The sequence below is a fragment of the Panthera uncia genome, chromosome B1 (assembly GCF_023721935.1).
Source record: "Panthera uncia isolate 11264 chromosome B1, Puncia_PCG_1.0, whole genome shotgun sequence".
Taxonomy (NCBI): domain Eukaryota; kingdom Metazoa; phylum Chordata; class Mammalia; order Carnivora; family Felidae; genus Panthera; species Panthera uncia.
Genome location: NC_064811.1, coordinates 21,358,491 through 21,430,579, shown reverse-complemented (window position 1 = coordinate 21,430,579; position 72,089 = coordinate 21,358,491).

Below are 72,089 nucleotides of genomic sequence, written 5' to 3'. Positions count from 1 at the left end.
CCACTCTGTGCTACTTCAAAACTTTAGAGGTCACAGGTTCAACTGCAGTGCATCAGATGTCCAGTCTCTGAACCAAAAAAAAAAAAAAAAAAAAAAAAAAAGAAACACAACTCCTCTTAGTTGGCACTGTTTTAAAACATCTTTACTTGAATGAATAGAAAGTTTTGTCTTTGCTTTGATGAAACATAAAGTGATTTTTTTTTTTTTGCCTGACTGTAGTTGACTGTATTAAATAAATTATTCACTATGACAGAGTAAAAGGCCGAACATGTTTGAACAAAAAAGACAGTCCTCGCCCACCTAAGAAAGCTCCGTGGTCCCCTGTGGAGCTGAGCAGACACCAGGAGGGATCAATGTCTCAGAGAACGAAGACCATAGCCATTCAGCAAACTTGCATCAGCCTCTATCAGCCTCTGTGACTCTGGGCTCTAGGGATAAGAGAGAAGTCTGCCGGAAACTTTAATGGAGGCTGAGCCTGAAAACAGAGGAATTTAAAACAAATGACAGAAGTTCAATGCATATTCAGGGAGGAGCCCCATTATATGCACATGTTACTTATTATGCTTTAAATATGTGCTTGCAGGTAAAAAAAGAGAGAAGGAAAGCCGAAGAGACTGGGGGATAGAGAAATAACGACCGGAGGAATATCACTGATTCCAACCAAAATTCTCGGACGCTACGCCTGGGAATGGGAGTGACATAGGGCCACGACTCTGCTACCTTTGGGAGATTCCCATGTGTCTCTGCAACGCGTGCACTCACCTCACAGCGAGTGTGAATGTCAGGCTAACGAACTAACGAACTAACGGGAAGCTGCTTTTCACACACCTGCCCCAAATGCAAGCCAGCAGCTTCCCCCGATGCCCAACGAAAGCAAGAGCCATCTGCTCCCCTATTGGGGGAAAAACTAACCGCAGTGGATTTCCTGACACAAATGCCAGCCTCCAATGAGCCGTCCTCCTAAGGATTTTCAAGCGTCGTCTTAACGGCAGGAGATTTTCACGTTATAGGCAGCTCCATTGTTCTGTTTCTTAGATTTTCTACAACAGATCTCCACTGCAACCTGGAAAAAGAAACTTCAGTCTTCCTTCTGCAACGCCAGGCATCAAGCCTTCTAATTTCACACCCATAAATTTAATTGGATTCTATTTTGATGATGTATGGGATTGCAATCTTTTGTTAAGAAAAAAACGGGAAACAGGGATATTTATCACCACTTTACCAATCCTAACAATTGTCATGTCTTCATCTCATACTTAGGGCACTAAACCCACAGCCCCTGAACGATGGCTGTGTTCCCAACATGGAAGGTGATGTTTGCAACAGTAAAACTCAGCAGGAGTCATTTCTTTGAAAAAAATCGAGCACAGCATTAGTAATATGCTTTCATCTCCTGCTCTGAAAGCGATACTCTGGTCAGGAGGACTGGTTTCAACTGCCTCTAAAACTCATTTGTCCTGAAGGGGTTAAAGTACTGCATCTCCCAGGAAATAAACGTGGATGGGGAGAGGACGGGAGAAAACTTCGAGACTTTGGAAACACCATTTTTAACACAGAGGAGATTGAGGCAGAGAAAATTCATTTTCATTAGAGCGAAAATTTCTGAAACTTGAAACTTTATTTTACATGCAAAATAAAAATGGAATCACCGTATTTTCTCTTTCTCAACTTGAATACCAGTATATGAAATTCAAATTCTGACCTAGGTTATGTTACGAAGAAGCAAAGCAAAAGAGAAAAGCCAAACAACAACAATAACAAGAACAAGAAAAAACAAAAACAAAAAAAAACAAAGAAAAAGAAAAACCATTCCCAAATGCTGGATTCATAGCTACTGAATCATATCTCAGTAACTAATAGGTAGCTATCATTATTCCCATTTTACACATGGGAAGCCTGAGGTTCCGGGAAGTTAAATTATATACTCTGGTGTCATAAATGATGGAGCTAAGATTGAACCTAGCTTTTTTTTTCACATGACTCAACGCTCTGAACTATAGCACCAGAAAAAAAAGGTGCCTAGTTTCATGCCCTTCGTAATCAGAGAGGTGTCTACTGTGTTCTAAGCCAATGACCAAGAAAATAAAGAAGAAAAACACCCAAGCCCTCCTCGATGCTAAGGCCTCAGACATATTCAGAAATTATATCCAGAAATTATCGCGTCCCCTTTCTCAAGGAAAACTCTCCCCCCTACCCCCGGGGGGCGAGTGGAAAAGTGCCTGCAATCTATGGAAATCACAAATCAGTCCTTCAACACCAACCAAAGTCAGAACAAAAGGTATTTAACAGCCCCAAACAGTTCAACTTGAATTAGACTTGAAAGTGTAAAAGATTTACAAATGTAAGGAAGGGGCATTTGGGCACCCATAAAATTGCGCCCAGGCTGCTGAGCTCAAGGCCTCCTCCTTCTCTCAGCCTCGGATAACTGGAAGAGCCACAGCCACTAAAAAACACTGGCGGCAGCATAAAGAGAAAGAAATCCGGCTAACTTGAGGTTAACTGTCTATCCCTCAGGCAGATATATGCAGAGTGGGCAAAAGCAAAAAAAAAAAAAAAAAAAAATAGAAGTTCCCAATCACCCTCTTACAGTCTTCCCCCAGGATTCTCCGAGACCACTATGCAGTCGGTGGTAGCAATGTATATTCCCCCACCGACCCACAGAAGACTGTCTTCTTCGGTAAACACCCTGTTTTTCACACACCTTGGTTATGGCTTTTGTATTTTTCAATTTTCTAATTCATTTCTTTCAATAGCCTCCAAGAGAAAAGGAAAAAAAGCTTGCAAACCATAATGTAAAAGTACGCAAGTGGATAACCGTATGCGTGTGCACTGCTGTATGCATGTAAGTGAATAGTTTGCTTCTGTTGACAAAGCACGAAATGAAGTGGATACTAGAAAATAAATGTATTCCTCGGGTGTAACTCAGGCCTCCCAAGATCAAGCAGAAGTCCAATTATTTGATCAAGTGAACCTGATAATAACTAACCATGCGTTGCTGGCCAGTTGTGTGGGGGGACAATGTGGCTGAGCGCATTGCTCATATCATTGCCATCTACGATGCAGCACACAGGCACTTAACAATTTTTAAATAAACCTTGCGTCTCATCACTTACAATGGTCCTAAATAATGAACTCTCTGAGGCTTGATTTATTCATCCGCTAATCCGGAGGTTCAAATAAATCACCGCTTCGCTGATACTTCCCAGCTATCTCGTCTTCTGAACATCGTACCTAAGTGTAAGCACCAGCGTACCCAGAATATAAGCATTTTGTAAGTTCTAATTTAAACCAAATGTTAAGTCAAAAAAATTATTCTAATGAAGCAATAAAAGCAATGGACAGAAGTAAAAAAAAAAATTTTAAAATGGGTTCTAATTCTGGTGCTTATGTTAGTATGGGTTTGGGTTATCTACTGGCTGTATGAAAACCACACCAAACTTACTAGCATACACAACAGTAATCAGTTCTCCGTATTTCCTCCTTGTAAGTTTCAGGACACAGTAGATGGGTTTCTGTAGCGCCAGATGTGTTGTTTTTTATGACCTGGTCTGGACGAACGTGCGTCTTCACTTCTGCTGCGTTACCTTCAGTAGAAGCAAGCCGCTAAGGCCCGTCCATACTCAAGAAAAAAGAAATTAGGCTCTCTTTCTTGACCGGAGGAAAGTCCGTGATTTACAACGCGATTTTCGAAACCACCACATTGGCTTTGGTCAAGTCACTTAACATCCAGGGCTCTATGATTTCATCACTTATCAAAATGTAACATTTTACTGTTGAAAAGTCAAATGAATTCAACTGCATTTCTCCACACGTTTTCTCTTTCAAGAATCAATAGCAATAATAATAATTAGCATCCATTATGTGATTACTGTCTAAATGCTTTAAATGTATTTTATATTTCCTATGTCATAGCTACAGCAGTCATCCCCTTTACCTCCTATTAATGCATCTTAAATTTAGAGTAATGCATTAACACGCAAGAGTACTGGCAAACTCTACGTTTGCAATTCCCCACATAAAGAAAGATTGTAAACATTTCTTTGGAGCTCCGTGAGAGTAAAGTATTTTGGTTTAAGACTGTTTTCAGCACACTGATCGTTATGAAGGAATGTTACTTATTCTTTATATGAAAAATAAAGACAATTGCCTCAATTCCCTCTTTCAAGTTCATCCAGACATATTATTCGATAAAATAAGTCATCCCTAAAGGCGTTCCTTTCATCAGAAGATAAGTATATGTCATGATTCAGCCAGCAGATCCTCCAGAAAAAAAAAAAAAATGTGAAACCACACATGATGCCCATCCAATAAAGAAAACTCTCCCCTATTAGAGGGCACCCTCAGTGCTTGGCCAGGTGCTAGTGAAATCCTGGAAGCAGAACTCTGTAAGAATGACAGATCTCTAGCCCAATATTACTGAGCACCACCCAGGAGAAGCTTGCTCTCTCCCAGACCACTTCATTCAAACTGGTCTCATCATTTTAAAACACAGCCACAACCTTAACAAGGGGTACATGTGAAAGCCAATTCCAGCGTGATCAGGGACTCAGCTGAAGAGCGAGTGTGTGCAAAGGCCAGGGGTTAAGTTCCACGGTATAGGCTCCCCCGCTGATTATTGACGTATTGACCGAGGCAAAACAGTCAGAAAGTCAGGCCATCCCTGAGTCTTCCCAATCCACACCACTTTATTGCACTGGAAAATATCCTTGCGAGGCAGGTGCAGAGCACGATGCTGATGGTAAGAAACAAGGGCAGAACCCAGCGAGGTCTGTCCTTCATCACCAGAGTGACCTTTTGGAAAAGGTCAGATTTAATTTGACACAATCACCCACAAGGAGCCTGGAGTCCATTCTATGTTAGTCTTGGAACAAAAATAAAAAAGAAGAAGAAAAAGAAGAAAAGAAAAAAAAAAAAAAAGAAAGGAAAAGTAGAAAACACCTCAAGAAGGAAAGGAAAAGAACAGACACTGTTCGAGTTTCTCCCAGGAATTCATTCTATTAAAAACCGCTTCCATGCACAATCCACACTCAAGAGCCTGAGGTTTTGTTGTGCATCAGTATAACACCAAGCATATACAAAAAGTAAATCTGAATCTGATATTGCTTGAATGAAAATATCCCTGAAAAGAAATCACACCGTGCTCTTGAGAAATACAGAGGGAAGTCCAAATAAAACTTAGTAACAGTGTTGATCGAAATGGTTGCTATGCAGTTTAGATTTTTACCAGTTTTAAACACCTGATGAGTAGTGACTGTTATCTTGTGGAATTTCTGTTAATAATTAGCTTCGTGGGGGCGCCTGGGTGGCTGAGTAGGTTAGGCGTCGGACTCTGGGTTTCAGTTCAGGTCATGATCTCACGGTTTCGTGAGTTCAAGCCCAGCGTCGGGCTCCGCCCTGGCAGGGAGGATCCTGCTTGGGATTCTCTCTCCCTTTCCCTCTGCCGCTTCCCCACTCACACTGTCTCTGTCTCCCTCAAAATAAATAAATAAACTTTTTTTTTTCTGAAAAATATAATAATAATAATTAGCTTGGAAATATTTCCCTGACTCTTACTGGCATATGATCTTCAAGGATGGTTGGAAGCCTCAGTGGTTGCTGTTGCTTGAGGCAGAACAAACACATCAGTGGGCTCTTAAAGCTCCGGCCATGGCTGTCTCAGGGTCTGAGCCACACTGAGCCACAAGAAAAGGATTTTACTCCAAACCTTGTGGCTAGTTGCTAATAGACTTTGTTCAATACAGCTCAAGTGCCCAAATATCCCAATGTTCTCCGGAAATGCAATAAGATTTCAGAGCAGAGAACGTGCCCCCCAAAAGCCCAACTTTCAAGAACCGAACAAAGATGATGAACAACATTCATGTAGAATTATGAATCACTGAATCATCGTTTTGTTTTACATTTTCTCATACCGGGTATGTTACTTGTTTGTCTCACAGTAAGCAGTCACTTTTCACTGAACACAAAGACTCAGAATTAGAATTAAAATTTTAGAATTAATTAATGTTGATAAGTGCTTCCTATGTTCTAAGGACTGTGCAAGGTGCCTTCCAATGCCTGATCTTGCCCTCCTCATCTGGATTTAAATTCCAGCTTCTCCTCCTACTACACGACTCGGGTACATTACTTGACATTTCGTAGCCTCAGTTTCCTCATCGGGACAGCGGGAGCAATTATTGTGCCCACCTCATAGGATTACCAACCGGGTCAAATAAAACGATGTTTGTGTAGGTAAGTAGGAATACTTTTGGTTGCAAACAAATAAGAACAAAAGACTTGAAGAAAAGAAAAGATTTGGAGAAAATATGGAGGAAGCAAAAAGATCAGTGTGAAAGAGGAAGGAGTGGGCTTGCACCAGATAAGAACCTGGAGACTCCCGGAGAATGTTCGTGGCAGAATGCACTCTTCTAGTCCCACAGCAGAGCTGCTCCCATGGCGAATGAATTCTAGCCAGATCTTCCGGTTACTTTGTTTGATATTTACGATCCTCACGCCAAAAGTCTGATGAACCATATGTGGAGAATGTGACTTCCCTTTAGGTATATTGGGTAGAGCAAAAAAGAAAAAAAAAATCTGGCAAAAGGACCCCATCAACTCCAGTAGTGAGGAAGGAGGCTCCTGGATCCACAGACCCACCGAGAATACACACAATAGGGAAGAGTTAGATCCCCCAGAGGAAACTGACTGCTATTAAAGGAAAGAAGACTGGATGCTACATACCATCCCAGGTGACAGAAACACAATAAAAATCCGTGCAATAACAAAAACACACGGTGCACATCAGAAGTCAACAAAGATCAATTCTCCCCAACTTCCTTAGAACATTATTTTTATCCCCATTTTGCAAAGAAGTAAACTAGAACTCAGAAAGGTCGGGTGATTTTCCCAAGTCACCCGCAAAATAAGTCAACCCAGACATCCGAATGCCGGGACCAAACACTTCCAAAGAGAAGAATTAGAGAGGGTGAACAGTTGAGGGAAAAAATGAAAACAAAAGCAAAGAGCTGTTTAGATGGATGAGTACAGAACAAAATCTGTTTAGGATTTTGGCCCTTAAAATTGCTTTTCCTTGGGTGCCGTATGAGTTTTGAATGTCATGTTCTTAAGTCATGCAATCTGCTCTGTGATCTCTGGACACACGTACCATTACTCCCCCTCAAAGAAGCCTCCTGTTCAACCAAAGGGAGGCCAAACTTCAGAGAGATCAGAGGGTGTAAGTACATCTGAACCTCCTGTTTTATGGTGAGATGAATAGGGGCTAGTAAATGTTTATGAAGCCAGACACACAGAAATTTTCAACTAACCTTTCATGCAGGAAAGGGCACCTGGCAGCTGACAGAGCAGAAAGAATTGGTATCTTTTCACTGTTACCTGGAGTTTTCCTGAGCCTGAGACCCCAGTCATTCCTCATCGATGGCAAAGTCCGTGGCCACCAGCAAAAATACCAAAACTGGAAGGAAAAGACTCCATTCGTTTCCATGAGTGGTTTCCCCGTCGCTGCCCTGCAATCACGTTTCCAAGAAAACTATAAGCACAGCGTGAAGCAAAGGTCTGTGTACTTCAGATGGAAGGTTGGGGGTAGGAAGTGCTAAAGCTGTTTATAAGTTTACTGAGAGTTCCTCTTGCAGAACTTTGAGGAGAAACGGGAAGGGAATTCTAGGAAAGATGGTTCGATCCTCAGACATCTAACTTTTAGACACTTCGAGGAGACAGAAATAAGGCCGAAGAGTATACGAAAGGATGTAGGAACTGGATATGGGGTGCGGCAGAAGTTCACCTCAATGAGAGGAGGATCCGGGTACCCCAATTCTGCCTGGAATCACAGGATGCAGGGGGTTGCCCGTGAGGGACACGTTTTGAGGGTGGTGATGCTTGTTCCAAGACCCAGGGCAGATGGAAACACACACCAAAGGTGTCAGTCCTCTCTAAGATATGTAGTAACTAGAGAGACACTCGGGTGGGAAAGGAAGAGAAGAGGATAGGGAAAAGAGAAGCCTGGATTGGAGGCAAAAGCTCCAAGGGAGGCCACAAAATGGCAGTGAAAAGTTTTCTTTCCACCAGGGGAAACAAAATCAGAAGAATCTTTTTTTTTTTTTTAATTTTTAAAATGTTTTTATTTATTTTTGACAGACAGACACAGAGCGTGAGCAGGGGAGGGGCAGAGAGAGAGGGAGACACAGAACCCGAAGCAGGCTCCAGGCTCTGAGCTGTCGGTGCCCGATGCGGGGCTCGAACCCACGAACTGCGAGATCATGACCTGAGCTCAAACCCAGGAACTGCGAGATCATGACCTGAGCCGAAGTCGGACACTTAACTGACTGAGCCACCCAGGCGCCCCAAAACCGGGAGAATATTAACAGCCACAGAGAAGAGCACGTGTGTAACCAAAGGGAAAGGAAGGGCACGTGGGTCACCCATAATATGACTGTTCTTTGTGGCTCCGCCATGGGTAGGGACTCATATTTTCTATGGAAGTCTCATAGCAACCGGAGGAGATGTATTATCCCCATTTTACAGATGAGGAGACTGATCTCACAAGGGTAAATGACTTGGCCAAAGTCACACAGTGAGTAGAGGCAAAACCCAGGTCTGTCTCCACAGCCCACAGTTTGCTCTAGGGCACTATGTTCATACCCACAGCTTATTCTCTCCCCAACCCCCACCCCCGCACCCCTCCCCCCAAGACTGGCAAGACCTGCAAAGCAAGATCTAACTTTTATGGAGTTTTACTGTATTAAGTTGCCATTTTTATAGGATGGAGACATATCAACAGCCTCTGATTCAACCTTTTCAATATAAACATAGTTCTGAGCACCATTACATGTGCTTTGGTAGACATGCCTACTATTGCTAATAATAATACCTACTATTATGGTTCCCACTGCAAAAATGAGGAAACTGAGGCTCGGGGAATTTAGAAACTGTGCGGTTACACAGCCAATAAGAGGCATAGCAAACTCAACTACATATCTTTATCCACAAGGCCAATCTTCCTTCCTCCATATAAAAATTAGAAAGGGGAGGGAAAAAATTCATAAAGCCATTGATCTTTTCTCTTTCCTTCATGAAGTTATTCATCTGCCAAGAATTTATTGAGGGCCTGTATTCTGTGCCAGGCACATAGCGTGACCTGCCTTTCACCTAGAAAAATCTGCAGTCTCTGGGCGCTCCTTCCTCCACACTGTTTCTCTAACTGGAAAGCTGAAAATCAACGAAGATTCCTTCCTCCCTCCCTCCCTCCTTTCCTTCCTACCTTCCTTCCTCCTTCCCTCTCTGTCTTCCTTCCCTTCCCCTCACTTCCTCCCTCTTTCCTCCTTCCACCTTTTTTTCCTTCCTTTCCTTCTTCCTTTTTTTTTTTCTTTTTTCTATGACACACTGTTTGTCTTTTTCTTTCAGTTCTAATAATATCTGTGGGTCTTTAGAGCCAAACAAGTCAGAGCACATGTATAAAATGCCAACTGTCTGTTAAAAACTGAGAACAAACTGAGGGTTGATGGGGGGTGGGAGGGAGGGCAGGGTGGGTGATGGGTATTGAGGAGGGCACCTTTTGGGATGAGCACTGGGTGTTGTATGGAAACCAATTTGACAGTAAATTTCATATATTAAAAAATAAATAAATAAATAAATAAATATGCCGACTGTCTCTACCTGCTTCACTCCAATCATACCCCTGAAGGAGCCTATGATAGGAGTTTGAGTATGATTCCACACTTGGCCTATACCAACATTTATAAATTTGTGTACACACTTCCCAACTCTTATGTATGTTTGGATACACTCTCATACACAACTCTCATGTATGTTTAGATACATAATTCTTCACAACATTTGGGTTTTACCATATGCATTACCCTGAAACTTGCATTTTTTTCTTAATACTCTAGCTGAGATATTCCTTCATGGTCTTTATCTGTTCTTTTGTATACTTACATCATATTGCATAGAATGTCATAATACAGAGGTCAGCAGACTATGGCCCCCTGGCCAAATATGGCCTGCTGCCTGTTTTGTAAATAAAGTTTTATTGGCACTCAGCCACATCCATTTTTTTATATATGTTTTTATGGCCACTTTCCTGCTTCAACAGCAGAGTTGAGCAATTTTAACAGATAGTATACAATCCCTAACATACAACTGGTGTATATATATATTTTAACTTTGTGTTTCTCTGATTACTAGAAAGCCTGAAAATCCTTTTAAATCTTGATCATCCATTACATTTTCTTACCTGTGAGTTGCCTTTTCATTTACTTTGCTCAGTTATGTGCTATGTTGCCAAGTGCATAACATAGGGTTAAGCATGATTTCTCCGCATACCGCTGCAATTAGCTAAAATCCTGGCCCCAGTGCTTGTTAACTGTGCGATATAGGGCATGTTAGTGGATTTTTCTGTGCCTCGATTTCTTAATCTATAAAATGTTGTGGCAATATTGCCCTCACCTATTAAATTATCATAAGAATTAACTATCCTTATTATTTATCGCTTCTCTTTCTTCCCTTGGTTGCAAATCTGTCTAGTCAAACGGTAAGAACTTTTTGTCTTTTCCCCTAAAGATCTCCAACACACTGAGAACTTTCGAAGCCACTGAAAAAATGTGTTGTTGGCCTGCATGTGGGTCAGGGAGGCTCCTAGCCAGGAACGGATCAAGAATATCCTGGTGACTTGATTCTGGGTGGTGCAGGATAAAATCTTGTTTTGTTTCTTTGCTCCACATCTTTCCTACATCAGTTCAGGGAATCATAAGTGAATCTTACAGTAATAAGTGAGGATCCCGCAGACCCTCAGGGATCACGTTCTTAACATTACTTTCGTTGCACAGACAGTAGAAAATAGAGCACAAAATCCACCAAACCTATGATCTGTCTGATTTAAAAAAAAAGTTGATTTCCAACAGTTTGGAAAAATATGTATATCACTCTCATTGCTCTTATTATCAGTGCCTTACATTAAAATTGTATGTACATGTTCTATCTTAGCTACTAACCTGTAAACAGCTTGAGAACAGACTAAGCATTTGATTCGTCTCTGGGTCCCTTACAGCATCCAGTAGAATATGTTATGCAAAGTAGGTGCTCATTAAATATTTTGCTCCATAAATAAATATCAACTGCCTCTTCTGATTTCTTTCCTTCTCAAAGACAAAATGCAAAAGAAGAGAAAGAAATTTTAGTTAACTTGGGGCTTTGAGTCAGTGGGATCTGACCCAGGTATTGAGACTTCTACTGTCTGTTAGAAGTTCCTCTCTCACAAGGGAGTGTTAAAGCAGAGAATCTGGAATTCTCCAGGAGGTCCTCACCTGGAATTGACAATCTAAAACTTGAATGGATTTAATCTTGAATTTTCAGGAATTAGTTGAGGAGAGTCGAGCAGGAAATGATAACAATAATAATAATAAATAGCTGATACCTAGTTAGCATGTAACACATATCATCTAATCTTACCAAAATATGCAGTTAGCATTGCTCTTATCCTCATTTTGTAGATAAGGAAAGGAAAGCACAAAGTCATTAACTAACTTGCTCAAGGCCATGCAATAGCATATGACATCCCAAGATCTAGCCCCATTCAGTATGTGTCCAGAACAAACACATGCCTCTCTATTTTTTAATGAAGTTTATCTATTTTGAGGGAGAGAAAAAACACATGAGTAGGGGAGGGGCAGAAAAAGAGGGAGAGAGAGAGAATCCCAAGAAGGCTCCATGTTGTCAGTGCAGAGCCTGACGCAGAGCTTGAACTCACTAATCGTGAGATCATGACCCCAGCTGAAATCAAGAGTCAGGTGCTTAATGGACTGAGTCATGTAGGTGCCCCTGCAATGGAGATATTGACAGCCGTCCTCCAGGGACAAAGCACTATAAAGAGAGGAGGCCCATTATCTTCAAGCCCTAAAGTTGCAATCAAGAAACCTGGCCTTGATTCTTGGATCCATAATGATACGTTGGCAAAACTTCAAGCAATCAAGCCAATCACCTTTCCTGGACTTCAGTTTTCCTATCTATAAAATGGGAATAATGAGACTAGACCAGAATCTGTCACAGTTACCTAAATTAGAATGAGATCATATATATAACAAACACTTCCTGAACTATAGAGCAAACTCTCATGATCACGACTTCCAAGGATTATAGAAACTCAACATTGATGTGGGGTGAAGGGGGTAAGAAAGAGGCTATATTGGTCTTCGCAGGCTGTCATAACAAAATCCCACAGATTGAGTGGCTGACACAACAGAAATTTATTTTCTCAAAGTTCTGGAGCTGGGAAGTCCGAGGGCATTAGAAGGTTTGGTTTCTTCTGAGACCTCTGTCCTTGGCTTCCAAATGGACTCCTTCCATCTAGGTCTGTCGTCACACGGTCTTTCGTCTGTGCACACGCATGCCTGTTGTCTCTTTTTGCATCCAAATTTCTTCTTCTTATAAGGACACCCGTCAAATTGAATCAGGGACCACCTTAAAGACCTTATTTTAACTGAATCACCTCTTTAAAGAACCTCATCTCCAAATTCAATCACACCATAAGGTGTTGGGGTTTGGGCTTTGACATACGAATTTGGGGGTAGGGTCACAATTCAGCCCAGAACAAAGAAAATCTCTTTAAATTAAAAGGAGTGTTAGCTATACCCACTGCCCCACATAAAGTGGGTACAGGTAGATGACGCAGAGATGCTCAGAGGATTTTTGCCCCAAATTCTCAATAACCCAGATCGCCCAGGTTATCATGAGACTTGAGGCTGAACCAGACAGCCAATTATCTTGATTACCTTCATTTCACTGCAGTGAGAGTTCAGGGATTATGAGCAGTCTTAGAAAAGAAGATTAATTATAACAGCAAATTTCACCAAAAAAGTCTAAAAATAGTTTTAAGTACATTGCCAGCCCTACAGGTTATTGAATATCTTTAGACTGGAACTAACAAAAAAGGGACTTCTAAAATTAGAGAACTCTGCATTCTGTGCGGTGGGAGGGAAAAGAGGGTGAATTTGTCTCTAGCTGTATGTGATAATGTGACTGTGCAGTTAATTGATGCCTTCCTAGTCCCATACCCTTGCTTAGGCACATTCCTTTGTTGAAATTCCCCTTCCTGGACCCATTAAAAAAGGTTGAGCTTAAATGTCACCTTCTCCACAAAGCATCCTTTGATCACTGCAGGAAGGGATCTCATTCCTCTGAAAGTCATTCTATTTTCTTGTATTTCTTAGAATGACTTAGGAGTAAAGACTAAGCTCTTGTAACAAAAAGACCCAGAAATATTGTGGCTTGAATGAGAGTTTATGGCTTTCTGTCATAAGATTCTTGAAACAAGCAAGTGGTCCAGGTTGATCCCCATCGTTTAGATATCCAGACTTCTTCCATCTTTTGTCCCCACCATACTTTTGGTCATTGTCCTTTTTCACATAGTTGAAGCTGGGTCACAGGTACAGATCAGGAGAAAAAGAAATAGCAGGGATCTAGGGCCAATGATGTTATTTTAAACCAAAGAGGCAACATTTGAAAATATCATTTCTGCTCACATTCCACTGGTAAAAACTCTCACATGGCTACACCCAACTGCATGAGAAAGATGGTGTATTTGTCAGGGTTTTCCAGAAAATTGGAACCAATACGATAGATAGATAGATAGATAGATAGATTCATTATAGGAACTGGCTCATGTGGTTATGAATGCCAGGATATCCCGCAATTTTCTGTCTGCAAGTTGGAGGACAAGGAAAGATAGTAGTGTACTTCAATTCAAGTTCAAAGGCCTGATAACCAAGCCTTTGAGCCCAATATCTGAGAGCTGAAAAGATATTTCAGCTCAAACCAAAAAATGGAAATTAGCCCTTCGCCTCCTTTCTTGTTTTATTCAAGCCCTCAGTGGATTAGATGGTGCCCACCTGCAATGATGAGGGCAATCTTTTTACTCAGTCCACTTACTCAAATGCTAATGTCTCCCGGAAACACCCTCGGAGACACACCCAGAAATAACATTTTAGCAGCTATCTGGATATCCGTAGCCCAGATGACACATAAAATTAACCAGCACAGCCGGAAAGTGCAGCTTCTCACCAGAAGATAGGAGAAACAGACCTTGTGGGTAACTGGTTGTCACCACTCCAAAATCTTATGGCACTTTTTATTAGAGTTCTTTGCATAGGTGTTTTATTTCCTCAACTCATTGTAAACTCCGGGAGTGCAAGAATGCCTGGGCGTTTTGCATCAGGACAGCTCAGTGCCCCCACGCTTACGCATTCTCTACAGAAGAGTTGGAGGACTGAAGGTTCACCTTTTTCATATAAAGACCATGAGTACTCTGTCTGATCTTTCTTCTTGTAATACTTTAATTGCGATGAATCATTTATAAATTTATCTTTTTAATATTCCTCTCTCTTTGTGTATAATATACTCCCTTGGCATACTGTAATTATAATGAAGACAGGGACCAGGTCTACTGTGTACTCTCACACAGGAAGTACACCAAAAATATTTATTAAATAATGAGTAAGTGTATTTGTTCAAATGGTGTACTGGCTCCTTCAGAAATGCGTGAAGTAAAGGTAAGATTGAGGAGCGCGGTATAGACCGATAGGCATTTCTCTTTTCTCCCGGACACACAGCTAGTATTAGGTGTGGTTTTGAGGATGGGATACGGTCCCATTTTCCAGAATGATAAAGTGAGGTCCACCACTTTCAGCCCTAGGCTGTGTAACACCTCAAGTGTCATCCTTGCTCCTCTGCCTACCGATCAGGTACAAGAGGTTTCTGAATCATCACGTGGAGCCCTGCCAGCCAAACACCTGCAGAGAGTGGGAATTACATTTCATGGTCTTGAGCCATTGATGTTTTGGGTGCTTTTGTTAAAGTATTTTGCTACCTACTCTGACTAATACAGGAAGAAAATCCCAGATGAAGCTGTCTGGAATTTCTTAATTCTTCTCAGCAAGATGCTCCACCTCTTTCCTTATTTCTAGGCATAAAATTTATTCCTAGAAATACTTTACTTGGAAATGTCATTCGGTATAGCCTAAACGAGCCTTACTCCTAGGTGTTAATGACAGACAAGGGAAAAGAAGGATTCTCTGACCAGGACCATGCCACCATCCAAATGCTTGAATTTCTCACATCTAATAGTGAATTATTTTTAATTTTGAGAACCTGATGAAAAATTCATTGTCTTTAATTTTTAAAGCATGATTCTTGAAAATGCTTTATGGAGGTTAATGGATATATAATAAACTACACATATTTAAAATGTATCACTTAATGTTTTTACATATGGATATAGCTGTCAAAGCATAACCACCATCAAGATAATAAACAAACAAATGCATCACCTCCAGAAGTTTCTTTATGCCTCTTTTTAATCCATTCTTCCCTTTCTTTCCTATTCTTTCCTCCTGACATCCCCATCCCAGACAGCCACTGATTTGCTTTCCATCACTATGCATTTAGTTGTACTTCCTGGATTTTTATGCAAATGGAATCATACACTATGCCCTGTTTTTTTCTCCGGCTTCTATCATTCACCGTACTTTGCTATTATTTTATATTGTAGAGTTTACCAATAGTCCATTCCTTTTTATTGCTGCGTAGTGCTCTATTACATGGATATACCGCAATTTGTTTATACATTCACCTGCTGGTGGACATTATCGTTGTTTCCATTTTGGGGCTATAACAAATAAAACTGTTATGAACATTGGTCTACAAGCCTTTGTATAGACATATGCTTTCGTTTCTCTTGGCTACATACTGAAGACTAGAAGGGCCAGGCAATATGGTAGATATACGCTTAACTTTTAAAGAAGGTGCCAAAGTAAATGCACCACTTTGCATTCTCACCGGCAATGCACGATGGTTCCACTTTTTCTAAATCCTCACCAACACTTGATATAGTCTTTCTTTTTACTTTTAGCGATTGTAACGAGTATGAGTGGTATCTCATTGCCCTGATGCAAAAGTCTCGGAAGCTGCTTTTCAGTGCCACTCTGACATCGTGAAAAGAACGTGGACTTTAATCGCAGAAGAACTGGTCACGTGTCTTCACAGTGTCATTATCTAGGTGCAACTCTGTCAAAGATGGAGGACATTCCGGGGACAGCACATGAAAAGACTTGGATGCATGAAAGAGCATGTGGGACAAATAACAACAGCTCAACAATGCTAGAATACAGACTGAGAAGTAAAGACGGGCAATAGATAACTCCATTAGGAGCAAGCAGTGACCAGTTCATGAAGCAGATGACGTGCCCTATAAATAGTTTAAGATTCTGACCCTTAAAAAATGGGACCCATTGTTGTAGAGAGTGCCATAAGCAGATTCATGAGTTAGAACTGACAGCTCTGTGAGGAACCAGCTAGAGGAGAGGGGGACCCATAAGGACAGAGTCCTCTAAGAAGATTATTTCATTAGTGCAGCTCAGAGATAATGAGGACCTGATCTAGGACAGTAGCAGCAGGGAGAGAGAATGGGAAACAAGATACATAGAGAACAGAATAAGCCAGACTTGGGGGATGATTCCCTGGATCTTGGATGATTTGCGGGTTTTTGCTTTGGGCAGACAGATAAGCAGGGTGTCTCCTGATAAAAGAAGGAATAAAAGTTGGCAAGCAGATTTTGTGTGGGAGATAAAAAATTCACTCTAGGGCCCTGAGATTAAGGTATCTCTGAATATGAAATTGGAAGCATTTGGAAGTCAGTTTTTGCCTCATTTATTCAAAACAAATTTATTAATCATTGTTTACGTGCAAGGTGTTATAGGGAGACGGAGTTGTGTGGGGGTAGAAACGAGATCAGATAAGAGATTAGATATCTTGGCTTCAATACTGGTTACTCAGTCATTTAGCTAATTAGTTTTCATTTACCTTACATAAGTCTCTTACACTCTTGGTTTACCCATCTGTAAAACAGAGGTAATAATACCAATCTTGGGCATTTGCAATTAAGTAAAGAGCAGTATTATGTGAGAACATAAGATGGTAATTCTAAGTCGAAAGTGTAAACAGTCACATACAACACATATGGGGGGGTCCTGCAAACCCGGAAGAGTGTTTGTTTCCAATTGACTCTGGCCTCACATTGCAACATGTAACTATTTATGCCCATACCGTTTCCAGCCACAAGTGAGGAGAAGGTCTTGAAGAAATGAGCCTTAAGAGAACTTCAATGAGGCAAAGAGAAGGTCATATCAAAGCATCCTAATTGTGGCCCAGGCAGTGGGAATTTGTTCTGTTCCTCCCGGAGGCCACCGCTAAGAGACATCTGAGAGAGAACACATAAAGTAGCTCAGGATCACTATCACTATATGACCTCGCAGGACAGCAGAAACCATTTGTAGGTTCACAGGCTGCTCCTCAGTTATGAGGGTGCTTGTGTCAATGAGAAGAACAATTCCCTAGAAATTAGAAGACTAGAAGGCCAGTCTTGTCACCACTGCCTCAGAGCTATGTGACCTTCGACAAGTCACTTACCATCTCTGGTTCTCTTTCCCCATATATAAAGAAGGGTTTAAATGATCTCCACCAACACTGCCAGCTCTCTAACAATAATTATGAAGACTCTCTGGACACACTGACCCTTGAAAGGGGAGCTCCTTTCCTTTGCTGATAAATACAGCTTGTTTGCTCAGCAAGATTAAAGAACGTAATAAATATTCAAGCCAGGCACTGTTTGGACTGCGACACAGTTTAACAATGCTAATCTGCGGTGTGGCAGTCACAGCTTGCATCAACTTCACATATTTATAAAGATGCCCTTATCATCCAGTACTTGGGTCAGTCATAAACCCACATTTGCGATGGTAGCCTCATTTAGTTATTTCCCTGTCACTGGTTCGTTAGCCAAGGCTTAAGTACGCAGCATTGGTCATCCATGCAGAGGGGAAGTAAATCTCTCCGCATATTTTGGGGATCTAAATACTATCTCAGGACAGTACAAGTGATCCAGGGTATCATTTTAGGGATCTGGATTTTCTGAGAATACATTAATTGCGGCCCTGGTCCGGGCTAATTTTGCTAACCTCCCGGGTTCAGGACCCTGGACAGGTGTACAGTGCTGAATAAGTTGGTAGGTGTGATGCAAAAGCCTGAGTCTATTTGGTGAATTGAAGAGAGCTGCCTTTGAACTTAAATAGGGCAGATATCTCTGCAAGCAACATAATGGAAAACTACCTTAGTCCAAATGTGCATGCTTTGCAAATGAGAGGTGTGAGAGGTTGCTATTTTCCAAAGAAGTACTCATAAAGTTGGGCGGGGGGAATGCTAAAAAACTCTCACCAGTATCTATTACTGTAAAGTGCCAGAAGCCATTATGATGTCATGTGTTGTCTAAAATTGGAGCAGTGAGACAGCTTGAGATGCAGTCAGAGCTAATAAACCAAATAAAATCCTCCGAGTTTTACGGCATCATATTGTTTCTTTACACAATTATAAGCAGAGGGGAAGGCATCTGCCACATTACAGTCGATTTATTCCTTCTTTATTTTCTCTTTTCTCTTCCCTTCCTTTGTTAAAAAGGACACGTGTGAAGTGGGATTGGCTGGAGATAAATCTCAACAGTGACAGCAGGAAAAAGAGGGACCGTTATTTAAAAAAATAATAAAATGTCTTCCTGGATAGATGCAGTGCAACTTATTGTTGCAAGCCTTGAAAATATCCCCCTGATTAAAATGTGCTTCCCTGTTTTGTACTTCTTTTAGCATCAAGCATCTGAGAAAGAAACAAAGAGCTTCCTGTCTTAAATGAGAAAGAGAAAATAAAAGGAAAGCCTGCCACTTGGGATTCCTCTAATAAATTCTACCTAAGAAGGTCCAGCTCAAGGGGGCTAATTTCCAAGGTGTTTCTTTAATCAGGTTCCTAAATTCAAACATATGTTTCTTTAATTTCCTTTGGATCTGACAGCATTAAGTTGAGAAAAGTCAAGAGCTTATTTTTCCATTTTCTGTGGGATGAAAACACGCCTACTTTCCATGTGGTTTTCAGATGAGATCAATTGACTTATCTCTCTCAAATGCTGACAACAGGAGAGCTCTAAGGGGAAACTTCAGGACCCAGAAGCTGCCAGGTTTCTTTGGTCCTCGGCCAGCCAGACAAGCCAGTTCCTTAGAGTCTAACCAAAGAATTTATTCTGAGAAAGGGGGTTTTGGTTTGGGGTTTGTGTTGTTTCTTTTTCTCCGCAAGCTGCAAAAAATCAGTAAGGAGAAGTGATTAAAGAAAAGAATACATCGAATGACATCAGAATATACACCATCATTTCCAATGATTCCAAACAACCTTCGCAGCTCACTTATTTCTACTAACCTCGGGCTCCCTCGCTTTCTATCCATCTCTCTGCAGCCCTACATGCAAGAAGCCAACCTTGCATTAATTACGTGAACTGCACCCGCACACGGACTGTGGGAGCTCTCAGACCACATCTGTTGAATGCCAAGGCCAGAAACACCCAACTCCACAGGGATGTTGTTTGCTCTGCCCTTTTGGTCATCAGTAGATTGATTTTCATGTTCTGGCTAAACAAACAGTGAGCAATGCTGAGCATTGTTTCGTGTTTTGCACTGAAGGCCCAATTAGCAAACACGGTCAATGAACGGGTCGAGAGTTGAGGTTCAGATGGGCTCCTCGAGGCCAACCTCTCTGTTTGAACAGCTTTCCACTGACCTTTGTCCTCGTCACAGGTGATCTTCTGTGAAACATGTCACCAAACTCCATGTGTGGAGCCAGAGAGGAAATAAGTCGTGGTTTATCCAAATATCATGTGTCACTGCACAGACGAATCAAATGGCTCCAGAAGGATCATTACTGATAAAGAATAAACTGTTAGCACAGAAATGCGAAGATCGAGGTCAGGAAGGGTCTGAGCCACAGAGGTAAATAAATATACAGTGAATATTTAGACCTGGGCTGGGTTAAGACCAGTTTAAACTGGATGCAATTTTTAACTCATGATAAGCCATCTTCGTGGGTCTTGGTATGTTGGCGATCACCTGTTAGTGAGCAATGGGGATATCCTGTCATTGGCTATACTTCCGTCTGCCACTGTAAATTCGCACCAGATTTACAGCTTTTTGAGCCTCCTTGGCAGAGCTACGGGTCAATAACACAACAGGAATGGGAATCTGGCCCTGGCTAGCTATTTTACCCACCACACATTTTACAGATTATCGTCCTTAGGACACCCAGGAGTTACAAGACCCGGATAATAAATCCACCGGAGGTCAGGGCTATAGGAATCCTGTGAGATTCTAACCCATGAAACACATGTGCCGAAAGGACTTGTCTGTCTCCTCTGAGGGGCTGTTGAGTAGCAGACCCATTGCTATAAAGGCTGCCCAGAGGGAGAACAAATTAAGCACCGGTCCACCCACCTAGCTTCTCTGTAATCCAACCACAGGAGTGGTCTGGGGTCCTCCTTGCAGCAGACATACCTGGAGTCACCAGCTGGCTGACAGTGCCTTCTCCACATGCTGAGGGGAAGAAAAGATGCCCAAACAGCAAGCACGGGGGGAGTGGCCACACACCGACTGCCCATTCACGAAAGGGGGAAAAACTCCCCAAGGCAGGGCTTTTCCAGCCAGACGCGTTTATGACCAGTTGCAAGCACTGTGGGTAAAAAACAAAACAAACCTAAACAAAACTAACAATTACCCCTACTTCAAAGCTTGCATTCTATCACATGGGCATACAGGAAAAGTTTTTTAATTTTGTGTAATGTTCACTTTTGAGAGAGAGATAGAGTACCAGTGGGGGCAGGAACCGAGAGAGAGGGAGATGCAGAATCTGAAGCAGGCTTCAGGCTCGGAGCTGTCAGCACAGAGCCCTATGCAGGGCTTGAACCCATGAACCGTGAGATCATGACCTGAGCCAAAGTTGGACGCTTAACTGACTGAGCCACCCAAGCACCCCAACATTACAAAAAATTAAATATATATAATAATATATATTTATATATATAAATATATATATATTTTTTTTCTCTCTCTCTCTCTCTTCTTCTTCTTATGCCCCCGTCCCCTGCTTGTGCTCTTTCTCTCTCTCTCTCAATTAAAAAAAAAAAAAAAAACTAACTTGGCCAGTAACACAGAATAAACTTGGTTTATTACGATTTACAATAGAAGTTTCATATCCTCAAGAAGACAGTGCTAAGGAAAACTGCAAAATACCTCTGAAACTAGAGTAGCTTTGCCAATATTTATTTACATTCTAATTTTCTGCCCACATCATGTCTGCAGGCTCCCCTTTTGGTTTACTGGTCCTAGTCCCAAGCCCACTGCCACTGCTCTGTCAGTGGATACACTTGGTCTACCCTTTCCTTCACACCACACAATGGTGAAGCAAACACCTTGCTTTCTAACCTTTCCTGGCTTTCCAGAAAGCAGATGCATCCTTACAGTATGCAAAGAGAAAAAACCCATACGTTTGAATCTAAGGGAAGTTTAGAATGCCCTTTTGAACCCAAATATCCCCCTGCCTCTAATCCCACCATTAAGAGCCATTTGGTTGAGTCTTAAAGGATAGTTTTGTATGTGTGTGTAGGGGGTACGGGGGTACCAAAATCGCTGTCACAAATAAATACCCCGTAAAACTTTAAACCTCAATTCGTACAGCAGGAGAGAGTTCCCTCACCATTTAGTTCCATTCAGGCATGAAACCCGGGCTTTCCTTTCTACAACATCTCTGCCTCTCTGGACATTATGACCTCTAGCCTCTATGTTGGGATGCTTATGTGTATCTTAGGCCACAGAAAAAAGTAGACGGCCCCCACCTAGAGCAGTTAGATGGCCTCAGTGAAGTTTCATCATCTATAATCCATGAGCTATCTGAGGCAACTCTCCAAGAAAAGTCCATATCTCACAAGGTAATGAGACTAATGGCTTCACCACCATGGCTTTTTTGCCCACCTGACAATGTACAGCCTTCTCCCCACTGGTAGCAAACTGAGGGCTAGGCTTCCAGGGTATTCCCTAATGCTCTGCTTGCTTATTTCTACCACCCACCCCATACCTCCTCTCTACCTGATCTCCACCACCTTCCCCCATTAATCATCTCCCTCCCACTTTCCCTCCACTAAGGTCACCCATCCTCCTTTCTGATTGTCCTCTCTTTCATGCAGGAACCTACCTATATGGGGTGGAAAGAGGAACAGCCTAGCTTTCTGGTTCTTACTCTACCTTCTTTCCAGTCTTTTTTTTTTTTTTTTTTTTTGGATATGCCACCAACTCTAAAGGTCAGAAAATGAAACCTGACCGTTTCTTGTGGTTCCTAAAAGCCACACGGATGCTTCTGATTAATGAAGTGGGGTAGAGTGGGGGGGGGGGGCGGGTAATCATATAGAGGAAGTTAGGAGAAAAGAAACATGGACATTAATATTTCAAAATATCACCTGACTTCACCATATATTGTCATTTAGCACCTGAAGAGAAATAAAAAATTATAGGTTAACTATGCTAGGTGATAGAGTACTCCTACCTCAGAGGGCTGGAGAAAGGTTAAAATAATATATGTCAAGAATTTAACACAGCGCCTGGTACATAGTAAGTGCTTGGAAAACGCTAGCTATTATGATTATTATTATTATTATCAAGAAGGAAGAAAGGAATTGGAAATAGCCTAGGGAAACACACACACACACACACACACACACACACACAAATACGCAGAAAACTCCACCATTGCTCAAACTTAATGAAAGCCAACAAAACCAAGCCCACCATCTTGGTTTCTCCTCCCTCAATTCCTCTTTGACTCAGTTTTTCTTTCATCCTACTGACCTGTTAGAAACTATTAGATCCCAAGGAAGCCCACTTTATCTGCACTCTAACTCTTAGTTAATTTTTGGCCTATTCTTCAAAAATTTCCAACAGGGTTTTTGCTGTCCCTGTAATTATATCAAAACCCTCTTACAGAAATTCAACATCAGCCTGATATTGTGGCGGATAATGCTCCTTCAGAGTGGCGCCATTAGACCTCCAATGACAGGATGCTGAGCGGAGTGGTCCCCTCCAAGCCACAACAGAGACCCTTTGACAACGGGTAAATACTACAGAAGTGTGCATTAGAACCTGAGTATAACATGCCATCACCCCAGGGAAAGCCAGTTTAAAATCATAAATGTCAAGACATAATTAGCTTAAAGGTCAGGTTTAATTATAGTTGTTGAAACTGAAATACACTAATTACTGAAACCATGTTGAAAATTATTTTAATGGTTTAGAATGTTTTGTCGTTACCTTTGTTTTCACTGAGTGACGGTTCTTATTACTTGATGAGGGGAAAAAAACAAAAAACAAACGACAAAAAAACATGGCGGCGGTCACTTGCTTCCCCGCGTGGGTGGAAGCAGAGAACAAAACAGTGTTGATGGAAAAGCCCACAACCCCAAACAGCCCACAATTCCAACAGCTCCACGTTATTGTATTATTAATCATTTTCTTATAATCGGCGCTTTAGATATAATTTTAATGAAGCTTCAACGAAAGCTCAATGCATTACACTGTAACAACAAAGGAGGTACATTTATCACTTGGTTCTAGCTTAATGGCAAAACAAATCAATAAATAAACAGCTGTGAGAAAATAACTCAATAACTGGAAAAAGTTGTTTACCTGTAGGATTTCTAAGATTTCTACCGGGAATATTTATTGACTCACCGAAGTATTTTTGTTGAGTGTTTTTTTTTTTTTTGTTTTGTTTTGTTTTTTTGTTTTTTTTTTTTTTTTTTGTTTTTTTTCTTTTGGGTTTCCAAAGACCAAAAAGTTTGAACAATCTTTCATTTAATTTTATTTTGCTTTGTCTCCTGTTTTGCTTAAAAGGGAAAAAAAAAAAATGAATAATACCTCTCAAAGTTCAGCTCTATTTTAAAAAAAAGAAAAGAAAAACTCCCCAAGAAATTTAAGTGATAAGCAACCACAAGTTACCAGAAGCTCCTCATAATTGGTATGAAAAGTCCTTTGGAAGATACGGTCTGAATGCTGATATATCTCCCAGTAGGGGAAAAGGAAGTTTTAGGCAGTGTCGTTCTCATATGGAGATTAGCACGCCTGAAGAGAACTAAAACATCAGTTTCTGGGGGAAGAAAATATTGTTCAAATGAGGCAAGAACCTGCAGAATGTGTCCTGTCAAAATGGAGAACAAAGGGCTAAGGAAACAGTGTTTTACTCACTGAAAGACACATTGAGGAAGACAGAGTTAAGAGGAGGAACTGTGTGACACCAAAGCATTTAAGTGGCTCCAAAGAACCCACTTGTGACAAAGCGAGAGCTGAGCTCTTTGCCAGGGAACCACAGACAACGCAAGGAGAGTTCTGCGCTCTGCTCTAGTTCAAAAATGGAGAAAGAAAATGACATGTAATTAAGAGCTGCCTGCCTTCCAGGTACTTATGACATTGAAATCAGTGTGGACATAAGGCATTAAAGCTGACATCAACATAGTTCACCCGAGAAGTCATTTACTTAAGATTTACAGCCAACTGCAAGAGAAAAGTGAAAATTTATGAAAGGTTTCCATCTGGCAGGCTACATCATTAGTATTCACACCGATAGCAGCAATGATTTAAATTTCTTAATCTAAGTGAAGATATGCATCAAAAAATTCCTCTAAAATATGTCTAATAGCCCTAACTGACTTCTTTATTAGAGTCTGCCAGTGAAAAAAATGTCAGATATCAATGAAGAACTCATCAAATGTTAATTTCGCTCTATTCAACTAATAGAAATTCATAACAAAGTGGCATCATTGTGGCTGAAACCCCCACCCAAACTCTCTGAAAGAGACACAATAAACTAAGTACCTTTCATCGCTTTAAAAACTAAAACCTGATTGCCTTGTTTGATCTCGGTATAGCAAGCATTTTCAAGTCATAACAATGATTATTTATTAAATATCGATAGCTCTTTTGGGGCATGGAGGCGGAGACGGAGGGAGCAGCCTTTGGCATGTGTTGTTTGGAGCCTGTGAATAAATCCTGTTAACAGAGAGGAGGAAATAAGTATAAATCTCCCACTGCAGGGGAAGCACCGTGCCATCCATTTTCCTGAATTAAAGCACACTGTCACTACAAAATGCCCTCGTGTTGTCAAAACAGGACTGTGGAAGAAGATAAACCCTTGATACCCTCTCTTAAAACTGTAGATAGAGAGGTGTTTAAAACACAAAGAAACGCGGTGTACATACAGAAAACAAACCTAAGACTTAGAATATCCTCAGATGATAGTGGGTACAGTTTTAAAATACGTTTAACTTTTTAAAAGGTTAGTACAATTTTAGGGGTTCCATGTGAGACACCTCAGAAAGGAAGAAAAGAGCAAGAGTTCTAGAATCGGGAGGGAGGCTGGCATTAAATTTGGCTCCGTCACATTTTAGCCCTGTGACCTTGACACAGCTACTTAACCTCCCTGGTCTTCTGTTTCCCCATCTGGAAAATAATGCCAAGTTCATAAGGTTTGAGGACTATGAGTGAGATGTCATCTAGGAAGTTCCCAAAACAATGGTTCACAGTGTTCAGCTATGAAAAGCTTATCAAGATTCTCCATGGAACTGAAAATACCGTGTGCTTTGTCGAGCTCCAAGGCCCTTCCAACCCCAGAACGTCGATGCAGGAGTTGAAGGAACAAGATACGACAACACTATTAGTTATCTATCCAACAGCCAAACCCTGCCCCTTTTCCTTGCTAAGGAAATGTCAGTTGCATCCAGATTATGTCATGTAAACATGCCAGGAAAATAGACCACGCCCATAACTCTAGAAAATAAGCATCACTGGTTTTATGTTGGGCATATATGATCGTAATTAGGGCTGTTGGTCAAATACCTCTGGCTCTCCACCTTACATGTACAACATAGTCTTGCATTTCTTGTTTTTTTGGGTGATTTTTTGATGGGACTGTGTTATTTGTTATAATTAATAGATCAAGTGACATTGGGATTTAAGGAACTAGATGAAACCCTCTCTTTTCCCCCTGGCACGATAACCAGGTATGTTTAAGATGATGGCTTAGTCATCCTGAGTCTCCAAGTGACGATGCAGAAAGAGATCCCAGCCAATTTACAATGGGTATGGAATGAGAGCAATAAATGAAACTTTGTTGTGGCAAGCTGCTGAGATTTTGGAATGTTTGTTCCCATAGCAGGCCCTGAACTATCCTGACTCCTGCAACAGATACTTCTTATTAGGACCAAATGAAATAATAAGAAATGAAAACAGAGAGGTGCATGAGGAAAAACAGCTCATTCTTCCACGTTTTGTACAAATGTGTGAGCATTTGATTCGACCAGAGCTGGGAGGGAATATCAAGGCAGACTTCGTAAAGGAAGCAATGCTTGAAATAAAGTGTCACCTTAAAATATTTGAGGGGTTTACCAAAGTGATTGGAGTGGGGGACAAAATGCATTTCAGACAGAAAGAGTAGGTTGAATGAGGAGATGGGGACAGGGGGTGGGTAATATTCTCAAGGATTTGTCCAAAGAGATAAGCAAGATCTCAGAGAAGTCTTTATACAGTCTTCATGGTATTTGAACTTTATTTGTGGGCCAGGGGCTTTTCTCATATAAAGCCTATGGCAACTGTTGATGAAATGCAGGGCACATATCCCTGGACAATCCCAGATTTTGAGTGAAATAACAATGACTTCACCATCACTGATGACAGCTGTGGCACGATGCCTTCCATGACATGAAAAAGACGGGCTCCTGCTTACACACAACCTCATCTCTTTCGATTCTATTCAGAAAGAATATTGGAGTTCAAAATTGTGAGATTTTTATTTAAAAGATAAATCACTACCGATCTTCAATTCCGTAACTCAATTAGTAACAGCATTCAATTCGCTATTTACAAATTATCCCAAAGCAATGAGAGGTCCTGACAAAGAACTTCTACTGCAGGCACTGGAAGCCATCAAAGAATGTTAAGCAGAGGAGTGACGTGGCTGGATGTGAGGCACATTTTAGAGAAAAATTTTTCTAGGAACGACGGGATGGATGGAATGAACGGGTCAAGATGATGTCTAAGACATCATTTAAGAGACTGTGGCAATCATAGACTGTCACACCTTACAAAGATAAGAAGGGGCATGCATCCTTCTGGCAAATTCCAAGACAGTAAAAAATTTGTCTTTCTTGAGGTCTGTGGTTATTTGAAAACTATCCTAAGATAAAGTATCTCTTTTTTTTTTTTTTTTTTTTTTTTTTTGCCTCCCAGTAATCTCTCAGTAGAAGTACTTATCCACATGCTTTCACCATATGTCTCTCCTTGCTCTCTCTCTCTCTCTTCCCTCACCATTGCTTCATTCCTCCTTTGGGAGAACTCAGAACAGGTTTTAAGATCTTGAGCAGCTGTACAGTTTGTGGAGTGGAGCATGTTTCCTCTCTCCTAGAAAACCATGGTGATAACAATCCAGGTCAAGATAAAAAGGGCCTGCACAGAGACAGTGGTAATGAAAGGAAGAGCTAGAACAAGTGGATGGTAAGCTTCAGAGCTTAATGCACTTTGTATGTTGCCAGGGGAGCCCACTTTTCTGGTTGAATAGTCAGACTCCTTGAACATTGTAGGCACTCAACAAATATCGTCTGAATAAATATGTAAGTTTGACAAACAAAATGCAAAGCCCTGAATGTATGAAGACCGATCAACAATGATGCTTGCTGCAAGAGGTCCTAGCATTGGTGTTAACCCAAAATCTTAAGGCAAGGTTGGTATCATCACTTCCTCTTCATTTTCTGCACTCATAGAAGTCATTGTAAATTGACCACTGGATTTTTTTTTTTTTTACCACTTCACTAGGTGCCTCATCCGAAGCCTTCAGAAGACAATGCTCCGCAAGTCATTGCCAGCTGATCCAAGTTGCAAAGGTAAATGGGACCCAATCACCTATTTATCAGACCTACTAATGTATTTAATGAGTTTGAAAGGAATCAAGCAGGAAACCAAAAAATAAAGAACCACATTCTGTGTTTAATTCTGACTCTCCTTTTAATTACATTTCTTGGGATTCTGTCCTAATGAAGGCACACTAGAGCATGTGATGTCAGCTGCCGCTGGCCGACAGGTCTCCGGTCTCAAAAGCGGTGGCCTTGAAGAGTAAGCTTGTGTGGGTTGAAGAAGAATGGAGAGAATGGAGCGGGTGGGTTGGCCTATGCAAAGTGCTTATTCTGAGAGAAAAAGAAGTTTGTCCTATTTGTTTTGTTAACGGACAGTCTGCAAAGATGCCTCCTACACAGAACTTTTCAGTACCAACCACCTAAGACAAATAAGGGTTATGAAAACCACATCACGCCAGAAAGCAAGAGCTAGTTCATCCAACCCTGTTCTCACAATGAATTCACAGAGTCGCCAGAGATTATACCAGCCACCCTTCGATTTCTCCGTTAGGAAACTGAGGGCCGGAACACCTTCCAACAGCCACGGCGATCGCTCATCAAACACAAAGTGTGCGCTAGACAACGCAGAAGCATTTTGCATATTCTATCAAAGCCAAGACTATGTTTCCTGTGGCACCCGAAATGGCGCAAAGCCATACCCCTTCTACTTTATTTGTATCATTATCCCCACCTGACACACGACAGAAACCAAGGCTCGGTAAGATTTAGGGAACTTGTGCTTACATCACGTAAGTCTATCTGGTTCCAAAGCTAAACATAGCGACTACTATGTTATACAGAAACTGCTGAGTGTCATTTTTCAAATTACAGCCAGGCAGCCAGGCGAAGACTGGAGCTTCGGAAAACAATGCAATCCCCGTGTGTCACAGCAACACTTCTGTTTAGAAACATAATACTGACAAGTTTCTGAAAATGAACGCCATTCCGCAGACCCAACCCGTGGAATGACTGACAGTGTCCTGCTATGTGCTAACTGACATTGGCATATAAAACACTTTAGGAGGCCTTTATTGACCTGTTAATATCACTCCTGGGGCTAATGGAGTCGTGCATTATCTTCAAGGGAACTGTGGAAACCTGTATCCAATGGCAATCACTAGGACTAACCCAGAAACATACAGTTCACCTGGGCCGGCTGCCACCAGATAAATGAAGAACTTTGGCTGGTTGATCCTCCTCGGGCAACAACACAGACCAAGTAGGGTCCTGGTGAACTGATTGGCTCTCTTTTTTCAAGAAGTAGACACCACTACTGTCTACTTTTGTATTTGCAATTCCTAGATGATTTTACATTGCATCGGGCAAGAAGTAGGACATTCTGGAAATGTGCTTTCTCAACATTTGGCGCCTCAAAACTAGGGGAAGAAAAAAAACCTGGCAGAATTATTTGGAAGGATGAAAAACGTAAGCTCCATTAGGAACCCTTTTCCAATGGTAAATAACCAAGCTTTTATTGGATGGATGTAATTAGAGACAGATTTCAGTGCAGCTTGGATACAGCTGCTTCTGTCCTCCTGGCACCAGACTGTTGCTGGATCATTCCATGGCTATTGGCAATTTAGCCAATCAGTTCCACCTCTGTGCACCCAGCTGACCTCCTTCTTCACTGAGATGACGGACCTGCTTATTAAGACTGCTCAGAATTCCAAAATGAGGTCTCCAAATCTCAAAGGCACCTTGAAATATGCACCTCTGATGACACGTCTATCAAGATTTATCTTATATTAGTGTTTGTTCTGGGTATGTTTGTGTTTTAGGAGGCCCTTGGGAAAAAAATTCCTATAATCAGTCCACCACCTCCCTGTCACTGCCAGGTAATGGTTTTTGCTTCTCCTAGAGATCAGAAGAATTAAAGTACAATGTCTATTGTTGATTTGTCTGAAGGGAGATCTTCAAAGTCCTCTGTGAATCATTAATAGATACACTATCTGCAACAAAGAGCAATATATGTAAATTTTTAAGGCCCCTTTGTTTTTAAACCAAAATTGATTGCTTTTGATGGGTTTGTAAAATTGGGGGAAATGTCTCTCAATGTCCTAAGTATGTCCATATAAAGTAGTGATTGGACGTCACAATGGGCCCGAAGTTTCTGTGCCTTGAGAGAAGCAGAAAATGGGATAAGAACATCCCTGGCCTTAGATAAATCACTCACTGTCTCTACAGGGACTTGGTTATAAGCTTCAGACTAACACTCTCAGCACCCATCTTAACCACAAGAAAGCCTTATCCATGCCCGGACCCAACAGTCTTCAGACCAGAAAAGTTCCGGTTTCTGTAGATTCTGAAATAAGACAGGTAATACTTGCATTTGCTAGAAAGAAAGGAAGGGAAAGCCCTCAGACCGGTCTTTGTCTTTTAACGTTCTACAACTTCAGTCTCCTTATCATCACAAGAATCAAGTGCTCTCTGGTCAGGAGAACAGAGATACCACCAATCTACACAGGGCCTAAAATAATCCACCCCCACCCTATATGGTGAATAACTAGAAGACAGGAACTGACTCTGGTCATAGCCCTTGACTCACAATTCTGAGCACAGAACCTGCTCCTCTAAGTTGCTCCACAATTGTTTATTGCATCGAATCAAAGTCAACATCGATACACTAAGTGTCCTTAGTTTGGAACTGAAGGGGTAACACTATGTTTAAAAAGCTCCAAATGTAGTCCTGTCTTTGTTTTCAAGGTGACTGCAAATAGAAATGACTTCTTTATTTTATTGGTACTTAATTCCTAAACACAAGGAGACTGAATATATCACTGTCTACAGGGAAGAAGCCCAGGAAACAGCCATTGAACAGTAATCTAAGAGGTGACTCGATCAACCTTCAAGCCAGTTAGTTATTAAGAGCTATTATAGTTCTTAAGGGCACCCCACCTGCTTTTGTTTGTCTCAAAAAGGCATTTTACTTAGATAAAATCCAAATTCTTACTATATGAGATAGTATTGCTTCATAGAAAATGACCTCAAATTTAGCCGCTTAAAACGCCAATTTATCATCTCACACAGTTTTTAAGGGTCAGGAATTTGGAAATGGCTTAGCTGGGTAGTTCCAGTTCAGGGTCCCTCATGAGCTTGCAGGCAAGATGTTGGCTAGAATGGCAATGATCTAATAGCTTGACTCAGCCTAGAGGATTCGCTTCCAAGCCTACTCATGTTGCTGTTGACAGGAGGCTACATTTGTTCACAATGTGAGCCTCATCACAATCTTGTTCTCAAGATAGTAGCCAGTCTCCCCCATAGCAAGTGATCCAAAAAAGAGAGAAGGATAAAGAGAGCACACGTTCGAAATGGGTACCGCCATGTCTGTTATAACTAATCTCAGATGTCACATGCCACTTATGCGATATTCTATTGATCACACAGACCAACAAAAGGGCCACACAAAAATATCATTGGGAGCCATCTTGGAGGCTTGTTACCGCACTTATCAAGCCCCATGATGCCCAACATGATCTCTTCTCTGACTACCATGCAAACTATGCTCAAGTTACATGGCCTTTTTTAATTTAATTTAATTTAATTTAATTTAATTTTATTTTATTTTATTCCAGTATAATTAACATGCAGGGTTATATTAGTTTCAGGTGTACAATATAGTGATTTGGCAATTCCATACATCACCCAGTGCTCATCACAAGTGCCCTCCTTAATCCCCATCCCTTATTTCACCCATCCCCCTCTGGTAACTATCAGTTTGTTCTCCATAGTCAAGAGTCTGTTTCTTGTTTTGTCTCTTTCTCTCTCTTTCTCTTCCTCTCTCTCTCTCTCTCTTCCTTTCTGGTTTGTCTTGCTTGTCTTTCTTTTCTATTTGTTTGTCTTTTCATCGGTTCTCCAAATGGATAAACTTTCTTGTCAGTTCAAATGCCATCTTGTCAGATAGGTCTTCTGAAGCCATCCGCTTTAAAGAATTTCCTCCAGGTGATACTCTGCCATTTCGTTCTTTCAGAGCACATTTGTGCTTACTTTTATTCATGTACCTGCTTGCTTCTTGCTTTTTTCTAAATACAATTAGCATCATAAAGACAGGGACCCTGCCTGTCATGTCCACAGTTGGATCTCCATTGCCCGGTGCAAAATTGACGTTCAATGAATATGTGTGGTTTGAATGAAAAAGGCACAGTCAACAGTTGTTCCCAGTCGCCATCTTGTCATCTCACCACCTGGAGAGCCTACACCAATAGGCTAGAGAAAAATTTCCCAAGTGAGGCACGGAAGCAAACCTTAAGATGTGCATTCACTGCCACATTTCTCCACCTCATGACTCAGCTTCCTTTAAACGGTCACAGACCATCAAGTCCAAACTGGCTGAGCCCTCTTAATATTTCTCTCATGGTTTTCTGGTGCGGCATCAGGCTCTTCTTCGAAAGTGTCTGGAAAACGTCAATCCACGGTCAACCTATAATCTTCCAGCTAAGCTGACCTTCTGTGATGTGTGGTCCCTGGTTTCTACCCGGTTGCCACATGCCCGGGTTTTATTGCTCAGACCAATATCTTCAGGGAGATGCTTTAGTGCATCCTGTCGGTGTAAGCTGTCACATTCAACGTTACCCAAGGATATCAAATTCCTGACCTTTCTCGGCTCCTTCTTCTACAGACTGGTGTCGATCCTGGCTCCACACCCACGCTCAGCCAGAGCTCCCAGAATCCCTGCCTGGGTCCAGCAATCCAGCATAAGCCTGAATTTGGACGGCGAAAGAAGTTATGTCAACTGGTTACTCCTTGTTTTTCTGTGCCCTTCTGTTCTCTAGAGATCTTGTTATCATTTGAACTCCCATAAATAAGGTTTTCAAATGCTGGAATTCTCTGAGTTTATCTTTCTTCCATCGGTCTGAGTAACAGCACAATTGCTGATCTTAATCGGGTGCAGGATATGCAGAAACACTTTATTAAATGACCTAGTCCTTCAACCTTAATTCTGTACTGCAAAGTGAAATCTACCAATAGATCTAGGTTCAATCCCAAAATCTAAATTTACCCTCAGTTTCCTGATCCATGAAGTAATAATATAGATGCTCTCAAAAGCCTTTCTAAATTTTAGAAGTGTAATCACAATGTCATATGTGGCTTTCCTAACTTTTTTGATCTCTGATCCCTTAGCTACTTCTGAAGCCAGAGGCCAATTCCTTCAGCAACCCTCATGAGATCCAAAGCCCCAGTTCACCCCTTCGTACACACTCCCTTGATCCAACAGCCTTTGATTTCTGCCTGGATCCTTCATTCTCCTTCAAAGATGTCTCCTGGATCCATCATTTCCTCAAAGATGTCTTAGAAGTAGCTTCCCCAAATGTGAATGATTCCACACCCTGAGACTTGCACTAAACCAGAGGTTTTTATACAAATCATCTTTGCGGCTCCCAAGCTGCTCCCAAGGCTGCTCCCATTCATCGGCACAGTTCAACTTTCTAATCAACTGAGTCAGAGAAAGCTGAAGCACTTCTCTGTTAACACCCTAGGTGTTTCCAAGGCCAGAAAGAAAAAGAGAGGAAAAATAAGAAAGAAATCTAAACTGTTTTAACCTGGAGGCCAAAATATAGATACTGTGCCTCTTTTTGACTCATTATTGGAAGAGATCTCAAAGCATGCTCTTAAAATCAGTTTACGTAAAATGTTTTCAACTGTCTTTGCCTTCATGCTCAATAAACCAGAATTCTTATGCAGGTTTTAGACTCTCAGAGCTAAAGCTAGAGTCACACTTAGGGATTGTTAAATACTTGTTAAATAAAAAAAAGCAAATCATAAAGTAATAGTCTGTACATACTGATTCTGTTTTCAATATTACCTGAGCCTCTCCTACTGCTCTCTCTTATAGTTTGGAGCATACAAGGAATCAAAAGAAATCAAAAGAAAAAACTATATTGTCTTTACTAGTAAGCAAAGGATCTTTTTTTAATAATGTTGAATTTAATAGTGGTGACTAAATTCCAGTCTTTTAAAGTCTTTACACACACACACTCATGCATCCTCGTGTGTTCGCACGCATGCATGCACACACACACACACACACACACACACACACCAGAAAACCTTCTAGGAAAAATTTCCAGCTAATAACTATCACGTACATTAGACACAATCTGCTTTCACTAAAAATACAGTAATTCTACTCATGCTTCACATACCTCAGGAAACTTTGCAAATTTGTGAGAGTAATAAAAGGTTGCTTTTCCTCAGCCTGAACCCCATTTATCCACATTCTCTTAAACAACTTGTGTCAAAAAATACCTTTTTCTAATCTTCTTTTTTATTAAATCCTTACTGATATTTCTCTATAGAAAAACCAAGAGATATAGTTCAGAGTCTGTGGTTAAAGAAGCCCACTTGTGGGTTCCTATCAGAGGTTTTAAACTAAGAGGATTTCATCAAAGTCTATCATGAAAGAGTGTCTCAGTTATGCAACATACCAAGAGAAATAAAATGTCTCAAAATTATCTCTTCTGGAGTACCAGTCCCTTCCGCTTCCTACTGCACACATTTTAGCTATAATGTCATCTGTTTAAACTCATTATTAATTATTTTACTTTTCGTCGGGGGTTGTTAATTGTTGTTCATCTGCCTTCAAGACAGATTCATGTCATGCAAGCAAATGAGCATCTCAAGGCAGGAAATACACTTCACAAGCCTGCTTTATTGTCATATATCATCCAAGTATTTCTAATAAAAAAAAAATGATGGTTATTTAAAGGACTGGTGAGGAAGAACCAAGTAACTTTGTTAACATTAAAACAGTTCCTCCAGTAGGGTATTAAGTCCATGAGAAATGTAATTTTCTTAATACTAGATAGCGATAGTTTTATATAGAGATACAGATAAAGGCATAGATTATAGATTCAAACCTTTGTAGAATAACCATTTGCGTTAGGATAAAAAAAAATTAAGTGAATCATTGTTTTACTTTATTGAATATATCAAACTATTTCATACACTAAATAGCAACTCCTTCGCCCTGAAAAGGAAATAGGTGTCATGTATCATGTACCCCAAATGTTAAAAAAAGAAAAAACAAGACACCAATAAAAAGGAAGGATGAAAATGGCAAGAAACGGTAACAGATATTTATTTAATCTTTATTTACTGAAACAATTCTTATTTTCATTTCTGATTCTCTTATAAGCAGAACCTATGATATGCCATACATGTTTTTGCATTGCCCACATATATCCCACCCCCCAAACTCAGTTCTAGACCTCTTTCTTTCCTCCTCTGTAGCTATGCTTCATCTGGTTCCATGGCATTCACTTGCTTGCATGGCTTACATTCCATTCCCACAGATATGGCTCCCCAGACACTTCTCCAAGCATCACCAGCACAGTTCTGTTTGGAATTCATGCCAGCATATCAAAAACCAATCCTGTTGTCTTCTATTCCAAAGACTCTAGCCTCTCCTCAATTCCCTACACAGACATAGAAATCACCATATTTATGTCTATCCGGGTTGGCATTCTTGAAAATAATTGTTCATCTACCTATCCCTCTTGTCTACACATCGGTTTCCAGACCAGAGCTTCAACAGTGTGATTGTTCTTAACCCTCTTCCTTTTCAGTACTTAGCCAGCATCATAGTCCTAGTTACCGTTATATTCAGCCTAAATTATTTAAACTGCTACTTTCTGACCTCTAACCCCTGATTCCCACAGGATCCCCCCCAATAATGAATTAGGCCTTATCAAATGACATCAAAGCCACATACGTGATAGTTCTCCAAGAGGGATGTCTTCATCCTGAGTTTTTGTCAGGTTCCTAAGATTTCTGTGTCTGTGATTATGGCAGTGACCCACTCTTTCCTCTTCTAGGACATCCAGAATAATTGCATTTTCCGAACTCTCTTGCAGTTGGGTTGAGGCCATTTGGCTGCAGTGGTATAGAAGTGGGAATTACATAGTCATCTTCCCAGCCTGATGCTTAAAAACATCCCACATGGTACCTCATATTTCTCTGTTGTTACATTGGCAGCCACCTATCCCAGAAGATGTAGCTAACAGATGGAGAAGAGCTATCCTATCTACATTAGATTGTGGTAGAATAAAGAAATGAACTTATATAATGTTCAACTCCTGAAATTCAAGGGTTTCTTATTACAGCAAGAGGCATTGGCACCTACCATTTCATTCTGCCTCCCGACACACAGGCCCTTTGGTGACAGAGCTGAAGACGTGGGGAACACAAGGTGAGTAACTTTCTTAATCTATATTCATTCTAAATGCGGGACAAAAACTGGAGAATCAAAGCAGGCCATCAAAATGGATCCAGAACAAGAAATTATAGGCACACCGCCGAGCAAGATGTGAGACATCCTGTTCAACCGAATTTTTAATAAGACGACTTGGTTGGGGTGCCTGGGTGACTCAGTTAAGCACCCGAGTCCTGATTTCAGCTCAGGTCACGATCTCGCAGCTTGTGATTCGAACCCCGCCTAGGACTGTGCTAACAGCATGCAACCGGCTTGGGATTCTCAATCTCCCTCTCTCTCACTCTCTGCCCCTCCCCAACTTGCTCTCTCTCACGCGTGTGCACATGCTCTCTCTCTGTCTCAAATAAAAAAACATTTAAAAAAATAAAATTATTTAAAAAAATAAGACTTGCTTAGTTTCAATCACTTCCTGTCCAAACCTGCTTGATTCTTTCATTAACAACAGGTCTGGCTACAGGCATCCTATCAACATTGGCCATTTCTATTCCATAAGGACCAAGAAATTCTCTGCAGAAACCCCTCCTGCCTTACAATTAAAATAAAATGTCCAAACTCTATCCCTTCCTAGCCTACCTTGTTTTCAACTCTCTTCGAATTCCGTCCAGACTATCTCATTGGTTTGGAATCTTTGCCTGGCCCTGGAGTTTAGCTTCTTCCAGAAACTTCCCTTTAGGTCTTCCTGGGGTCCGGGTCCTGCAGCCTGTGGGTCAGGCTAGGGCTTGCTCAACAGCTATCCCAGGATCTGGGAACTCCAGCCCGGCCCTCAAGGCCGGGGGCACAACAGGTCCTCCTTGTTAGTCCTGAAGTATTCAGTCTCACTCGGGACCATTAACCCTGACCACCTGTCTGTAAATAGCCCATCATTAAACCGTCTTCAAAATACCGCTTGAAATTTCTATTCTCTACCAGGAACTTGGCTAATAGAAAAAAAAAAATGAAACAGTTGGAAGCATTACAGTTTTTGTAGATTTGGCCATTACAAATCTAGAGCTACGTACAGTTCAATCAGAACAGCCCGTTCAAGAAAAAACAACACAGCTGCCAAAGTGACTAAATTAAGGTAGTTTGAAGCTATTTGTAAAACTACCACAACACCACATACAAACCTTAGCAAATCTTAGTGGGTACAGATGCAGAATATTTGGCACGGGCTCTTCCCCGTCCCTGGAAATTCAGCTGCCAATGACATTTTCTATGTTAAAAATAATAATACAGGGTGGGGGGTGCACCTGGGTGGCTCGGTTGGCTGAGCGTCTGATACTGGCTCAAGGTCATGATCTCGGGGCTTGTGGGTTTGAGCCTTGCATCAGGCTCTGTGCTGACAGCTCAGAGCCTGGATCCTGTTTCATATTCTGTGACTCCCTCTCTCTCTGCTTCTCCCCCACTCATACTCTGTCTCCCTCTCTCTTTCTCTCAATGATAAATAAACATTAAAAAAAAATTCTTAAAAAAAAAATAATACAGGGGCGCCTGTGTGACTCAGTCGGTTAAGCGTCCGACTTCAGCTCAGGTCATGATCTCACCATTCGTGATTCAAGCCCCACGTTGGGCTCTGTGCTGACAGCTCAGAGCCTGGAGCCTGCTTCAGATTCTGTGTCTCCCTCTCTCTCTGCCCCTCCCCCTGCTTGCACGCATTCTCTCTCTCTCAAAAATAAATAAACATTAAAAAAATAATAGTAATCATAGTAATACAAATAAAAAATAAACACCTTGCTATGCTGCTTCCATTGCCATTTCAAAAGAACTAATTGTCCATACAAAGTGTTATTCCCAACACTCAGCTCTCTTGTTTCTTGAACCAAACTCAGCAGCACGTAAGGTTGGGAAAGACCACAACTTGAACTTGAAGAGGTGAATAATACCTCTACCTTTAGCGTTCCAGAAACGCTTTTGAAATCCCTTCTCCCAGCAGAGGTTTCTTTGCAATTGATACTACAGATGGGCATAAATATGTTATTTGCTCTGAAAAACAAAGAAGGGTTTGCATTTTTAGATATACAGTGCGCTCCACACAGAAGAGGGAAGAATCAGGTTGTTTTGATTTTTGCTTTTTTGTTTTTTACTTCAAAACACACTGTCTCTCTGCCAAGCAAAGGACCACAAACCATTCCCAATGACCATTTGCAAGGTGCAAGGTTAAAGTAGTTTTTTGCATGTAGTTAAAACCAGGCAATGAGTCAGTGAAAAAAATTCCCCATGAAATGGTTTTTAAATGTACTTGATCATTGTTCATACAAGCATTTATCTTAAAAGGATATGCTCATCTGTTCCAGTCACTAACATTTATACCTATCCAAGCCACAGTTAACTTCTACTGAAAATGTTGTTTTCATGATTATTATGGAACTTAATCATGTTTATGGACAAGCTGAGTTTAGTGATTTGAACTGGACATCTCTTGCAGAACAGTCTACATTATTGTAGACAGACCACAAAACACCTTCTAGACAAATGCTCCCCACAATCTGTCATCAAAGCAATGTGACGTGAATGCTTCACGGATGAAGGGGAAGGGTAGGGGACTTCCCAAATACTCTTGTTACCTTCAAAGGAACACTGAGGTACATGCCTGAGTGTGCATGTGTGTGTGTTTGTGTGTGTAAATATTACCTCCCAATATTAACCTAGAGCCAAAATATACCAGAAATGTTTCCATAAAAGCACGTGACCTCCGTGGATACAGTCTTATAAAGCCACAGACCCATGTGGTTCAATCAGAACACTCCATTCAAAGAAAAAGAGCACAACTACCAAAGTTGTTACAAAGTCCTTCAAACCCATTGTAATCCACCCAGGCACCAATATTTCCTCTGCCTTTCTCTATACTTTTCCCTCGCCTGCATCTGCTACCAGGGGTGAATTTTTCAAATGGCCCCAAACTTTCTCCATCATCTAGGCTCTGTGGTGTCTACATATGTCACTGATGTAGATTGGCCGAACATTTCTCTTGGTCAACAATGATCTCCCCTCTCTTTGGGAGTAAAGAGACAAGAAGCTGGAAAATCGAGGATGATAATACACATAAGCAGTTTTCCCCCAACACAAGACTAATATTTAAATAAACGTAATCCACAAGTTGTACACTTTTACTCTAATCAACTTTCTATTGTGAGGAACAGAAACTCAAACTAGCTCAAGAAAAATGGGGCAGGGGGTTACTACAAGGATACAAGAGGCATTCTTTGAGCATCCAAAGGCAGGAAATTAAATATATTCAGTCCTCTTTGCAATTTGTACATTCAGAAACAGAGTCTTCCTTTTCTGTTTCTCGGGACCTCTCTCTATCTCTGTTTATGTGCTCTGTTCTCTGTTTCTCTTCCTAAGCTTCTCTGTTTACTCATTACACATGACCTGTAATGGGGACCTCAGCCTTTGTTCTGTTAGATTGGGACTCCTAGTCAAACCTCCCTCTGTGTGTCTTCGTTCAAAAGCCCAACACAAAGATTTTGATTAGCTACTTGTAAAACAATGAATTCACTGGCCTTGGCTTAGAGATTCTTCACTGGCCCATTTGGCCATAGCTCAGAGATGAGGTCCCATGGGACATAACACTTCCACTTGCAAAGACTACAGCCTACCTTTGGAATTCTGGAATCCAAGTGAGAACCAGCATCGTAATCCTGATATTTGACATTATCTTATGACGTGCCCTCATGTGTTAGCTCATTCACCATTCATTCCAATGTCCTTCTTATACTGCAGACAGCTAAAAGCTATATTCCCCAGACACCCCTTGAAGAGCGATTTTGGATATAAACTAGTTTTACTAAATTAGAAGCGCTGTCATGAACTTTTAGAAGGCGAGCATGAGGTGGAGGGCTTCCTTCTGCTTTGGATTTGCTCTTGCAAATATGGTCATGGAAATATTAGGGCTTATTTACGGTGACAGAATTCGATGCATGTCCCTGGCCTCATATGAGTGGGGGTAGAAGAAGTCAGGAAGCTGGCCCTGAATCACAGCCAAGGTGATGTGTCCCTGAGGACACAGTTCCAGTGTGTCTGGCTCCCCACATTCCTGGCAAAAGGAGCAAGTTCCCTGAAAGTCAGTCTAGTACACTTGTGAAGGTCATTCTCAAAGGAGTGTCTGTGGATAGAAAATTACTAAGAGGAACTATTAGGGATGAGGGGGACACTGGTTAAATAGACTTAATAGGATTCTTGGTAAAGGCAGGCCAGAGTGATCGATGTCCCCTGAGGAATCATACAGGTTGAGGAATTTGATCAGATAATCAGATACGGTGATCCAATAGCAAGGATGGGGGATTCTCTTTATTCTCACTTATCAGAATTTTTGCTGAAATTGGGTGATGCAAAGATGGACACAGACCTCCAAAGGCCAAGGTCTAGTTAACAAGAGGGTTCAGAGAAACAAACCTAAAGTTTGGTCAAGAAGAGATTCTTTGTCACCCGCATGCCCGTGCAAGAGACAGGAATTGAGATTCTTACGGTGGGAGCTCTAAGGAAATGAAAAAGTAGGTCTGATCTCTTGGTAATTAAGTAAAATGGTTGTCACACTTAGAGCTCTACAAGAAACTAACCGAGAGAATAAAGTTAACACTGATGGGGGGAAAAAATCACCCCCCTCGTGCCAGCAAGATGACCATCATGTTGAGAACAAGTTTAGCAGGCACAGAAACCACAGTAACAGATTAAAAACCAGACAGGGGAATGGAGACCAGCCAAGGTAACTGCAGCAGGTGAACTTTAGTAAAGGCTAGATCATGAAGTGCTCAGACAAATGTTCACTCTCTCATCCATCAGTGGTGCAGCCCAGCCCTCCTAGCCTGAGCCTCAGGGTCCTTCTTACTGAAATCAGTAGGTGTCTGTATTTCTGACCTTTACTTGCCAAAAGTAACACAAATCTAAAGACCCAAATACTTTTTTATTGGGGTTCTAGCATAGTGTCAGAAGTAAAGGTGCACCCATACGTGCACTTGAGAAACAGGAAGAACATGCACCAACGTAGACATATTTAGAATTAAGAGAAGAACAAAAGGACTCACAGACTGATATAAACAAAAAGATCAGTTTCAAAGGAAAGAGGATGACAATGGCAACAGTGAGAAGGAACTTGTTAAACAACATTTATTCAGTGCCTACATGTCCCAGGCATTGTTCTGAGCTCTGGGGATATTGCAATTAGTGAAAATAGGAGGAGAAAAGGTGATGACATTTAAGAGGCTCTGAAGGTAGGTTAGGGTGAGATCAATGAAGGGCTTTTTCAAAGCAATTTTAACACCGTTCTTTAGAAAACAAGGAGACATCGAATTTTTATTCTTTAATTTCAGATAATTCTGGTCCATGTTACAAATGGATTACAAAGAAGCAGCACTTGCAGATGAAAAAGTTAAGGGGCCACCGCAATGGTCCAAGCAAAATTCATTGTTGTCACCATCACTTGATCTTGGATAATCACTTTCTGACTGCTTTTATCACTTTCTATCTTGGATAATTAGATAGCATTAATCATATGGGTAAATGCAGAATAGAAGTGTTTTCAGTTTTGGTTTTCAGTTTGGGTGTGAAAGGGAATTCAGAATATTACTTGTGGCCTATTGAATTTAAGCTACCCATATCATAACTAAGTTGAGGCTAGTTCAATAAGTTGATGATTACAGTTTGAGAATTATGCTTTCTTGATAGGCTACACGGAAAGGTTTGCCAGATCAATAGAAATCAAATCATTAGCTTGAAGCTTCCCCTGATTTTAGGTACAACTCTAACCGTACTAACCCTGTCTTCTCCTGCCAAGAGTTTCCTCCAAGGATGAATTCCCTGCACTTGTCACAGGGGGTTTTCAGAATCTTGGAGAATAGCAGCCAGTCACCGATGGCTGAGTTACAGAAACTTCCAAACAGACTCTTAAGTCCAATTCAAGTAAACCAGGTGTCTGTGTCCAAATGTAGTCAGTATAGAATCAGGATCTAGTATAAAGCCCAATGAACTGACGTCTAAAACGACCGCAATACGTTACAGAAATTTAAGTATATCCTCTGGACTGGGCATACCGCATTACTTACCTTCCCTGACACCTTCTTCCCCCTTGCCAAGCCACGTCCTAATGCACAGGCCACATGATCCCTGCTCGTTTGACCATAACTTATTGGACCAGAGGTAAATGCCTGAACCAAACTGATACTAGATTTCCCTCTCTTGGGAATTAATTAAGGCAATTCATTCTAAAAGTTTATGAAAACCTGAGGGCTGAGGCCACCATTTTGAGGTGGTCCATTGTGAAGAACCATATGCAGGCAGATGAATGGCAGAGAATCTGGACTTCCATCAGATAAAAACCAAGCAGATATATAGCACAGATGATAGACCATATGCCCAAGAACGAAAGGGATTGAAACAGTAGTTGCCTGACATTGTTCCAGTTCCTGAGTGCTTCCTGGCGACCCAGGGGCATCAGAGATGAGAAGTATTAACATAAGGATGCTCCTAGCCATTCCCTTTTATCTCCCCTGTCTCTTCTGATTACCTTCCCTCCTCTGTACTTCAAGGAATTTTATCTCTTTGCTAACTATTTTTCTTTTAAATTGAAAGCATCGGTGAAATTCTGACAACATGAGAGGAAATTGGGAAGAATTCTTGCTTGAATCAGAAAGGAAAAAAAAAAAAAGTCAGAGAACACAGACCAAGAGAGAAAAAAATTCTGGAAGCACTGAGTGCCAGGAAGTGTTCTAGAGAGAGTTTGTTAAAGTGAACGAGTCTGGAGAGGGTTTGGGTCAAGAAAAATAGAGGATTTGTGAAAATGTGGTTATGGTTTACAAATAAGATTATTTTTAAATCATCTTCAAGAGATCCAAGCAAATAATTCTTATTTAATATATTTTGGATCCGAGACTGTCCTGATGTATAGAAACGACTGGAAATAAATGACTGGATATTGAGACCCAGCACCTCAGGGCCTTAGATTGATATGAGTTCAACCTCCATTAAAAGTTCCACTTTTGAAGCTAAATTGAGTGAATTCCCATTTCTGGTTTCTGATTCCTTTTTCATAGCTTCTGTAAAAATTCCAAGATTGAATCCTGAACTTATCTCACACAGGGCGCCAGTTCTGCCCCTTCACTGCACCCTCTACAGGGCTAGAGGCTTTTGTTCTTATCTCACAAAGAGAAAACCTAGAACTCTGAGGTTCCATTTGGAAAGGGGAAATGTGGCATTCGACTGTTCCCTCAGCCTGACCTGCTTCTAATTTAGATGGAGTTTTAATACGTGCTGAAAGTCAAAATAAACGGATAAATGTTAAACAGCAAAACAAGTATTAAAACCTCTGTCTCTGGCTTTTCGTTCCCTGTTTTTTAGCAGACTGACCCCCCTCCCACTCTTCAGTGTCCCCTAAATGTAATGATATTCACTGCTGTTTAAGTCTTTCTTCATTCAATAGCTGGAGAAATTGTCATTGGTATGCAAACGGGTCTCAGGCAAGGAACATTACTCTTTAATCTCCTAATTTTAATTGGTCTGCCATCATGCAGACTGGGGCTGCTAATGGCCTCGTTTGTAGATTAAGACCAGCAGACCTGAACTGCGGTATGCCATTAGTTACAAATAAAAAGAGGAAAAACACCGAACAATGATAAAAGAGGCCATTCCAAATCAGAGAGAAGAGGATTCTTCCTCATCTTCCCCAAGGTTCATGACCCTATTTCAGTGTCCATTTGTAACAGGATTCGGATTAATGCTTTCGGTTTGGTCAGATAATTTCGGAACAGTTGGTAAATTGAAATGATTTGCTGTGTATGTACCGATGTCGTTGGAGGGCGCAGCAAATGTTGTCGAAAGATCTGCTTCACAAGTGACATTGTTTCAACTGATAGAGCTGTTCCTTTCACCGGGAAACAATATTGTAAATGAAAAGAATCTTTCACTATTTAGGGAAAGCATATTTTTCTCCAGTGGAATTAACTTTCATTATTACTTCTAGTGTCTTTTCACCCTCCAGTAAGTTGAGTCTAATACATGTTAATCTTTCATAAAGTTCATACATATATCTGTCAGCAGTGAAGAAGAGAAAAGTCCCAAGGGAAAAAAGAAATTTATATTTAGATAGATAGCTAGATGATTGATAGATACATAGAAACATAGACATATACATATATAGATAGATATGGATGAATAATAGATGATTGATAGATAGATAGATAGATAAGGGAGAGAGAGGGAGACATTATGAAATAGAATAGTCTAATTAAAGGGTTAGTCTCCTTACCTCCCATAAAAAAGCAAATACAAACCACTTCCAAGGGTAAGAGAGTAGACAAAAAAAGAAGGTTACGTTACTCTGGAAACAAAACAAAGGCAATGAAATAACTATAGTCCCCCCTTATCTGTAGGGATATGTTCCAAGACCCCTACCCCATCAATGCCTGAACCCATGGATAGTACTGAACCCTATATATACTATGTTTCTTCCTATACAGACATACTTATGATAAAGTTTAATTTATGTTGGGCACAGTAAGAGAGTAACAACAATAACAAATAATAAAATGGAACAACTATAACTATATACTGTAATAGAAATCACGTGAATGTGGTCTCTTTCTCAAACATTTTTATTGTACTGCGGTCTCCCTTCTGACGATGATGTGAGATGATAAAATGCCTATGTGATGAGGTGCAGGGAGGTGAATAATGCAGGCGTTGTGACATAACGTTCAGACATTATGTCCGGAGTATCATCTGCTTCTGCACCTCGGTTGACTGTGGGTAACTGAAACCCCAGAAAGCAAAACCACAGATAAGGGGAGACTACTGTATAATGGTATATTATACCTTTGTGTCCTCTACAAAGCTATAATGAAGTCCTAACTCTCAGAACCTACAAATGTCACCTTCTCTGGACACAGGAGCTTTGTAGATGATCAAGTTATGATGAGGTCACCGGGGTCCTAATCCATCATGACTAGCGTACTTATAAGAAAGGGTAATTTGGACAGAAAGAGAGACACACATAGCAGGAAGATAGTGTGCAGACCCACGAAGACAAGACAGCCATGTGACTGGAGTGACACATCTATAAGCTAAGGGACACCAAGGATTGTCGGCAAACACCAGAAACGAGAAGAAGCAAAGGAAGATTCTCCCCCTAGAGCCCGCAGAGACAGCATGGCATGCTGACACCTTGATCTTGGACTTCTAACCTCCAAACCTGTAAAACAATAAATGTCTGTTGTTCAAAGCCACCAGCTTGTGGCAATTTGTAACAGGAGCTCTAGGAAACTAATATAACACCTGCACTGATTTCGTACTCTCCTCTCTGCTGCCCTTATTGTAGCCTAGCTGTGTTTCCTCCCCTTCAAAAAAATTTGGTATTACAGAAGGGCATAGAGAAGTAGCAGAAAGTAGCTAATATTTCTTGAGATCATTAGTAAACCGTCTTACTTAATCCTTAAACAATCCTGAAGGCGCAAATGGTCACTGGAGCTCTGAGATGTGGAGCATCTTGCCCAAGGAAACACAGCTGGAAAACAGTAGAACTGGAATTGAGTCAGCGCCCCAGTATGTTAACTATACAAAACGGTCTACCGTATCGCGCTACCTCGAGCAAGCTTTCCGGGTAAGTAAAACAAAATAAAACGCAAAACAATTTCTGGTCTCTGGCAAGTCACTGCACCATTTCAAAGCCAATGTTGCTACAAGCTAGAATGGCAGATGCTGGTGACTGGAAAGAAGGGTAGGTATGGGGAACTGGTGAGGTGAGGAGATGGGAAGGTTCCCACGGTCTTCCTCCTCCTTGTCCTCTGAAGCCAGGGCACAGGATTCCTGGGCACTAATGCCCTCTAAACCGGAGAAAGGCACAGTGAGAGCAGATGTGCCCCTGTGCCGTAGAAATCATTATACCTATCACTTTCCTCCAGAGATCCAGCTTAGCAATTAAGTAAATAAGTAAAACAAAAAAGCTGCTTTTGCAGGGATTGGCCTCTACTCAGATGTCTCGGCCCATTTGGGGAACTGGCACTATAAATAGAGCATGATGCCCAGAAACTGTCCCCTAAGTGTGCAAAGCAGCTGAAGGCATCTGGGGAGGGCAAGGGTAGTGTGAGGAGAACAGAGGCCAGCAGACATGCTCCTTTCCTTAGCCAGATGCCAGAAACTTCCTGCCTTGGGGGGGGGGGGGGGTGCGACAAGAGAATAAAGGTTCTGCTGGCCCCTCTCTTCCCTTTTCACAGCCACAGTGATTCAAAATCAGCATCAGGGGCTCCTGGGGGCCTCAGTCGGTTAAGTGCCCAACTTCAGCTCAGGTCATCATGGCACAGTTCATGAGTTCGAGCCCCTCATCAGGGCTGACAGGGTGGAGTCTGCCTGGGGTTCTCTCTCTCTCCCTCTCTTTATGCCCCTCCCCACCGCTCAAAATAAATAAACTTAAAAAGAAATCAGCATCAGTCTTGGGAGCCTGTTAGGACGCCGTGTTGTTGTTTCATTTTGTGGCAATAATAATATTTTCAAATCTGTGCCTCTGAGACACTCTCCAAAAGTAATTGGCACAACAGAAACAATTAACTTTTCAAATCAGTAAAATAAGACTGACTTCTCCGCTAATAATCATCATCATTATATAGTTCATGATTGCTACATGTCAGATCTCGAAGCAAGGGCTTTGCAAGCATTAAGTCATTGAATCCTCTCAGCAATACAGCAAAGCAGCTGTTACTATTGTCATTTTATAGATGGAGAAACTGAGGCTCAAAGAAAACAAATTAACTTGCTCAAGACCAGTTAGCGGCAAAGCCAGGAAACAATCCTAGGTTTATTTAATTCCAAAGCTCACATTCCTTCCCTAGGAATCAGGAGCTGGCCTGTGGATGGGGATTTTCAGATGAAGAGGCAGGGGGCCGATTGACCCTGCAGGATGCTTCCCAGCCCAGTCCACATAGCGCAGACCCCTTGGCCTCCAGGGATGAGTCAGAGCTGGGCAGGTGAGAAATGAAGTCCAATAACCAGAGTCATGACCGAAGAGTCATCTTTTTTCGCCTGGGCTTTATCAACCCCACAGCACGTGAGGCTCAGGGAATAGCAATGTCTTCTTGTGCTCCACAAGGGTCTCTTCATGTTGTTCCCCCAAAGCCCCACCTCCAGCAGGGGCACACGCAAGGTTACCTGACCTGACGAAAAATGTAAGGGAGTCCCTGTCATCTTTTCTACTCAGCCCAAGGTCCTGGACAATGATGATGAGGCCTCAAATCAGCAGATCACACGTGTCCTAAAGAAACAAATGGTTCTCAGCCCTTTTTCCCAACCGAGCCATAAGCTCTTGCACCCCCACTAGTGGCCATGACTCCAGACAATTATAAGGAGGTGCTGGACTCAGTCCACTGTCTGTCAGTCACACTCCTCAGCAGCCAAGGTTAAATCCAAGATGTCTGCCGGCATCCACAGGAAATGAGCTTGAAGAAGGAAACCATTTCTTACTCACTTTAGATTGTTAGCGTCGTTCGGTATGCAAAGAATATGCTCAGTAAATACTTGTTGTACAGACAGATAGATGAATGGATGGTGAACAGAAAATATCAAACACATTCGCTAAGAGTAAAATTACCAAGTCATCATTGGGGGGAAAGTCCTGGGGGAAAACAAAGAATTGGAAAGGGACAGGGGGCAGGAGCACCATTCATTCGTTTATTTAACATTTACAGAGCTCCTGCCATACGCCAGTCACGGTTTAGGCACTAGGGACACAGGGTCAAAAATCCCTGCCCTCATGGAGGGCATTACATTCTAGTGGGCAAAAGATATAATAAATATGAAAAATTAGCAAAGTAAGGACTATACTACAGAAACAGAGAAAGATGGGAAACGTCAGTTTTTATAGTGCGATGAAAGTTTTCACCGAGATGACATTTGAGTGGAGTCGTGAAAAGTTGAGCAAGCAAGTCATATAGATGTCTGAAAGAAGATCACTGATGTGAATGAGAACGGCCAGTACAAATGCCTGAGGCACTAAAGAAACAAAAAGGAGGCAAGTACGGTTGTAACAGGGACGGAGGGAAAAAGATTTGGGAAATGAGATTGGAAAGGTATGGTGGGGGGCAGCTTGAAGAGTTTTGACAATTCTACTGAGGAAAAAGCAAAACCAAGGGAAAGTTTTGAGCAGAAGATTGATGTGGTCTGACTTCCGTACCCTCACTTCTGTGTATAGACACGATGTAGGAGAAAAGGACGGGGTCCAGAAACCATCTACAACGCTACTGTAACTTATTGTTGAAAGGTGAAAGATAAGGTTGGTTTGATAATGGCAGTGCAGATGGTAGGAACTGTCACAATCTTGACGCATTTTCCAAAAAGATCCTCCAGAACTTTCCAAGCAGCTAGATACGGGTATGGGAAAAAAAGAAGAGTTGCAGGTGATTCTTTTCTATCGTTGCCCAGGCAATAGTTACCATTAACTCAGACGGAAAGACAGTCATAGGAGAATTGTAGAGGGAAGGTGAGTCAGGATGTGGACATATAATGTTTGAGGTGCCTGTTCAATGAAGATGTACGTGGAAGGATTGGATGCATGAATCTGGAGTACTAGGAGAAGTCTGGGTTAGAGGTTGAAACTTAAGAGTTGCCAGGTTAGGGGGGCGCCTGGGTGGCGCAGTCGGTTAAGCGTCCGACTTCAGCCAGGTCACGATCTCGCGGTCCGTGAGTTCGAGCCCCGCGTCGGACTCTGTGCTGACAGCTCGGAGCCTGGAGCCTGCTTCGGATTCTGTGTCTCCCTCTCTCTCTGCCCCTCCCCCGCTCATGCTCTGTCTCTCTCTCACTGTCAAAAATAAAGAAACATTAAAAATAAATTTTTAAAGAGTTGCCAGGTTATATTTGATATTTAAAGTCCTTAGACTTGATAAGATCACCAAGGCAGTGAGTGTAGATGGCGAAAAAAGATGACCAAGAACTGAGTCCTGGAACAGTCCAACATATGGAAATCACGAAGAAAAAAGATATTAAAGACAGCCCCGTTACGTCCTCCCAGGAAAAGATGGGGTCATGGAAGCAAGCAAAAATTTCCAGGAGAAAGAAGTGAACACACATGACAAATGTTGCAGGTCAGTCAAGTAAGACAAGAACTGAGCACTGACAGTCGAATCCGGCAAAGGTGAGGTCACTGGTGACCTTGACAAGACCTAAGCGGAGGAATTGGTTGGAGCAAAAGTCTGACCAGTGGGGCTTTAGGAGAAAATGGGAAAAGAAAAGAGGAGATGGTGAGAATAGGCACATCTTCAAAGAGCTTTGCTATAAAGAGAGGAGAAATGGTAAAACAAGAAAGAAGGAAGAAGGAAGGGAGTGGCATACCAAGGACTAGGAGAGATGTGGGAAGTCTACTCTGGTACAGGCAATAACGTGGTGCATTATCTACAGAGAATTTTAAAGCAATGAAAACAAGACGAAACTGACTAGAAGTCAACTTTATGTTACTACCACCGGAAGGCTGTTCTGAACAATATTAGCAACAAAATGTTCCTATCCACCACGGCAGGCTTCTGGCCAGCACCACTCTTGTGGTTCACCTTTAGAAGGAAAGAAGGAAGGAAAAGAATGCCTTATTTTGACTTTCACATACAATCCCTCTCGACAAATCGTGGCGGTATAAAAGTAACGTAACAGCTGTTGTCAGCTGCTCTCAGGCTGTAGGTAGAATGGCATCTTGGATCACTTCCCAGCCTTTTGATTTGGGGTCTTGAATCTTCCCCTTTTGTCTCAGGAGGGCTATAAATTCCCAGACATGCCACAAACAGAATCGGGTAGACTTCCACAAGCCTCTTTCCTGTGTCGTGTTGAGGAAGGCATCATTGGGCAGGGGCCATCTGTGGATCTTTACACACCACCTCAAGTAAATGAGACGGCCTTCAAGTCTCATCCTGGGTGTATCAATCTGCTAGCCAATTAATGAACCAAAATTACGGATGGAATGCCCACCACATGGCTCTGTGCTAGGTACTACCCAGAAGACAAAAAAGCAAAAATCAGAATTTTCTTTCTAAAGCGTGCATCTGATGATCTTCCTGTCGTGGTAGAGATGATGTGGTGTCCACCAACGTCGCACCAAAATTGTGGCCAGTCTTGACTACCCAGCCAGACTGTGGTTCCCTGTGACCACCAGGTTCTGTTATTGTTGCAGGCAAGTGAGAAGCCATGGCATGTCTGAGACTTCAGACAACGACGAACTTTCCCCACATTCTCCCTCCTCTTCCTCTTCACTGGAACCCAGAATGCGGCAGTCACACAGCTCTGAGCATGCAGAAGACAACGCTCAGGGCCTGAAAAAGGAATGGCTTCGCGAGAGCTCAGACCCTAAAGGATCACACAGAACAAGCTGCCCCTGAATGTGTCAAATGGGAGTAAACCCACACCCCAGGGCCTTTAAGTCATTATCCTCAGGGCCTATTGGGGATGAAACTTTGCATCTCTCTAATGAAGATGCTTTGCATCTCCCTAACAAATAAGTCCCAAAAACTTTCCAAAGCACGTCAATGCCTAGAAAAGAAAGAGCATGTTGCTTAACACGACACACGGGGCAACCCCATCTTGCATCGTGCTGCATTCCAGACTTCATTTTGAATGACGTCAAATCAGTTAACGCACATGAAGACCCAACATCGTAGGTCTGGGGTATTGAAAATAAAAAAGTGTTCAAGGGATACCAACCTGAAGGAGAAGATAAGGCCCTAAAAGGGCAAAAGAGTGATTTTTTTTCTGCCTCTTCCAGTGAGTAAATGAGAACACAATTTCAAGATTAAATCTTTCCCCTAAATTGGAAAGGAAGAAGAACTCATTTTGAACTGAGGAGAGTAGAGGGGGACAAAGTGGCAGCTGCTTCCAACACATGGATTCTAAAAATGTGACTAACACGTTTCTCCCTTTATCCTCAAGAGAATTTCATTCCTGAACTATTTGTTCATTCTGGGAGCAGCCAGAATTGCAGCAACTTTTTTTTTTTTTTAATCTGATTATGAAACTAGGAGATTTACATGAACCCATAATTAAAAAAATATATTTCTAGCGGCACCTGGGTGGCTCATTCGGTTGAACATCCGACTTCGACTCAGGTCATGATCTCACGGTTTGTGGGTTTGAGCCCCGTGTGGGGGCTCTGTGTTGACAGCTCAGAGCCTGGAGCCTGCTTCGAATCCTGTGTCTCCCTCGCTCTCTGCCCCTCCCCCACTCACGCTCTGTCTCTCTTCGAAAATAAATAAACATTAAAAAAATTATATGTATATATTTCTGGGGCACCTGGGTGGCTCAGTTGGTTAAGTGTCTTAACTCTTAACTCTTGATCTCGGCTCAGGTCATGATCTCACAGTTCACGGGTTCGAACCCCTCATCAGACTCCGTGCTGACAGTGCAGATTTTGCTTGGGATTCCCTGTCTCCCTCTCTCTGCCCTTCTTCCAATCATGCTCTCCCTTTCTCTCTCTCAAATTAAATAAACAAAAACTTAAAAAAAAAAAAAAAGAATATATTTCTAGCTCCCTAATAACTAGAAAGTTAGATGATGTTAGAGAAAATTAGTAACATCTTAAGATCATATTTCAGTTTTTAAAATTCTTTTAAATATGTAGACTTATTTTCTTTTGTATATGTCTTCCTACCCCATCCATAAAGATTATGCTCTATGTGAGTGGAAGTATGGTTTTTATTTCTGTGTCTCTATTTTTATGTCGATTTCTTGTTAAGTCCCAAGCAAATTTTCTATAAATTTCATTGAATTGGATCCTCATGGCAACCCTGGGAGAGGTGAGGCAAGTGGTGGCCTGACCATTAGGGTAGGAGGCTGATGCTCAGAGAAGTAAAGGGACCTTCTCAGACGAAGCCCCTTCTTATACAATCCTTCTACAAGTTGCAATTTGCTTGTTTGACGCTCGTTGTTGAACTTCTTCCGGATGAAAACTTTAAGCTATAATCAGAATCTCAACCCCTCATTGCCATTTACAGCTCATAAATCTACGTCCTTGTTGTTGGACTTCTTTAAACTTCAGAGTATGACAGTGATGAGGGACAAGAGAAGTATTTTTAATGATAATCCAATAAAATATCATATGCAATTGATTTTTTTTTAATGCATGCAATAGAGCATGAAGTGAAGGATGCTTCTTCCTCCATTTTCTATCCGGGCTTCCCACAGTAGGAATTTCAGTACTCAGGTTTTCCCTTCATAGATTAGACCCCAGTCCATGGGCTTCTCAACCTCAGCAAAAATGTCCATACCCCAGCATGGCATAAAAACAGCAAAATGCCTGATATCAAGGGACCACAATGACTTGTGGGGGAGGCAAGAGCTACTCCTCAAAAATTCAGCTTTGAATAACACCCCCATGATTTGGGGTTATTCAAATAGGCTAATCTAATGATAAAATAACTGTACTATTTCTGAGGCCAAAAGATAGATGTTTGTTATTGCTTGCTCAAATAAAGTCTTTCTGGAAGCTCTAATCCGCATTCTACATGAACACTTAGGGACCCAAGCTCCTTCCCTCTTATGGGTCTACTCTCCTCTCAGACCTCGGTGACCTCTTGATTCAACCAGCAGAGAAGGGAAAAAGAATGAAGGGAACTGGCATGGAAGCAACACACATCACTTCCACTCATGTCTCAATAGCCAGAACTCAGGGTCACGGCCATAGCCATTTGCTAAGGAGCCTGAGAAACACAGTCTAGCCACGTGTCCCAAAGCAAAAAGAGGGTGGGCTCCACCTAATCTCAAACTACATGGGCGTAGGTGGGGAGGATAATCTCTAATCCTATGATTGAATTCTTGCCAAACTGGTGGAGTAGAGATTGGAGTTTTATTTAATTAGATTTGAAGGAATAAAGTAGTATGACATTGGATTTTTCTTTTTTTTTTTTTTTTAATTTTTTTTTTTTAATGTTTATTTATTTTTGAGACAGAGAGAGACAGAGCATGAACGGGGGAGGGTCAGAGAGAGGGAGACACAGAATCCGAAACAGGCTCCAGGCTCTGAGCTGTCAGCACAGAGCCCGACACGGGGCTTGAACTCACGGACTGCGAGATCATGACCTGAGCCGAAGCCGGCCGCTTAACTGACTGAGCCACCCAGGCGCCCCTGACATTGGATTTTTCTAATGTCATCCATATCTGCTACATGCTACGACCTTTATTTTGTGATTTATCAACACTGGATAGCAACGGTTAGCTCCTTACTGTGAAGGATGAAGATTTTGTTTCATTCACACTGTCTTCCACCTTCCCTCCCTGCCTCATTCCCCAAGTTTTGTTAATTATATTATTATATTTATTTCTTTTATGACTTGAAATATGACAGATAAATTCTGTGTCCTGGATTTTCAACTTTAACAAGTATCTGTTGACTCCTTGCTATAAATAGGAGAAAAATATTCCCTTTACTTACTTTTTTTTTTTTTTTTGCCTGTCTTTCCCTTCTCTATCCTTTTGGGGGGAGGGGGTACTATTTTAAATTGCCAAGCTTTATACCTTTTATACTATGTTCTAGAATGCTGATCTCAAGTGAAGCAGGCTTTGCCTATATATTAAGCACAAACTGAAAATTATAAGACAGTGTTTTCATTATGATGCTTATGCAAGTATTAGTCAACATAGAATCAAATAATGTGGTTCCAAGCGTGGAGAAGGAAATGGAATCCTATGGTACCAAAGCACTGTTGGTAAAGGTACATCTTTGTAACGTCTTACTTTGAAGCAGTGCTTCTCAACCTGAACTGTCACCAAAATCAGCCCAGGATCCTGTTCAAAGACAGTAGTAGGTCTCAGGTGAGACCCAAAACTGTGCATTTCTAATAAGCTCCCAGGTGATACTGATGGTGCTTGGTCCATAGACCACAATCTGGGCATCAAGCTATAATGGACCAAACTTCTTTTTATACCTTTGCAACTATCATCATTTCTTTGGATCATAGTGAACCTCTAGAGTTTTGAGATCCATTATTGTCTTCCTTTCTTAAATTCCAATTTCAGCCATCTTGAGGCTTCTATTTAGAAAATTCCATACGATCACTGTGTTCCAATTTCAATTCCTACCATACAATGTCAGTTGCTTATTCTAGGCAACAGTCAACAGCATGTTTTGAAATTTTTTAGCGAAAGCTGTTTTTACTTTGCTAGTTTAGAACATCTATGATCAACTCACACCTATCTCTGAATTCATTCTTTTATTTCCCTACCTAGAGCTCCAGAATTCAAAGATCCCAACCTAGTTCCAATCAAACTTGTTTCAACCAAGTGACCAGAAATTTTTTGAAACTTGTTCAGTGACCAAGTCAACTGCCTCTAAATCACCATCCCTACCAAAATAGATCAAGTCAATGCTTCGTCTCAATTAAACAGTTTCCTCCTTGAAATTTGAAAAGTACACCTGGCCTGTTGACAGTATAATCCACACTCTTCCCAGGACTGTATCTCAGAAAAATCATTATTAAATTGTTTTCTTCATCCCTATGACACTAACAAATGGCACAAGGGAGAAAGCATCATCTACTCATTTTAAAAAGTCCCTCTGAAAAGGTCTCTAATTCATTCTCATGTCACAAACTATAACGTAAAAAGAAATGTGATAAACAAACCCATTCTAATGAGAATGCGTTGTTACGAGAAAAAAAGAAAGGCGCGTAGTTGTTCCATTTTTAAATAATCTTAAAACAATGCTGGGGTACACCCTGGATTCCACAACTTGAGATATGACTAGTCATTTTTTCTACATCCCACAGACCCTGATTTCACAAAAGCAATGATAAGAAAATGTGTAATAAAACAGCAGGTGATGCCAAATGGAATTCAGAAAACTGTCTAAGGGGAGAAAAAAGAGATTCACTCATTGCTAAGCATCTCTAAACACTATACTTTAGGAAGAGTAGTGAATATTAATTTTAAATGTTTAGAAACCTCAGGGTGTGTTGAGTACAGATCACCCCCCACCCTCCATTTTACAGTTTGGGAAAACTGAGTCAGCAATCCTCAATTGCCCTTGGCTTCTGCAGGATTTAGCCCCACAGGGGCACTCAGAGCACAATGTGATTTAGAAGTGTAATTAGGAACTCTTCTTTTACTTAGCTGAGTCACCTGGTGTCTTGTTGCACACTTCTGCCAAAATTAAATGCATTAATTTTTTAAATTGACTCAGGGAGAGTCCCATCTGCAGTATAATCAAGGTAAGTTATATTATTAAGTGTCAGAAGGTCCAAGACATAAAATAAAATAAAATAAAATAAAATAAAATAAAATAAAATAAAATAAAATAAATATGTATAAAAGACGAACAATACCCTAGGCAAAGAGCTAGGGAACTGTTGATCATATTACTACCAAAGCAGTTGCCAGCACTAGAATATAAAGGCTGAAGCAGAGGCTGAAAATATTTTTTTTCCCCCGGCAGATAAATTTCTCCAGTGAGAAAGAAAGCATACCAGACATAGAATTGCTGGTTGACTTTTTTGATGAGACCCTGATATAAGGATTTAACATTTAAACTGCATTTGAAAAGTCTAGGGGGGATCATTTTTAAGGCTATCCATTGCTACCAGTTTGCCCTTGGCAGGAAGGGAAGCTGGAAGCTTCCCATTCTTGGATCTTCCGCCAACAAATGAGGCAAAGCACTCCACCCCCTTGTGTCCTGTATCCTGTCTGTAGCAATAAAGACGACTTCCAAAATTAGAACTTACTAGAGTCTAGGGCTCACTCTTAATTTTAGGGAAGTTCTATGATGGGTCTCCATGCGGGCTTTCTCCTGGAATTCACAAGTATCCACGTTCAAGGACGGGGGAGCTTTACAAGTTGGTAGAACTTCTGGAGATCATGGGGTCCCTTCACCTGGGGGAATACAACGGGAACCACAAGGGAAGCCTTGGCTATTATGCAAAGTTGTCAACAACCTGAAAAATACTGGGCCTAGGATACGGATGTTGACCAGAAGGGAAAAGGACTCAAGCAGAAAGAAGAAATAATTAGCCAGAACAAACAGAATGAAAGCCCGAAGGGAAATGCAAGTAAGTGTTTCTTCCACCAGGTTCAACCAGGTTGTTCGAGGCACAAGGACTGATAACTGAATGCATTTGAGGGGTGTCTTCGCATCGGGACCATGGAAAAACACATCCAGCTTTTTCTATTTCGCCTGCTTCAAAATGACTTCTGATCCATCTTTTGGCTCAGTGACTCACGAGACCTCAACAGAGCAAGTAACTCTAGCTTTTACAACATTAAGGATTCCTTGGTTCATCTGTGTGTCCAGAGTGACTCAGACCAGGAGTTAGCACACAATAGTATGCAGACTAAAACCAGCCTGCTGCCTACTGTTGTAAATAAAATTGTACTGGGACCCAGCCAGGCCCATTCATTTAACTAATATCTATGGCTGTTTTCATGCTACAGCAACAGTTGAATAGTTGCAACAGAAACCATATGGCCCACAATGTTTACAATTCTATATGCCTCTTTACCAAAAATATTTTGCTGACCCTGATATAAGTAATGGACCCCTCAGCTGTCAAAATACTGTAACTGACTTTTCATAATGCAGTGTGACTCTGGATTTGGCCTGTCACCTCTAGTCTAAAGAGGTTTTAAGACATATTTGCTGATAACATTTTATCTGCTATGCAAAGTTGTAATTTTCACATAAAGCTTAAAAGCACAGGCTCTGGAGTTAATTAGTCGGTTCAAATCCTGACTCTGTCACTTACTAGCCGTGTGGCTTTGGGCAACTTGTTTACCATTTCTATGCCTCTTTGTGCTCATTCGTGATAAGCAACCACTACCCACACTCTCTGGTAATCACACTCTTGTGTAATCCCTTCCCCTTGAAGGTAGGCTAGACCTCCTGATTTGCTTCCAATGAATAGAATATGGAAAAGTGATGGGATGTCACCTGTGAGATTGGGTTACACAAAGACTGAGACTTCTGTCTCTCCCTCCTCCCTCTTCTCACATGCTCTGATGGAAGCCAGCTACCATGTTGAGATGCCATATGGAGAGGAACACATAGCAAAGAACTACCTCTTCCCAACACTCAAGAAGGACCTGAGACTCTCAGTACAATAATCTTCAAAGAATTAAATCCCTTCCACAACCACTTAAATAAGCTTGGACTCAATCGAGACTTTGAGGACTATAGTCCCAGCTGACACTTTTAATGTGACTTTGGCACAGACCCTGAGTAAGAGGCATCCAGCCAAGATGTGACTGGATTCCTGAACCAAAGAAACCGGTGAGATAAGAAATGTTTATTGTTTGAAGCAACTATGTTTCATGATAATTTGTTACACAGAAATAGTTGACGGCTATTGTTATTATAAATGCATACTTACAAAGTGTATACAATTATCCTGCCAAATGTCCAACAAATGTTAGCTCTGATTAGGTGAAATACTTGCTTTTTTACTTCATTTCCACTTTCGGTGTCTCAATTAAGGTATAGTAGTTAAGACCCTGAGGTAACTACATCAATTTGGCAAGTCACTTTACCTCACTAAACTCAGTGTCCTCACCTATAGGTATGGATAAGAAAACAGTACCAAACTCATAGGATTTTCATATGTATTACATGATGTATTAGTTTTCTGGGGCTGCCTGGATAATGTACCACAGATTGACTTAACCGACATAAACTTATTTCCTCACAATTTTGGAGGCTGGAGGCCTAAGATCAAGGTGTCAGCAGGTTTGTTTTTTACTGAGGCCTCTCTCCTTGACTTGCAGAGGGCCACCTTCTCACTGTGTGTTCATGTAGTCATTTCTCTATGTCTCCAATGTATCTGCTGGTGCACTCTCTTTCTCTTTCTCTTTCAATCTCTTCTTATTAAAGGCACCAGTCATATTGGATTAGGGTTCACCTAATATACCCATGTTAACTTAATTACTCCTTTAAAGACCTTCTTTCTAAATATGGCCACATTCTGATATACTGAGGGTTAGGGCTTCAACATATGAATTTTGGGGGTAATGATTCAGCACATAACAAACCTGGATAATCCCAAGAAATAACTTGGAAAAGTATGAATCCCACAAAAGGTACAAAGTCCAGATTAGCTCTATTAGTATTCCTTGCATTGTATATGAAATACAGAATTTTTAAACTACAAAGGGCTGTAGTGGCCCAGAAATCAAACCCCCTTACTTTAGAGATGAAGAAACTAGAAAGCTAGATGAAAAGCTACATATCAGAAGCCACATCCAAACCTTTCATTTTCTAACTTACCGGTGGATGCATGTAACTAATTCTGAACCACAGGATAGATGCAAATATCTGGGATATTTTCTTACTGGATATACAACATAGGAACACAGACACTTGAGAATCAGAATTTCAGAGCTGAAAGGAATATTAGAAAATATCTTGTTTAATCTTCTTACAGAAGAAAATTCAAGGTGCACCAGTCACCAGCTAATGATAGAGGCAAGATTTGAATTCGTGTTTATTCTTCATTGAAAAGAGTTAATTGAATGGCTACCAGATTTAGGGTTATCTAGCCCTGCTCATAGACAAAGGAAAAGGAGCATCTTTCAAAATACAAAACAAAAACAAAAACACGCTGCTCTACAATTTTTAATTGTAATCACAGAACCATTCCACATTATCAAAGAGCAACTTTTACAATTCCATGTTAAGCACAGTGGGAAAAGAGAAATGCGGGACATTTTGTAAGCTCCTCTCAAAATGTGCTATTTTCTCTATCTCAGCCCTGCTCTTTTTCTCACGTTAATCCTTTCAGCCTGGAGAGTGGTAATTGTCAGTTCACACCCCTCCTAACCTTCAGATTGGAATTCTAGGTCCACCTGCCCAGATCAGGAAAGAAGAGGGTAGAAGTCATGGAATACGGTTTGTCAAATATTTCTGACTCTTTATCTTCCTGGCCACTTGTGACTGGAGTGCCACATAACTAGTTCTGGCCAATGAGCTGTAAGCAAAACTCCACGTCACTTCTGAGCTATGGGAGATTCTCCCGCATTCTGATTAACATGCATGATGTCTGGAACAGTCAAGATAGAGATCTGTAAGAGACCAAGATGGACAGACCTCCCAGTCTTCTTCCCATCCAAAGACCCACAGTGGGCATGTATCCTGAATGAGAAATAAGCCTTTATAATCTAGACACAGAAGTTTAGGGTTGTTTGTTACAACAGCATACCTTGGCCTATCTCTACTGAGAATCATTTTTTCTGTACTAGGTTGACAAGAGTACTTAGTAAGCATGATCTTAATTAGTGCAATTGTTAATATGGGTATCTGTTAATTTTTAATAATTGCAACAATGCTTTCATCTGCAACAATGCTTTCATCAACACTTCATCTGTAAGTGTTCTCTTATTAACACTTCTTTTTGATTCAAAAGTAAAATATGTTTATTGAAGAAAATATGAAAATCCAAAGAGCATCAATGGAAATTTAAAATTACTCCTACTCCCTGAGAGATAACCACTATTAATTTATAGTATACATTCTTCCCATTTAGACATATTGTAATTAAATTTGCAAAATAGTGATAAAGAAAAAAAAATCTTAAAAGCAGCATAAAACAAAATAAGTTCTTAACTTACAAAGGAAATCCCATAAGGCTAGCTAGAGATTTCTCAACAGAAACTTAGCAAGCCCGAAGGAAGTGCCATGATATGTTCAACATGCTGAACGGGAAAAATCTGCAGCCAAGAATACTCTACCCAGCAAGACTAGCATTCAGAATAGAAGGAGAGATAAAGAATTCCCCAGACAAACAAAAACTAAAGGAGTCTATGACCACTAAACCAGGCCTGCAAGAAATATTAAAGGAGACTCTTTAAATGCAAAGGAGAAACCAAAAATGACAAAGAAAGGGTAAGAGAAAATCTCCAGAAAAAATGACAAAACAAGTAATAAAATGGCAATAAATACATACCTACCAATAATTACTTTGAATGTAAAAGGACCAAACACTCCAATCAAAAGACATCAGAAGGGATTAAAAAAAAAAAAAAAAAACCCATCTATTTGCTGCCTACAAGAGACTCATTTTAGACCTAAAGACACCTGCAGATTGAAAGTGAGGGGACAGAGAAGCATTTATTATCCAAGTGGACATCAAAAAAAAGCTGGCATAGCCATAGCCATACTTATATCGGACAAACTAAACTTTAAAACAAAGACTATAAAAAGAGACAAAGAAGGGTACCACATAATGGTAAAGGGGACAATCGAACAAGAAAACCTAACAACTATAAATATTTATGCACCCAACATGATAGCACCCAAATATATAAAACTTAATAACAAATATAAAGGAAATAATTCGTAACAACTCAATAATAGTAGAGGATCTTGATGCCCTACTTACATCAATGGACAGATCATCTAAACAGAAAATCAAATAGGAAACACATTTTCTAAACAGCTTTCTGATCTTCTACTTTTCTTAACAATGTGTTGTCAACGTTTCTTTTTATTATTAAATGTTCTTCTCTATCATTTTAATGGCTGAATAATATCCCACCACATGGCTGCATAACGCTTTGCTTTGTCAACCCCTTATTGTTGAATACTTAGTTGTTTTTAATTACTTCCTTAAAAAAAATAAGTATTTGCCTACATCCGTAATAATTTTCTCAAACCCAGTTTCTAGAAAATAAACTGCTGTGCCAAATATTACGTAAACTTTAAAGCCTTTTGATTTATGTTGGCCAAATTGCATTTAGGCAATGTAAGTACATTTGACAATCCATCCAACAATATATGAGTATCTGTGTCTCACATATTCATCCACACTAGAAATTTACCAGCATTATCTCAAACATGAAAATATGTTTCAAATTTTTTTAATTCAGTGTTCTGTTTTTATGTATTCAAATCCACCCCCACTTCTTTTTGATTTCTTTCTTTTTTAAAAAATGCCTTTCCTACACCAACATCAAGAATACATTTATCCATATTTTCCTCTGAATATTTTCTTATTTCCTCTGTTAATATTTCTTTAGGTAAGCCATCTGGTTTGTTTGTTTGTTTGTTTGTTGCCTTTAGTGTATAATGTGAAAGACAGATTTAATTTAGTTGTTGAACCAAATAGCCATTTTTTCTAAGTCATCCAATAAATACACTATCCATTCTCTCTAATATTTACGTCTGTTTCTTGGGCTTGTAACAGTTACATAGTGTTTTAATTACTGAGGCTTTCACAGGATTTTCTCAACATCTAAAAATGCATATACCTTCACATACATGTAAACACACATATCCCAAGGATAGTCATTGTCTTTCTTACTCAGATTCATCTTTCAGTTCTTCAAAGTATTTGAATATATATTCTCCTCTTCTGATGTCCACAGGAGGTGGCAGGTCAAAGACTTGGGCCTTTCATATTACAGGCAACCCCAGAGCAGGTACAGGAAGAAAGGCAAGTAGAAGTTTTAGACAGGTTCTATAGGGCAGCCAATGGCAGGACTGGACTCTCAGGTGGGGCTTCTTCCCAAGTGAGGTTTCATTCTTTCAGTCTAAAAGATATGTATTTCGTTCCATGATACTTGCCTGTGCTGTGGGCAGGATATTGTTTCTGCCATTCCTGAGACAGAGTGGGAGAAACAGACAAATGAATAGGCAATTGCCATATATTGTCCTCATCGCTGTAACAGAGGTGAGCACAGGACTCCCTGAGAGCATGCACCCTTAACAAACAAAGAGACTGATTGGAGTGACTGCAAATAGTCCGGCCACACTTGGGAAAGCCACAGAGAAAACATACTGAAAGTCTCTGTCTCTTTCATAGGAGGGTCAGGATTTTTCATGCACCAAGCCTCACAGAGCAGGGCAGAAAATCTAGATTCTGGGTGGTGCCAGTAACACACTCTATCTGCTTTCACCACTAATTTTTATTAGGCATGCACTGCTACAAAATATAAATACTGAATAATTTACTTAAAGCACTTTTTTTTTATTGGAATACCATGCATGATTAATTTCGTCCTTGATAGTGAGATGCAAGCTGAATTGTTTTTATCTAATTGGCAGTTCCTTTCAACAGCTTATTTTCATTAGTAAGCACTTGTCATTGCTTTTCTTGATGCACAGTAAACATTATAATGATTCAGAATGTTTTTAGGCTTGGGATGAGATTTGCTCCCTCTGACTTCAAAAAGAGGCAATTTCACAGACAGCCCCGTAAGGAATATGAGCTCGGACCTTGCTATGCACAAAATGGTCAGTTTCCCTCAGCAGCTTATCAGAAATACTGAAACCCAGACCCCACACAGGACATGCTTTATTAGAATCTTCATTTTGACGACAATGAAACAAAAGAAAAAAAAAACAGCAATTACTAGGAGACATGGCAAAAATTCAGGCCCCAAACACGTTCCTCTCCTCATTATTCTATCACAGTAGATCTGGATCTTAGCCACTGGATGTGCCATAGTCAACACAGAGAAAGGGTGTGACCAAAAAAAAAAGACTTTTAAAGACCCTTTCCCAGTTTTGCCTGAGCCTGTGCTTCCTCTGAGGAGCCGTCCTTGAGAATCTACCTAGCCACTGTTGTCAAGATGTCCATCCAGGGAAGTGGCCAATGCAGAACTAATGTTGTTTATTAATGGGGAAAATTGAAATGTCCGACATTGGATATTTGCAAAATTTTTTCCATGTAATGGAACCCTCAAGTTTTTAGAGTAGATAATATGCAATAAATGGCCAGCACACTATAGTAAGCTACATTGTTAGAGACTCTTGCTTCCCCCTCATGGGTGTAAAATTCTGGAATTCAAAGGTTGAAAGAAATCTCAAAGGTTCGGGATCTTACCTCCACCTCCCACTCACTATTACATCCAGCATCTGCTTGAGCTCCTCTGATCATGGGCAACTCACTACCTGTAGCAAAGTGGTCCATTCCATGGAAGTACAAACGGTTAAATAGTCCTCTCTTCTTTTTGCTTAAGAAACAGGTCTCCCTGTATCTCCTTTCCTGTGACTTGAGGTTCTGGTCTTTGGAATCCATGGAATAACTTCCCTTTTCCTTCCACAAACTACTCCCTCAACTATTTGAAGCCACTCACTACGCGTCCTCTTCTCTAGACTCCACACAGGTTGCAAACAGTAAGAGAGGAACATTAACTACAATTAAAATCAACAGCAGTTTCTCGTGACTTGGAATCCTCTGACCCAACTACTTTCTCCTGAGTTCCCTTAACGTATATCCAACTGCACCCACAAGTGAGTATTTTCACTCTTCTTCAGCAAATATTTATTGAGTGATTGAAAGCTCATTGGAAGCCAGGCATTAGTAAATGTCATCAACAAAATTCTAAGCCTCATAAAGCTTGCATTCTCCATGAGAAATAGCTACCAAATAATAACAACATGAACAACAATAATCATGTTAGACTAGAGGATCATGATAGCTATGAAGAAAAGTGAAGTTGCGAGGAAGACGTAGAGAATTTCCGTTTTATACAGTGTGGCCAGAAAAGCCAGTATCGGAGCCGGGACCTGGAGGAAGTGAGAAAGCCAACCATGGGAACATAGGAAGGAGCATTCCCAGGGAGAGGAAACAGCAAGTGCAGGGGCTCTGAGGAGGAAGAACATGAGGCGTAATCACGTAATAGCAAAACAGCCAGTGTCCCTGGAATTGAGTCACCTCAGAGGTGAGGAGTCAGGAGCTGATTATATGGAGACCTGGAAACCATTGAAAAGGCTTCAGCTGTTTGTTTGGTTTTTTCCCCACTATGGGATAGAAAGCCCCTGGTAGGTTATAAGTAAATAAATGATCTAATCTGACTTAACATTAGATGGACCCCTCTGGTGGCTGGGTAGACAATTACTGGCAAGGTGGGGAAGCCAGTGGGGGAGAGGAGAACAGAGAGGGAAGCAGGAAGACTAGCTAAGAGGCAATGGCAATAGCCCAGCAGAGACATAGTGACTCAGATGAGAGGGGCTATGCTGAGGCTTTAGGCAGAAGTCATTCAGCAAGCAATCTTCCTCAAGTGGTGGCGGGGGGGGGGGGGGGGTGCTGTGAATGAGTAGAGTTTTTGTAAGCAAGTGAAGTTATTATCAGCTTAAAGTAGATTGTTGTGGGGGAACCTGGGTGGCTCAGGTGGCTAAGCAACCGACTCTCGATTTCCGCTCAGGTCACGATCTCACGGTTCACGAGATTGAGCAGCTTGAGCCCTGCATCAGGCTCTGCGCTGACAGCGTGGAGCCTGCTTGGGATTCTCTCTCTCCCTCTCTCCCTGCCCCTCCCCTGCTTGTGCTTTCTCTCCAAGTAAATAACCTCGAGAATAAAAAAAAAGATTGTTATTTCCACAAGAGGTCTTATGGAAGCTCCATGGTAACCCCAGAAAGAAGACCAATACAAGACGCATAAAAAAAAAAAAAAAAAAAAAAAATGAGGAAGGAATCAAAGCATATCACTATCAAAAAAAAAAAAAAATCCAAACACAAAGGAAAACAGCAACAGAGGAAAAGGGTAATAAAAAAGCTACAATACCTCCAGAAAACAATTAACAAAATGGCAATAGTTAGTGCTTCACATCAGCAACTATTTCATTTTTTATTTTTTTTATTATGAAATTTATTGTCAAATTGGTTTCCATACAGCACCCAGTGCTCATCCCAACAGGTGCCCTCCTCAATGCCCATCACCCACTTCCCCCCCCCCCCACCCCTCCATCAACCCTCAGTTTGTTCTCAGTTTTTAGGAGTCTCTTATGTTTTGGCTCCCTCCCTCTCTAACCATTTTTTTTCTCCCCCTCCCCCATGGCAACCATTTTAAATGTAGATAAACTAAACTCTCTAATCAAAAGAAATAGAGTAGCTGAATGGGTTTTTAATTTTTTTTTTTTAACGTTTATTTATTTTTGAGACAGAGAGAGACAGAGCATGAACAGGGGAGGGGCAGAGAGGGAGGGAGACACAGAATCCAAAACAGGCTCCAGGCTCCCAGCTGTCAGCACAGAGCCCGACGGGGGGCTCGAACTCACGGACCGTGAGATCATGACCTGAGCCGAAGTCGGACGCTTAACCAACCAAGCCACCCAGGCGCCCCTGAATGGGCTTTTAAAAACCAACTATATGAACTTAGATGTAAAGATTCCCCACAAAATGATAGCAAACGAAATTCAGCACGTTGAATGGGTTATATACCATGACGAAGCAGCATTTATCCCTAAGATGCACGGATGGTTCAACATATGAAAAATCAACCAGTGTGATACACCACAAGAACGGAATGAAGGATACATTTCACATGGTCACCTCAGTAGAAGCAGAAGCAGCATTTGGCAAAACTCAATGCACTTTCATGATAAAAACTCTCCAAACTGGGTATAGAAAGAACGCACCTCAACATAACAAAGTCCATACATGAGAATCCACCAGCTAATATCCACACACTCGATGGTAAGAGGTTGAAAGCCTTTCCTCTAAAAGCTGAAACAAAGCAAGAATGCTCATTCTCATCACTTCTAGTCAGCATGGTACCGAACTCGTAGACAGAGAAATAAGGTAATAAAGAGAAAGAGAGGCCATTCTAGTCACAAAGGAAGAGGTAAAATTATCCCTATTCACAGATGACATAATCTTATGTCTCAAATATAAAGATCAGAAACGCACACACAATTTACATCAGCAAAGTAGCTGGATACAAAGACAACACACAAAGATCAGCTGCATTTCTATACACTAACAACAAACAATTTAAAAAGGAAATTAAGAAAAGAATCCCATTTGTAATAAAATCCCATCTGATAATAATAAAAGAATGCAATACTTAGGAATACACTTAAGCACTGAGGTGAAAAGCTTCTACACTGAAAACTATAAAACATTGCTAGGAGAAATTAAATACAGAAATCAAATGGGAAGACATCCTAGGTTGATGGATCACAACGCTTAATTTTGTTAAACCCCCCAAAATGATCCACAGATTCCGTGAAAACCCTATCAAAATCCTATGGCATTTGTTTTTTTCAGAAATAGAAAAAACAATCCTAAAATTTATATGGAAACACAAAGGACTCTGAAGAGCTAAAACGATCTTGAGAAAGAAAAACAAAACTGAGGTTTCATACTGCCTGACTTGAAAACATATTACAAAGCTACGGTAATCAAAATGGTGTGGTACTGGCATAAAGACAGATGTATAGGCCAACAAAACAGAGTAGAGTCCAGAAATAAACATCTGAATGCTCTCTGCAACTGACCTTCAACAAGGGTGCTAAGAATACACAATGGGGAAAGGGAAAGGATAGTCTCCTTAACAATTGATGTCGCCAAAACTGGATATCCACATGCAAAAGAATGAAATTGGACCCTTTTCTTACACCATACACAAAAGTTAATTCAAAATGGATTAAGGGATACCTGGGTGGCTCAGTTGGTTAAGCGTCCAACTTCAGCTCAGGTCATGATCTCACAGCTGGTGAGATTGAGGCCCATGTCGGGCTCTGCACAGACAGCACAGGGCCTGCTTGGGATTGTCTCTCTCTCTCTCTCTCTCTCTCTCTCTCTCTCTGTCTCTCTCTCTCTGTCTCTCTCTGCTCCTCCCCTGCTCTCTCTCTCTCTAAATGAATAAATAAAAATTAAAAATAATAGTAATAATAATAACAATGAACCACGGCAACAGTGGTCATCCATGCATGCATTAAGTACATTTTATAAAACTTGATAAAATATTTTGGATAAATCTTGTACCTCTGAAACTAGAACACCCACTCCTTCATTCCAGTTTTATGACTGACCAGTTAGGTAACCACAGGCAAGTTCCTTACCTTCTCTGAGCCTCAGTGTCCTCCATAAAATGATTAAGACAAACTAACTTTGAAATTCATCCTAACCTAAGGTCTTAGGATGCTGAGTTTCTCATTTACTCAAAGCAATCTTAATGATAAGAGCCAGGGTGATCAACTAGTCACCCCCAGACAAACTTAATTTTATATTTGAGAGTAGCTCATGAAGGCAGATTCTTTCCCAGTCTATTCTCCGGTGCTGAATGTTGTAAGTCTGGCACTCTATCTAACTGTGTGCCTCAAGCAAAACAGTTGACAGAAACCATGAACCCATCATGCCCTGAGTCATATGATATAATTGCCAATAATCCTAATTCTGGTTCATAGTTTACTTGTCCATAATTACAGCAGCAGTCAAATGCTTTTAGCGTTAACATCTGCCTGCAGTCGTGGCTTCCTCCTTATCTTAGGGAAATGGAACATGTGTACTTTTCAAAGCAAGGTTTGCTGCTTTTTTGCCTGGAACGCTTTTTAATTGGGTATCATTTGGAAATGTCTAAATCCCATTTTGGAGCTTCCGGTCACTGCATTACTTATTGAAGCCCGAAAAGCTAGTTATGAGGCATGCCTAAACTGTGCAAACGTCAAAACAAAAATTGCTATCATCTCTGATTTCTTCCCAAAATGAAAAGAGGCACCATCTTGACCCCTTTTTAATAGAGACCGACAGAAACCAAAGACAACAAAGCTGTAAGCGAAAGTACTCGCGAGCTTGGGGGTGAAATTGCACTTCTAATTTGAGAGTTTTCCATCTAGTTGGAAGGGCTTAAAGTCACTGGGTTTTGCAGAAACCCACAGACTATGTAAATGTGCAATTTTGGTGTATCCTCCCAGGTGCCTGACTAGCAACCTTAGTCATCCTCACCTTCGACCTCTCCTCCCCACCCACATCCAGTGAGTCAACAAACCCTACCCACTCCACCTTTCTAATGACTTTGCAATCTTCTCCCCCCGCCTCCCTCCCCCATTACTGCTGAAGAGGCAATTAAGGATCTCATTACCTCTTAAGCGGGTAAATGGTTGGCCTGACCCCAGGCCCTTCCCACCTCCCATCTCTCCTACACACAGAAGCAAGAGACGGTTTTCCTGAAGCACAAATTGGAGCCTGCTTTACCTCTTACAAATACATGATGGTTCCCCGGAGCACAAGCTAATCAGAAACCCTAGCTCGGTACTTCCTCCCTGTCCAGAATCGCCTCTCAAACTTCCCCCTCATCCCTTCTAGCCTTCTAGAGCCCATCCACAAGGCCTATTATTTGTCCCCTCTGCCTCCCCAAGATGCTCCGTGCACTTGCGAACGCGTCTCCTGTGAGTTCTTTTCTCTTCTAGGAACTTCCAACTTTATACATTGACATCCTACACACACATCTTTTAGTATGAAACTCAACCATCACCTATGAAACCTTTCCTGAGCCTTTTAGAACAGTTCAGTTCTCCTTCCAACATGCTTTCACAGAACATTTATTTGTTCATTCATTCCTCTTTCTTTCTTTCTTTCTTTCTTTCAGCAACTCGAAGAAGCAGCTAAGCTCTGAGCATGTAGCCGTAAATAACACAGCCAGGGTTCCTGCCCTGTGGTGTCTACCTTCTTGCGGACTATTTCTAACCCATGCATGCTCTGTCCATTTTCTTTTGAGCTGTATTTTAATTCGTGTTCTGTTTCTTTCATTGGACCATGACCTCCTTGAGGAATAGGATTATGATTCACCTAGTGGCCAGTGCGATGAACAGTCCCTGAGTAATATCTATTGAAGTTTACTTAAGCTGAAGTGGCTCATCGCCTGAGAATATATGTATTTGTGCAAATATGTATTTGTACTCAAACCAAGTTGTTTCTAACACCTTGCACTGAGGTAACCCCTATTTATCCTTAAAACAGGCACTGCCATAAACACCTCACAGGCATTATTGGGGATGAGTAGAGGAAGCATTTATCACGACAACCAGCATCCATAAGTGTTTCGTAAAAACGAACTCCTCAGCTTAACTTGAGTAGTCCTTTATTTTTCAGATTTACAATAAGCTAGTCTTTATTTGCATTCGATGGACTTTTCCCCTAAGAACCTCCAACGAACAGGAGCTTTCTTCCTAGCCATCTCATCAAATGGTTACCATTGGGTCCGTAATATTAAAGGAGCGTGAAAACAGGAATGGAGAAGGGCGAACTTGTAAATTCCTGATCCCCACATAAGACTTGGCAAACCAGGCTGGGTGATCGGGGACCTGGGTTCCAGGACCAGCTCTGACAAGAAGAGCTTCCGAAAAATCAGTTTATTTCCCTGTTGCCTAGTCATCTTATCTGTAGAGGATAAGGATATGAATGCCCCTTTTACCTCCCTTGAAGAATTTGTGGATAAAAATGAAATACCTGTGAGATTACCCTGGGGGAAAAAAAAAAGGTAAAAGCTTATCAAATGTGAGGTGGCATTTGTAATCATAAGAATTTATGAAACACTCTTATGACAGGCCCATCTCTCAGGGATGTCCCCGAGCGTATGTGAGGCTGCTTGGCAAATTGATGCACATATGGTCAGGGATTTAGTGGGAAGAGATAATAAATCCTCCCTGATTCCTCTTGGGGCAGATAAGGAACAAGTAGAGCCAACCCTCAGTGACCTGTGATAACAAGGCCAGGGATAATAAGGATAAACGAATTTCACAGATTATCCAAAAATATAACTTTCACCATTTACAATCTCCAAACTTTTGCAGAAATTCCTTAAATGGAGCCAGATTACTTTCACCTGGACTCATAGCCTGTGCGACCTTCACTGCCAGCTCCCCTCCTCGACCCATGTCCAAATACAGTTGCAAAGAAACAAGGAACCACCAGTGGAAATGCTGGAAAAGTGGCCATGAACGCTGCCGCTCTATCCAAGAGAAAGCTCAGTCCATTCCGTACCCAGACCTGTGGGACGCTGGCCCTGTCTACGTTTTCCTGCAACAAGGGAGAAGCAACCAGGGTCCAGCAACCTGGAAAATTCCGCGAGTGACCTCAAACCACGGTGATTTTCCCCAAGCCGCCTGAAAGAGCATGTCCCTTCAAACTGATAACCTAGACAGCACTGAAATCCAGTCGTGGATCATTCTAGGCCAGAACTATTCTACAGCCGTTTCCAAGGCTGGGATGTGAAATGGCTTAGAATACGTAAATCCGTTATTTGAATTATTCAGCCATTCTTTCCCTGACAAGCCCTATGAGGGAGCTGCCTTCCTGTCACTTCTCACTATAATAGCTTTTCTTTCTCTCCTTTTTGCCACCTTTCCTGAAGTATTGGCAAGGTAGTTCAAAAACGGTTATGCAAAACACCTTGGGAAGGGTCGCCTGCAAACCAGCAGCCCTATAGGTTACACATGACTTAATGTTTCCCAGTAACTCAAGAACAAACTCCGGGCAGGTTCAAAGCAGAAAATCACGGATACCCTCTTGACGGGATCAGAATGCCAATGATAAAAATAGATTCCTGATATTCTGAACTTTAAGGGGCGTGCATCCATTCATCCACTGACGTGAGGAATGTTTGTTGAGTGTTTGCTCCCTACCACACAATCCAAACAGAGCACTTGGAATCAGTCTGTCTGGTTCTAGAATACTATCAACAGCTGCACGGTGGGATTCTCCTCCGGCTCTGTCCGTTTTGCATTTACTCCAGTGAAATAAGGAATTGATACCTTGAAGCCAGCACAGGGGAGGGTAACTAACCATTCCAGTTTGCCCAGGACCAGGGGGATTGTGGGGTACAAGACTTTCAGTCTCAAAACTGGGAAAGTCCTGGGCCAACAGGAATGGACTTGGTCACGCTAACAAGAAGCCTGGAACCACAACTAAGTCAGAGTTTCAACTCCTCCACTAAAGGGCTGGATTTGACCTTTGACAACCTTCCGCGTGAGCTTTGATAACTTTTTTAAAGCTTTAGGCCTCAGTTTACATATGTGTAGTATAAAGGTGTAAAACTAGATTATCTTCCAGTTTGACTATTCTAAGAGCGAACCTAACATCGTTTTGGGATCAAAAAGGTCCGAAGGTACAAGGAAGGTACGGGGAATTTGTTGCAAATCTCCGTCCACAAATCAAAATTGAAATCCTGATAGATTCCCAATAATTACAATGATCTAATCTAGCCTTAAGCCCCTCCTTTCAATTAAAAACCAGGGCACTGCCTCCGTGCCTGGGTACATGTAGCCCAGTACAGAAAATGTTCTATTCGGAAACTTAGAAAATTCTAGAGTCTGTTTTTGAACGATACAGTTGAAAATCACATTTGGCCGGGTTACTTTAGCAGTTAGGCAGTGATGACCTCCATGAATTTCAGGTGAAATAAGACCTTTGTTGCCATTAGGCACCTTTGTATCATGGGTAAGATCGTAGAAGGAATTAAGGATCACATACAGCGTGAACAGTCACATCTTTAGATGAATCATAAATTTAAAAATAATAGTAAATAGGGGTGCCTGGGTGGCTCAGTTGGTTAACCGTCCAACTTTTGATCTCAGCTCAGGTTCGTGAGTTCAAGCCCCATATCTGGCTCTGCGTTAACAGTGCACAACCTGCTTGGGATTCTCTCTCCTTCTCTCTCTGCCCTTCCCCTGCTCTCTCTCTCTCTCTCTCTCTCTCTCAAAATAAATAAATAAATACATTTTAAAATAATAATAATAATAATAAGGAGTTCCAATTCTAAGACTAGTTTGGAGAAGCAGCTTACTCTTCTGAGACTTCAGTAGCCTCATCTGTAAAATGGGCAGAAAACATACTTCCCAGAGTCATGTGAGGATAAACTTGTTCCCTTTTTATTAAAATTGTGGAGATATATACACACAATTCTTATATTTATTCATTCTTATATTTTATATATGTGGATTTACATATGGATGGATTTTATTTTATAAATCCTTACATTTTATATATATAGTACATATACCTATATATGCTATACATAAAAATATCTATATTATATATAGCATATATAAAATATCTCTGAAAATATAATGCCTACACGTATGCATTTATAGACCACCTACTACGTGCCTGTTGCATTCTTAGATATAAAAAGCATTTCAGAATGTCAAAAATGCAATTCAAATCTAGAGGAAGATATTGTGAAGAAGAAAGTTCCAGAACCACCAGATTTACCTCTTTCAAATCCTATCAGGTCAGTTTTTTTGCTAACCTAACACAGCCCCCCAGGTTAAAGTAGCAAGTCAGTTGTCATTGAGATCCCTCCATGTCTCTGAGCAGCACTTACCCTGAAATTGTTGTGGACGAAAAATGTAAGAACATCTCACAAGCCATAGCACCCCATACTTAGAAAGGCCTCAAGAGCCCCCTTATCTGATGATACC